General features: G+C 47.0%; 4 protein-coding genes and 1 non-coding gene across 5 annotated transcripts in view; 2 read left to right on the top strand and 3 right to left on the bottom strand.

Moving 5' to 3' along the window:
• The window catches only part of LOC123444458, a 6641-nt gene extending 4176 nt beyond the window's left edge, over nt 1-2465 (top strand). The window contains exons 6-13 of the mRNA XM_045121170.1: nt 1-203; nt 337-562; nt 672-849; nt 988-1086; nt 1432-1569; nt 1662-1765; nt 1859-1931; nt 2086-2465. The exon at nt 1-203 is cut by the window's left edge and continues 614 nt beyond it. Coding sequence (XP_044977105.1) covers nt 1-203; nt 337-562; nt 672-849; nt 988-1086; nt 1432-1569; nt 1662-1765; nt 1859-1931; nt 2086-2199 — 1135 coding nt within the window. The 3' untranslated portion in view covers nt 2200-2465. The remainder of the gene's footprint in view (nt 204-336; nt 563-671; nt 850-987; nt 1087-1431; nt 1570-1661; nt 1766-1858; nt 1932-2085) is intronic.
• Nucleotides 2466-2996: 531 nt separating this feature from the next.
• On the bottom strand, nt 2997-6238 carry LOC123441922 (protein FAR1-RELATED SEQUENCE 9-like). Its single transcript, XM_045118091.1, has 4 exons — nt 6050-6238; nt 5222-5634; nt 4076-5119; nt 2997-3990 (listed from the first exon to the last, which is right to left on the bottom strand). The coding sequence occupies exons 1-4, from the start codon at nt 6236-6238 to the stop codon at nt 2997-2999; spliced, it is 2640 nt and encodes an 879-aa protein (XP_044974026.1).
• A 19765-nt stretch (nt 6239-26003) lies between these two features.
• Nucleotides 26004-28686, bottom strand: LOC123440277 (rop guanine nucleotide exchange factor 9-like). The gene is made up of 8 exons (XM_045116853.1): nt 28433-28686; nt 28157-28307; nt 27942-28058; nt 27669-27823; nt 27504-27578; nt 27139-27414; nt 26683-27003; nt 26004-26577 (listed from the first exon to the last, which is right to left on the bottom strand). Exons 2-8 carry the CDS (start codon nt 28284-28286, stop codon nt 26221-26223), a joined length of 1431 nt encoding a protein of 476 aa, XP_044972788.1. The 5' UTR covers nt 28287-28307; nt 28433-28686; the 3' UTR covers nt 26004-26220.
• Nucleotides 28687-50405: 21719 nt separating this feature from the next.
• On the top strand, nt 50406-50491 carry TRNAY-GUA. The gene is given in 2 exon segments: nt 50406-50442; nt 50456-50491. It is a non-coding gene; the product is annotated as a tRNA-Tyr (tRNA).
• Nucleotides 50492-50592: 101 nt separating this feature from the next.
• On the bottom strand, nt 50593-51418 carry LOC123440275 (dynein light chain LC6, flagellar outer arm-like). The gene is made up of 2 exons (XM_045116852.1): nt 51129-51418; nt 50593-51008 (listed from the first exon to the last, which is right to left on the bottom strand). The coding sequence occupies exons 1-2, from the start codon at nt 51264-51266 to the stop codon at nt 50832-50834; spliced, it is 315 nt and encodes a 104-aa protein (XP_044972787.1). The 5' UTR covers nt 51267-51418; the 3' UTR covers nt 50593-50831.
• Nucleotides 51419-71590: the final 20172 nt, after the last annotated feature.

The raw sequence follows: 71590 nt of genomic DNA, 5'->3' as shown, positions 1-71590 counted from the left end.
AAGCCCCGATGCCTTGCTGTTTCAGGATGTGCCACAAGTTGAATCACCTCCACGATCGCCTGCTGTTGATATCGAGTCTTTCATGGAGATTCGAGCGAGGAGCCCTTTGTTTGATAACCTTTTTGCTGCCGCTGCTTCACCTGGTCCTGTTTATGATGTCACTCCACTCGCGACGTTCCCGCCAATATCAACAGGCCCTGCAGGTTTATATAAGTCGTTCCCGTGATTTTTTGTTTACGCAACATATCATCCTTTCTTTTTGTTTTTTGAAACTTAGCACATGCATGATTCAAAACTCTTACTCATCCGCTGTCTTTTTTCATTTTTTTGGGGCAGAAGCATGTATTGATGATACAATAGAGGAGGCACGGGTTGAAGTCAGCAGCGGGCAAGGCCATGATCAGAAGCATCCTACACTTAAGAGAGCTGCACCGACCGAAACAACCGCAGCAAAGTTGCCAAAAATGAAGAAGAAAAAAATTGATGCAATGGATGATGCGATATACCAGAGGTACTGTTGTACCAATTATAAGATAAAGGACCCACCCCGAGGCGAGCCACTGTAAGTTTTTTCACGCTTTTTGCGCTTTTTGTGTGCTAAGAGAAAATAAACCAAAGGAATAGTTTCACAACTTCTAACCAAGTTTCTGTCATCTTTTGTAACAAATTAGCCCTTCGTTCATAAGGATAGGTGGTTTCGATATTTCATTCAAACATTTCAGCAACGGGCTCAAAAAGCGGGCTCATGTGAACAATGAGGTGATGTCACTCTATATTGAAAGTTTCAACATTGAGCACATGTACAGTTCAAGCAAGCCAAGGAAGTTTGCATTCTCACCACATGTTGCGGTGAGTTAACTATCATGTTTTTTCCCTGTTGTTGTCACTTGTGATTTCGAAACGCAACATAGTCGGTTTTAGAAGACAGCCACATTCCCTTTTTTTCACCTTTCTTTTTTGTTGCAATTTTTTTGCTTATATATGCAGTCAAAACTCTGTGTGGACCCAAGTTCATTCAATACAAATTCCTGCACGAAAGATTTGAAAAGGGCCTGTGAGAAGAACGACATTGCCAAAGCTGACCAAGTAAGGCTTTTTGTTCATCAAAGTTCTGTCTACAATTGCAATAATTTTTTTCTACCTTGTTATGCAACTATGCCCTTATATCACTATAGCATTCTTCTTTGTGAGAGAGGAATTGCTTTGCAGTTTCTTCCATCTGTTACAACAGTTATTTTTCTACCTTTGCTTTGTTTTTGAGAGGAACAAGTTCATTTGTTCTGCTTTGCCAAATAAGTTCAGAAACTAAGTTCATTGTTCTGCAACTATTTCAGAAACTAAGGCAATTGTTTCTGCAACTATGTTCAGAAACAACCATCCACGGCACCATCCAACCATCGTGACCCTTTTTGAATCTTCATATTTTTGCAGTTGTTCTTCACCATTGTGAAACAAGACCATTGGGCGGTCGTTGTTCTAAACTTGATCCATAAACAGTTCAATGTGTTCGACTCCAACATTAGAGACTCTGATTATGTCAGCATCCTCGAGAAGCCTTGTTCCAATCTGGTATGGTGTAGCATTTTGTTTTTCTTCTTTTTTCACCATGCTTTTTTTTTCAACTCAATGTTTCGGAAGCAACCAGTCTTACATTTTTGCAGATAGAGAACTTCAAAACTCTCGTGAGAGGAAGAAACCCTTGGAAGCACAATCTTGACATGTTTGAGCGCTTCAGTCCATCAGGCTACCCACATCAGTCAACAACGTACTGTTTTCCGCAACTATACATTATTTTTCCGGCAACTTTTTATTTCATATATGTGATCTCATTTTTCTCCAACCTTTTTTTTACTGGCAGATTTGATTGCGGCTTGTTTGCTATTCTGTACATGGAGAACTTAACTGCAAGGGGGTTAAAGCCATTCAATACAGTATGACTTTTTGCTTTTCCTCTTTTTCTTCTACTCATTTTTTGTGTGGAATCTGTGTTGCGGAATCTCTTTTCCGGACACACTAGCTTTTCCCTTTTTGTTGCTAGTAGTATCTAAACATGTTTTTTTTTCTTTTGTTGCCGTGTATGATCAGGACACAACCTCGTTGCTCAACTTCCGCAAGTACATCGCAGCAAAGCTTTTCAAACATCCGCAAAACACCCTCAGCTCGGAGGAGGAGCTCGAAAAGTTGCTGAAGAAGTCATAGTTTCAAGTGAAAAGACGACCGCAACAAGACCTAGCTAGTAGTTTTAGGCTTCTTCTTTTTTTCAGTGCATGTGTGCGCGACATGTGTTTTTGCAACTGAGTTCTCTAGTTACCTCATCCTGATCCTGATGTGTTACAGAGACATTACCTGATCTTTTTTGTCATTGATCATATGTAGCTGGGGCATGCCATCTTTTTCAAGCATGAGAAATATAATTTTGCAGTTACCTGATCCCTGATGTGTGAACATGACAAAATACAAATACAAATGGGCAGTTACCTGATCCTGATGGTGTGTTTCAAAAGCATTTTTTCATGTTTCTGTAATGTGTTTTTTCATGTAACATTTTTGGTACAGTGGTAATCTTTTTTTAATGGATGCATTCTGCAACATATGCACGCCATACTTTGGGAGCATGGGGACAACTAAACAGGCAATTTTTCTACAACAAAGATTACCACTGTAACTAAAGCGTTTTGTTACAAAAAACATTACACACATTTCTGAAACAAGATTTCTACTATAACTCAAGTTCACAAAACATTTCTGCAACAACATTTTTTCTACAAAACATGACCTTCATTGCAGAAAATAGTGTATAACAAACTTTTGTTGCAGAAATTTAAAATAGTATTTTATTGCAAAAAATAGATAAGAAAAAGATTCTGCAACAAGTATCAGCCTCTGTTTTCCAAACACTGAGAGCAAGCACATTTTTTTTACATTTACCATGATGAAAATAAAACAAAAATTGTGTCTGTTGTTTTGTCGCCTCCCTGTTTCTGTCTATCTTTTCCCTACAGGTTCAGTTGCGTCATTTGGGCAACTCTTTGATCATTTGCCATCACAGCTCTCAAGTATTGACATTCTGGGACTGCATGTCCAATCCCAGAGCAGAATTGGCATTTTGAGGGCGCTGCTGCCGCCTCCATCGCAGCTTTTAGGGTGCCACATGTCTGAATATTGTGTCCCAATTCATTGCAGTGCTTGCAGCGAACAGTCCTTTTTTGAGCTGTTGTCTTGTCCGATGTTGTTGCTTTTTTCCCTTGTTGTTTCATCTTCTTTTTTTGTTCATCATCTCGCTGCTCTACAAGGGTCTTCTTTCTCTTCTCTCTGTCAGTTGGTCGGCCTTTCTTAGGCACACGAGCTGGGTTTTGCAGCATATCGGAGCGTTCTCGTTGTGGCATGTCACCATTCACTGTTACCGTCGTCGCAGCGGGTGGTGTTGGAGGTTCACTATGTTGCGTGGCTTGTTGATCAGGAGTGGCTCCTCTCTTGGCCGCTGCTATGGCAGGCTCAAGGGCTTTAATTGCATCATCCAATATTCTATAGGCATCATCATTGCAACATGCATTAGAGGCAAGCCATGTCAACCTTCGACACAAGGAGTTGTATTTCAGTGTGTTTGTCGAGGGGTGCCCAAAGTCCAGCAACCTGCCAGTCCTACCCATGCTTGTAGTGGCTGCTTCGGACCACCTCTCCAATAAGTATTGTTGTGGAATTGCTTGCACATTGAGATGAACCATCGCCCTTATTATGTGTGCACAAATCAGCCCATTCATCTCAAAGTAGTGGCAGCTGCACTCAAACAACCCTTCATCCTTCACAGCATGCACAAAATACAGCTTCGGGTTCTCATAGGATGTTGCTTTCAGCTCAAACACGACGCCTTGCCCTTGGTAGTCAGTGCCTTGGTTGACAATGAAGCCAGTAGATGCTGTCACCTGTTTCTGAAACTTACCGAAGACAGTGCGGGTGTAGTACGCAGCAGCTTGGCCCTCGATGTTGTAGCTGCAAGAACATAAAAAGAAATAGGTCAACAACAACATTTTTATTTTGTGTTTGAATTTTGGGCAAAGCTCAAAAGTGTGCCTACCGAGAGTATAGAGGCGGAGCTGTTGTTTCACCAGTGAATCCAGCATTGTCCTCACGATCAAGCATAGTTTCTTGACACATTTCATATTGCTGCACAAATCTCCAAACGGAATCAGCTGGTCGAATCAGGGTCTTAAAATATGAGTTGAGACCCTCAGACCTGCCTGTTGTGCTCGTGAACGGGAAGAATTTGTCCTTGAAATATGCTGGAGCCCACGTGCACCTTGTTCGCCACATATTTTTGAGGTGTCTGTTTTCTGCAACTTCAAAACAATGCAACATGTGCTGCCATGTTTCCTCAAATTCCTCCACGGTTTCAGATTGGTTGATACAAGTGTAAAACACATCTGCAAAAGCCCCATCTCTGCTCAATAGCCTTCCCAACTTGGACCGTGCATTGCTAAGAACATGAAACTTGCAACACCTGTGGCAAGTGTTCGGGAACACTTGATCAATGGCTGTTGCCATCGCTTGGTCCTGGTCAATCATGATGTTGGTAGGATGCTCGTTATCCATCGCAACCATCCACTGCTGGAAAACCCACTTAAATGTGTCAATAGTTTCATCCGGCAACAGGGCACATCCTAGTGCAATTGTCTGGAGGTGGTTGTTTACACCAACTATAGGAGCAAATGGCATGTTGTATCTGTTTGTGCAGAATGTTGTATCAAAGAATACACAATCTTTGTATTTCGGGTACAACGCCCTTGTTCTCCCATCAACCCAAAACAATGCAGTAACTGAGTTTGTTGCAGGATCTTGCTGTTTCGCAAAGAAAAACTCTGGATTCTCACCCTTCCTCCTCTCAAAATACTTCACTGTCATATCCATGTCTCGAAATGTTAACCCTTTGCGGAGCTTTGCACGTTCATTTGTAACATCTCTTTTCACATATGGGAGTATCCTAGTGTCACCTCCATGGATCCTGCCAAGGACGCTCATGCATTCTGAATTGGAGAGGTTCACATCATGCAGCGTCAACAATAGTTGGTAGTCCTCGCTGGGTATGCTGCGGTGCGAGCGGTAGTACCTAACACGCTCCGGCTGATCCATCATCGGATGTGTATGCTCCGCAACAAAACAAGTCACTGTCCATCTCCCCTCCCTTAGCCCAACAATCATATGTGCCTTACAATCATGACGGAGCATTCTGTTTTTTTGACGTTTTCTTGTGACATCCATCCCCTCACTAGGCTGCCTACTAGAGTTGCTGGTTCGAGTTGCAATGCTCTCTGAACTGCTGTTGGTTTCCGTTTTAACGGGCTTTCTAGCGTGCACACATCCAAAGACCCTTTTTATGAGGGTTGCATCCTCTTTCTTTTGACCTCTCTTCTGCGTGAATTTTGAAGTAGATATATGCGTTCCAAACCCCAACTTGAAGGCATAGTCATTGTAGAATTTGCGAGCATCGTCAACTGTGTCAAACACCATCCCAACATAGGGCGGCAGCGGCTGCGAAGAAACATCTCCATCATCTGAATCATATTGGCTTGCATCTTCAGCAAACAACAAACCTTCTGAATCTTCGACATAGCTTCCTTCACCTTCAGTTACATTTTCCTGCAACACAATTATTGTGCAACAGTCACATCATACTTCAAAAATCACATATGATAGTTGGAACAAAATCAAAAATCAATAGTAACTGAAATTGGGAGCAGAGGGGCAAATAAACAGGCAATTTTTTCAGGTTATGTTTTGTGAAACTAGACAATTGTTTCAGAAGCCATAGAGGCTCATTTTTGCTCTGTTTTTTGAGAGGAACAGGTTCATTGTTCTGTTATTCCAACTAATTTCAGAAACTAGGCAGTTGTTTCTGCAACTAAGTTTAGAAACATGCTCATTCTTTCACTAGAAAAAAAATTCAAGAACAGGTTCAGAAACTAGGCAGGTTCGGGAACAGGTTCAGAAACACACAGGTGTTCATTCTTTCACTTTGGATCAGAGCTACAGTTTCAGAAACTGGATGTCTCACCGAATTTTGTTGACGGGATCTGCTCGATGTGGGTTCAAGAAACACCACCGAAGGATTTGTGAACCAACTTGAAGATCCAGCTCGCGGCGGAAGCTCTCCGAAGGCGCTTGGAGCTGAGAAAGATGGTCGTGCTCGGTCAGCTAGGTTGGCGTCCGATCCGACCATCTGGCGCGCGATGTGGTGCGCCATGGAGTTCAGGCAGGTTGCGGGTGGCGTAGGTTTGTCGGGGCCTTGCGGGGCAGCGCCGCGGTGGTTGGAGCAGTTGCTACCGGGGCGGCGCCGCGGTGGTTGGAGGCGGTGGCTACCGGGGCGGCGCCGCGGTGGTTGGAGGCGGTGGCTGCGGGCGGCGCCACGGTGGCTGGAGGCGGTGGCTGCGGGCGACGCCGCGGTGGCTGCGTGGCGCACAGTCTGTCGGAACCGCAGCAGCCTGTTAGTTTCTGAAACTGAGCAGCAGTTTCAGGTTCTATGATGTCGGAAGATATCGGATCGGATGGACGACATCGCTTACATCGGACGGCTATAACGGTGGTGGATATTTCTTACGTATCCGCCGGTGGACGCATAGCGTCTCCCATTTAATAATCTGTTCATTTAATTTTTATAATCTACATCATAATCTGTTTTATTTGGAGACATAATAGATTATATAAACTGGATTATATAATTTGAGTGATTCCAAACAGTACGAACACAACATGAAGCAATAGTTTGCCTTGCCTCGTCATCTTCGAGGTTTTATTTTTACATTGTTTTGAGAAATTCAACATGTCAGCAACATAAAAATACAGTCCATTGTAATACAAATAACATTAAAAAAATACATAATACCAATAACTTCATTATGCTGTTTTCTTGTCACAAACCATAATTCATTTACACGATGCAGTAGATAATTAATCAGCTTGGAGAAGAATATTGCTAAACAAGAGAACAGGAAGATGTCTTCATGCCTTGGACCTAACAAACCTGTAGAGAATCTTTAGTAGCACCTTCAAATCCTCGAATCCTTAAAAATAACTGCCTTTATACAGTTTGCAAGCAAAATAACGCGTAGATTAGAACCCCTTAACCCTCAAACCCTTAAAAAATTTGAGCATCCGACCTGCAAACCCTCTCCCAACCTGTACAAGTGAGGATTGGGGAGAAAAATCTACCCCAACCCTCACTTGCGATCCATCCGAGCGCGGGAGGGAAATTTCCCATCCCAACTCCTCCCGCGCCCACCCGAGCCGCCGTCGGTAGCCTCTCCAACCGCCGCCGCCGTCCCGTCCCCCGGTCGCCTCCCCTCCACCTCCCCAGTCGCCGCCGCCGTCTCGCCCCCCGGCCGCCTCTCCTCCCGTCCGAGCCCGCCCCCCGCCGCCTCCCGCCCTCCGGCCGCCCCCCGGCCGCCGCCTGCAGCGGGCCGGCCGCCTCCCGCCCGCGCCCGCCCTGCCCTCGCCGGCCGTCGTACGCCCACTCCACCTCCTCCCGCCCGCGTCCCGGTCGCCGCCCGCCCACTTCACCTCCTCCCGCCCGCCCCCCGGCCGTCGCCCGCCCCCGACCGCCGCCCGCGCACTCCACCTCCCCCCTCACGCAGCAGGCCGCCGCCCGCCCACTCCACCTCCTCCCTCCCACAGTAGGCCGCCGCCTGCCCACTACACCTCCTCCCTCCCGCAGCAGGCAGGTATGCATGTTTTTCTGTTTTTTTGTTTAATTTTTTTCTTTTTGATTCATTGTTGGCACTCACAATTTTTTGATTTGTGTTGTGTAGATGGAGGAGTTGTCCTATGATTCTGGTTGGTCGTCATCGGAAGATTCGGACATTGAGGAGTTGCTTCAAGACGATGACGTCGAGATGATGGGCCTCCTCCTCGACGTGCAAGAGTTTGAAGACCGTGCGAAGCTGATGGATCAGAGGAAAGGGTCGAAGATGGGGCGAGTCACCATCTACCGGAACCGCGGTCTCGAACATGAGCATTTGATGCAAGACTACTTCGCGGAGGTACCGACATACCCACCCCGCCTCTTCCGGAGAAGGTACCGAATGCGCCGTAGTTTCTTTGTGAAGATTGACACCGATTGTGACGCTGCCTCAGATTACTTCAAGCGTCATAGACCCGCCGCTGGTATCATGGGGTTTAGTGGGTACCAAAAGATATCGGCTGCAATGTGGGTGCTCGCCTATGGCATACCCGCGGATTATACCGACGAGTATCTTCGCATTGGACAAGATACAACCACGGCGTCCGTTCGTAGGTTTGCAAAATTGGTCATCCGGTTGTATGGTGATGAGTATCTTCGGGCACCCAACGAGGAAGATACAAAGAGATTCATGGAGATGAATGAAAAAAGGGGATGGCCGGGGGGGGGGGGGAGCGAGATTGCATGCATTGGACATGGAAAAATTGTCCAAAGGCATGGCACGTAATGTATTGCGGTAAAAGTCGTGATGCTACCATTGTGCTTGAGGCCGTAGCATCGAAGGACACATGGATTTGGTATGCATTTTTTGGTTTGCCAGGAACACTCAATGATATCAATGTGCTCAATAGATCTCCTTTGTTTGCAAGATTAGTTTCTGGGGATGCTCCAACTTGCAACTACAAAATCATGGACAATGAGTACTCAATGGGATACTATCTCACGGATGGAATTTACCCCGATTGGGAAACTCTTGTGAAGTCTATCAAGGAGAAAAATGGGGTGCCCTTACCCAGAAAAGAGGCTCATTTCACCAAGGCACAAGAGGCAGCCCGCAAGGATATTGAGAGAGCTTTCGGTGTTTTGCAAGCAAGGTTTGCCATAGTTCGAGGTCCAACTTGTTTTTGGGACAAAAAAACCTTGGAGAACATCATGAAATGTTGTGTGGTTCTACTATTCAGAGTTGTAATAATAACTAGTATGATTATTGTTTTCTTCAAACCATTATTGAGATGATGAAAATTATGATATGTCAAATGACAGTTTTAAGGGTTGGGGTTGCGGCAAAGACTAGAACCCTCAAACTCAACCCTTATAAAGGAATATTCCGTTATAAGGATTGGGTTTGAGGGTTCTAGTCTTTGCCCCTATTTTTTAACCCTTAAAACTGCCAAAAAATGCCAATTTTCAACCCTTAAACTGGTTTGAGGATTTGAGGATTTAAGGGCACTACTAGTGATGCTCTAAGGGAAACTACAACACGGATCACCAAATTGCCTAATGTTTGGACCGAGAGACTGGACGTTCGAGCGAGCTTTTTGGCTCGGCTCGAAGCTCGCTCCAGCTCGGCCCGATAGGATAATCGAGCAAGCTAAGTTGTGAAAAGAGGCCCGATTCTTGACCGAACCGAGCCGAGTTTCACCCGGTCCAACTCGGTGACTCGCTCGAGGCCCAGCCCAATTTCTATCGGCCATCGTCGCATTAGGGCACGAGAAACGCAGAGAGAACGCAGTCTCTCCCTTACTCTGTTCGGCGTCGTCTCATCCCTCTCGTTGCGCCGCAAAACTGGACCGATGGCGACGGGCGACGTGGTCGTTCCTCGCCACACCGGATGCAGGCGAACGCGCCTCCCGTGGTTTCTCTTTCCGTTCCATCCCTAGCAGTAGCTCGGCATACACACGCTCGGCACTCATGCGCGCTCCCCTGCACCGGCCCACGGACGGCAGATGACACACATGCTCCCTTGCACTGCACGGCTGCGCACGCTCGCGATGGATGGATGGATGGATGTAGGGCTAGATGGATGGATGCATGCTTCCGCTTGATGGTCTAGAGTGTAACAGCCGTCCTCCTTGCCGTGTCGGATGTCGTCGTTGTCCTCGCCGCTCTCGGCACTGACGGCAGACACGCCCTTTCATCACCGCTTCAGATGTCGCCGTTCGTCCCTCCCATGATGCATAGCCAAGCATCCCTCCCATGATGCATAGACAAGCATCTGCCACCATTCACCCCTCCCATGCTGCCTAGCCAAACGTCTGTCACCCCGACGCACGCAAGCACACACATTAGCAGTGAACACACGAGCTGCTCGTACTGGACCGAGTCAGAGGAAAAACGAGCCGAGCCTCCATAAACTGGTTGTTCAACCAACGAGCCGAGCCGAACTCGGCTCGCTTTAGACGTGCCAAAGTCAGGCTCGGGCTGAACTCGGCTCAGATTCATACAGTTTTTGTCATCCAACGACAGTCCAGCATCTAAAGGCAACTCCAATGCGGATTACACATGGTCTGCAAATATCTCGATAAGATGGTTTGACATTTTTTGTCATCCAACAAAAGTCACAAAAAAGGTTGAACATGTTCGGATGTTCGAAATCTTATAAACGAAAGTGTTGAGTAACGTGATTGTTTAGGAAAGCATTGATAGACTGGGATTTGTTCCCGGCTTGACTTGTACTCTAAGATGATCATGTACTCATATATATATATATATACCCACGAGGCTCAACCAATACAACAACTATTCCACAAATACCTCTCTATTCTCCCATTCAACATGGTATCAGAGCAAGTTCCTTGACCTAGTCGCCGTCGCCGCTTCCGCACCGGGCGCCGCCCCCGGGGCGGTCGGCCTCCATGACCGCCGGCGGGGGCCGCGCCGCCCGTACCTAGGGTTCGTCCGCCAGTCGTGTTGACCGCATGCCCTAGAGAGTCTTTTCCTAGTCTCTTGATCTAGGGTTCCTCTCCTCCGCCCGTCACTTTGATCGGCGTTTTCTTTTTGATTTTCCGACCTTAGATTGAATTGCGTCGCCCGCCACGCCGTCGACCACCGCGCCCTACTCCGACATCGGCGCGACCCGGCTTCTCCTTCGACCTGGCGGCCTCGCGCAAACCCGACGGCCCCTCAACGTCGCCATTTGCGCGCCAGCACGCTCGTCCATCTTCGCCGGTCGTCATCACCCAGCTCCGATCGGGACTCCTGCATCGCCCCGACCCGACGGCCACGCGCCATGCGGCGGCCCATCACAGCCGCCGTTCGCGCGCCGCTTTCCCGTCGCTCAACACTGTCGCCTCGTACGGTCGCGCCGCCGCCTGCCTCCGGGCCGACTGCATCGGGCCGTCTGCGGCCTCCGGCCGCACTGCCTGCCTCGGGATGACTCCCGGTTCCGGACGCATCGGCCTCGCCGCCTGCGTCGGGTCAGCTGCGTCAAGCCGGCTGCCGGCTCCAGCCGCGCCTCTTGCCTCGGGCTGGCTACGTCGGGTGGGTTGTCGCCTCCGCCGCGCCGCCTGCCTCGGGTCGGCTGCCGACTTCTCGGCCGCCGCCACCCCGCCTCCACCGAGCGACGTCCAGGACCTCGCGTGCGATCGGATTGATCACCCGTCCGCCCGCGATCCGCCTCATCTATGCAGTGCGACCGACCTGGCCCGTTGGTTGTGCACGCCTTTGCAGGCCCCGTGAAGATTGTCCCGAGTGCAGCGCGCCCCTCCATCGATCGAGCATCGGGCTGCCGCTGCGTCGCCCCATCGGGCCGCAGCGCCGCCGCCCAGTGGTTCTCCCCGCGGTTTCCCTTTCCGCGCGCTACTGCTACGTCGCTCCATCGGGCCGCAGTGTCGCAGCCCGCGGTCTACTGTCGCCTCGAGGCCGTCCTTTGCAGGTTGTCCCCGTGGCTGCACTGACCCTCGCTGTGACGCCCTCGATTTAATCGTACTCTAATCATACACGCAAATGCGTACGATTAAACTCAAGGACTCACGGGAAGATATCACAACACAACTCTAGACACAAATAAAACAAAATCAGCTTCATATTACAAGCCAGGGGCCTCGAGGGCTAGAATAAAAAAGCTCGATAAGCACACGAGTCAGCAGAAGCAACAATATCTGAGTACAGACATAAACATGGGGTGCCTTAGAGAAGGCTAGAACAAAAGATACAACGATCGAACGAGGCGAGGCCTCCTGCCTGGGAACCTCCTAACTACTCCTGATCATCAGCGGCCTCCACGAAGTAGTAGGCACCGTCGGGGTAGCAGTCGTCGTCGGCGGGGACCTCCATCTCCTGGGTTCCATCATCTGGCTGCAGCACGGATCAAGGGGGCAAAGGGGGGGAGCAAAGCAGCGGTGAGTTCTCATCCAAAGTACTCGCAAGTCTTACATCAGAACTATTCAAAGTATGCATCAGTATCAAAGAAGGGGGGATTTATATGTGGACTGACTACAGCAATGCGAGAAAAGAGAGAGAATGCCTAGTCCTATCGAAGACTAGCATCTTCAGGGTCTTGCAACAATAGATGAGAATAGAATAGGGATAACACAAAAATAGTCATATTGTTGCAACAAAATTAAAGTGAGGTCACGCCCAGAGATCCTCCCTCGACTCCGTGCGAGGAAGCAATCCCTTGGCAACTAATTCCAGTTAAGTAACAATTGTAGTTGTATAAGATCAGGGCACAACTCCAAGTCGTCCTGAAACCGTGGACACGGTATTCGAATAGTTAATTTTCATCCCTGCAGGGGTGCACCACATGTCCCGTCACGCTCGATAACACTCTGGCCGGACACACTTTTTCGGGTCCTGCCCGGCCTCGGAATATCGACACGTCGCAGCCCCACCTAAGACTAATCAGAGAGGCCAGCCCGCCGGTCTAACTCCTAAGCACAAAGGGTTCGTGGGCCTAGTTCCCCTTCGCGCTCCTGCACGTGGCGTGGGCGGCCGACGTCAGTCCTAGCATTCCTTAGTCACAAGCGCGATGCATCTCGAGACCACTCGGGCGTGCGCCGCTACATTGCTGACATCTGAAAAGCTTCGGCTGATACCGCGACGCCGAGTACCCATAATTCTTCCCGCGTAGCAGGTTAGTGCGAAAAGGTCTCCAACCAACCCAGATCAAATACCCAAATCCATTATCATTTTAATTAGGCCATCAACACAATCTCGCGGGAAACCACCCGGCTTAACAACTAATCACCAATGATCCCAATAACAAGGTCGAGTAACTGTGTGGTTGTAACATCAGGGGGAATCCGAGGTATCACTCTCGTTGAATTCCGAACGATGCATCCGTCAAGGTGGGCTTAGAGGAATCACCCTCGGGGGTCCCACACTCGAGGGGTTGCACGACAGCGGCATCGTCGGGAATGGTGAAAGAGGATTCACCCTCGATAACCACAACCGACTAGCTATACTACAGAGATATCATCAGGAGTACTTAGCGAGGTGTCACCCTCGGTACCCGATAGTATCTCTATAGCGTCGTACGACTAAGGGGGTGTATGTGATGTGTCGAGTCTGGCTCGTCGATCAGGGATCGAGATTTGAAAACAAGCGGGGCAACTGGACTACGGGGTCAGAGGGGATGACTGCTCCACCTATACTAAGCAGATTAAAAGTACAGTACTGAAAGTAGGAATTCATCAAAAATAGGCTATGCATTAGATATAGGAGCTATCTACAACAGTAGCAAAATACTAATGCAAGCAGTAGGAAGAAAGACATAGGCGATATAGGAATGATCAAGGAGGGTTTGCTTGCCTTGCTGCTCTACGGCAAAGGACTGATCGGCAGGGTCGTAGATGTACCCGGCAGCAGCATCAGTCTCGGGGTCTACCAATAAGAAGAGGGGGAAGAAACAATAAATAATAGCAACAGATGTGACACGATGCATGACATGGCAAGATGCAGGCTAGACATGAGCTAACGCAGCAACATCCGTCATAGACGGGTCGGAAGAATATCTGACGATATTTTCCGGGTCTCGGGCTACTACCGGTCAGACTCGAAACGATGGAAATGTTCCATGTTTGCTATGCTAGGGATGCGTGACAGACGAATGGACCGTGTATCCGGGTTCGTTTCGTTCCGCTGATCAACTTTCATGTTGAAAAATATTTTGATCTGACTTACGGATTAATTAATATTAATTTTTAAAGTTTTATTCAATAATTAGGAATTAAAAACAGATTTAATTAATTTAATTAAATGCTATTATGACATCAACATGATGTCATGCTGACATCAAGAGTTGACTGGTCAACTGACCAGTGGGTCCCGTACATCATAGACACACCTTTTTAATTAAGATTAAATAGTAATTAATCAGATTAATTTAGTGGGGGACCCACGTGTCATACTCTAATTATTCTAATTACCCAATTAATTAATCAACTAAATAATGAAATAATATATCTATTTATTTATTTAATAAAACATATTTTAATTTTTATATTTTAAATTTCACTTTTTAAAAAGAGGTTGTGGGGCCTCCCTGTCATAGACAACGGGGTGAATTGGCCCCACCGGTAAGTGTCTTAGGCCACATACACATTTTACCTACACATATATATCCACACAATTAACGTATTCCGCCATATACCGACATACATAAATACATACATACGTGCATCTCATACATACAAAATACGAATGACATCTAATTCATACATACATACATACGCAATACATCATTTATTTTTATTTCTATCTTTTCATCTCCTCTCCTAACTCTGTGTGTTAACAACAACACAGACTCAACAGAGAGAGAGAGATACATCACCAACATCACCTACACGAACCTAACGGTGTCGGATCGGAGCGTCGTTTGCCGGAACGGAACCGGGACGGCGCGAGGAAGGAGACGGTGGGAGGAGCCCGAAGAGGGGCTCACCGACGTTGACGAGAGGGCCCGGTGAAGCCGGAGTTCTCGGGAGGCGGAGGAGACGGCGAGGAGGAGGACGAGGCGGTGACGGTGGCGCGGTGAAGATGGTGCCGGTGATGTCGTGCCGGCGAGGGGAGCCGACCGGAGGGTCGCCGAGAGGGGCCCCGGTGAGGAGGGTCCCCGGGGATGGAGCCGCCGAGAGGGGCTCCAGCCGGCGAGATGGGGTTTCGGGGGTGGGGAGGTCGGCCAGCGGGGCTCCTCGGGCCGACGGGGCTGGGGCTGGCCGACGGGAGGGTTCCTGGGGCTGGGGTCTCTCGGTAGGGAAGGGGCTCGGGAGGGTAGGTGGGATCGAGAGAGCAGGGAGGGGACGACGGGGGATCTGGGTTTCGGTGGGAGGGGCTCTCTCGTGGGGAGGTGGTGTCGTGGGGTGTACCGAGAGAGAGAGAGGCTTCGGTGGTGGGGCTCTCTCGTGGGGGAGAGAGAGAGCGGTAGGTGGGGGGTTGGTGGACGGGAGAGACCGAGGGTCTCGTGGGTGGTTGAGGCGAGCGAGAGGGGTAGCTGGCGGCAGCCAGGGGGAGCGAGGGGAGGGGGGGTCGGCCGCTAGGGTTGCCCTCCCTGGGGGGCTTTATACCCCAAGGGGTGGGTGGGGCCGAATGGGTGGGCTGGCTGGGCCAGTTTTGGCCCACTTGGGCTAGGGGTCTTTTTTTATTTTTCCTTTTTTTTTCTTTTCATTATTATTTCTAATTCTTTTTATTATTATTTTTATTATTAAATCTTATTTACTTTCTTTTACAATTTATTATATATATTTTTAATACTTCCTTTTATTTATTTCTTTTCATTTACTATATTTCCTTTATTTATTTTATTCAAAGCTCCACTTTTAAATGTATAGGGGTTACCAATAATTCCTAAAGTGCCCGATTTAACATTATAATCCGCTAGGGAATTTCTATAACTCCCCGACGTTTTTATTTTCACAACTGAAATCTTTTCTCGTTTGACTTTATCTTAAAGCTTCGAATTTTGATTCGGGTTCAACTAACACGAGATCATTGATATAATCCACGGTGACGTGGCATCATTAGCGGAGGATCACTGTCGCTTAATTACAATCATCAGTGTAGCAAAAGTCGAGGATGTCACACTCGCGCTGGCGCTGCATCGCCCCATTGGGCCGTAGCGAGCGTGGCACGCGGTCCCCGCCGCCGCCCGAGACCGTCCCCGTGGCTGCACCGACCCGCGCACCGCCGCTGGGTCGCCCCTTCGGGCCGTAGCGTTGCGGCACGCGGTCTACGCCGCCACCCCGAGGTCTTCCATCGTCGCCCTAACCCGCGCGCTGCCTCTTCGTCGCCCCTTCGGGTCGTAGCACCGCGGCACGTGGTCCACTCCGCCGTCCCCGCGCGTCGACTTCCTGTGGTATGCGCCGCGCCGTCTCCTTCAGCGCGGTAACGCCATCGTCCGTGCCGGTCTTTGTCATGTTGTCGGGCTCTTCCTCGCCTACTTCTAGCATCGCCGCCGCCGGTGCCATCAGGCCGTCGCCGCCGCTGTTCTTTGGCGCTGCTGCAGCTTACTCACCCGAGTCGCACTGCTCGTCCACCTCCTTCATCTTCGTCAAGCACCAGCCCATCGTCAACGTTACCGTTGTCTTCCTCGACCGCTTCAACTCCGACCACCGCGGGCAACATCGGCCCCCGCCAATTTGCGCCGCAGCCATCGTCGAGTCCTTCTCTGCTAGCCTCCTCGACATGGCGTACAGGTTGTGTGCAGGTCCCGTCTCCGCATGCCCGGTGCTGGCAACACCGACGTGTGCCTTCGTCCCCGGTGTGTTCCTAGGCCTGGCAAACCTGGAGCAACGCAATGTCAACATCGACTTCGTCCGTCTACACATGCGCAGTGCTGGCAACACCGATGCGTGCCTTCGTCCATGATGTGTCCCCGGGCTTGGCAAACTCGGCACGACGCGTCTCAACTACGTCTTCTTCCCGGTGCACCACTACTTCGACACCACTACACCCATGACTAACTCGGCGCCTCCTTGCGCCCGCGGCTCCATGACGACTTCCTCGACAATGGCTACCCCGACTCGACATCGACCACGGCGTTCTTCGCATGGCTACCTTGACCATGGCTACACCACCCTACGCTCTCGGCTACCTCGACCAACGCACAAAGGGCTACCGCCTTGCTTGGGCAACCTTGTCGGTTTCCACTCCAGCCACAACTTCCACGATGCATCGTCCGTTACGACTGTGGGGGGATGACCGTCGGCTCACCTTCGGATTCTTCTCTAGTCTCACCGTTTGCGTCGTTACCATTGTGACTGCGGGGGGAAGTTGAGTAACGTGATTGTTTAGGAAAGCATAGATAGACTAGGATTTGTTCCTGCCTTGACTTGTACTCCAAGATGATCATGTACTCCTATATATATGCCCACGAGGCTCAAGCAATACAACAACTATTCCACCAATCCCTCTCTATTCTCCCGTTCAACAGAATGGATGGTTTGCTAGCATCGAGACATACCACCTCGTCGTTGCCTAGGCCTTGCCGGACCTCTGCCGCTCCACCCAAGCTCCTTCCCACCTCCCACCTTGGATTACGTCGCCTTTCCACCAGAGATCTAGACGCATCTCAAGTATCATCCACTGACTTTCGACGCCATCCATGGTAGACATCATGCCGACAAGATTTTTTTGAGCGAAGCCGAAAAGACTCACTCTTCGGCCATTGTATGATCGAAGAAAGCTCTTAGGCCCACATGGAGATGAAACGGGCCTCTTTTGGCCCATGTGTGGATGAAACGGGCCTCTTCAACCCACACGAGGCCAAAGAGGCCCTTTCGTCCCAACATAGGATGACAGGGGCACATATTTGAAATATACTGAAACTAAACCATTGTTTAAAATTTTCATAAATATATATGTATTAATATTTAAAAAATCATGTGGAATGACATATCTGCAAGGGAGTGTTCTTCGAAATGACTGGGCGTAAAGGGCACGTAGACGGTTGAAAGCACAATTGCTCCCTATGGTGGTTTTGATAATTGATCACAACATATGCATCATTGGACTAATATGTTTATCCAAGTATATTTCAGAAAATTTCAAAAGATACTTTGGCTAAAGGCTTATGTGGAGATGCCCCTTGATGCAAGAAAGGATTAGGATTGGCTCAAGCTTCAAGCTAGAAGACTCTTCATTTTCTATTTGTGAGAAATGACATTTGAGTCCATAGAAAAGCCAATACTATTAAAAGGGGGTGAGGTATTAAAATGAACTAGTTGCTCAAGTGCTCTAAGTTATCCACCAAAATACTCATTCATTTTCCACATAACCATTCTGTCCAAAACCACATACTCAAATTCGGTGTCACCAACTTTCATATTTCGGACCCACCGAGTTTGACCTCACACAGAAACCCTAGCCACTTCCACCAAATCGGTGCAACCGAAAATCATATCGATGCTACCGCGTTTGGATGACAACTTTCAGTTGCCTCGATACACAAAATCAGAATTTCCGAGTTTGAGTATCGGTGTCACCGAGTTTGCTCATCTGACCGTTAGTCACTTTTTTGGTGCCATCGTTTTTAATATATCGGTCTCACTGAGATTCAAAAGTTCATACCTTTAGTGCATGTCGGTACCACCGAGTTTCCCACTTCGGTGTCACCGAGTTTTCCAGTTTTGGTGTAAGCGTTGGATTTTGTGTGCTGCCTATATATACCCCTTCACCTACCTCTCATTCGTGGGAGAAGCACTCAGAACACACACCTCATAGCCAGATCCTTTTTCTGAGAGAGAGCCACCTACTCATGTGTTGAGATCAAGATATTTCACTCCAATCATAAACTTGATCTCTAGCCTCCCCAAAGTGCTTTCCACCAAATCAATCTCTCCTACCCATGCCTATTCTGTGAGAGAGTGATTTTATGTTGAGGAGACTATCTTTAGAAGCACAAGAGCAAGGAGTTCATAGTTCTACCACATCTATTACCTTTTGGAGGGTGGTGCCTCCTAGATTGGTTAGGTGTCGCTTGAGAGCCTCCTACTTCGTGTTGTGGAGTTAAACCAAGATGTTTGTAAGGGCAAGGAGATTGCCTACTTCGTGAAGATCTACCGTGAGTAAGGCTAGTACTCCGTGGACGGAAGCCGTGGTAGAATAGACAAGACCGCTTCTTTGTAGACCCTTCTTGGGTGGAGCCCTCCGTGGACTCTCGCACCCGTTACCCTCGGTGGGTTGAAGTCTCCAGTAACATGGACGTGGCTAGTACTCCGTGGACGGAAGCCGTGGTGGAATAGACAAGACCGCTTCTTTGTAGACCCTTCGTGGGTGGAGCCCTCCGTGGACTCTCGCAGCCGTTACCCTCCGTGGGTTGAAGTCTCCCGTACCATGGACGTACGATAGCGCCACCTATCGAAAACATGCCAAAAATCGTCGTGTCAACCTCATGCGTTTGATCTTCCTACCTTACTCATTTACTTTACACTTGCATGTTTTACATTCTGCTGCTATACTCTTAGAACTACATGTGTAGGGTGTACTTGACTTGTCGTAACTGCCAAATCTACCCCTCAACTAAAATTCAAAAAGGCAGAATTTTTATCTAGTCAAGTAGTCTAATCACCCCCTCTAGACATACTTTTGAACCTACAACGGTGAATCGGGTTGAAAGTGAAAGTCGCCAAAAAGTGACTGAATGCTTTCGAAACCAATTCACTTGAGTGAGACGGAGAGACTGGAATTTCGTGTGTAGGGATGAAATCCTTTGACCAACTTCGAAACATTTTTTGAACATAATACAATCAACATCGTCCCCGTATACAAGCATACGCTCATCCCTATGAACACGTGCATGCACACCCTATCCCTACGAGTACGGAGATACTGATCCGGCGCATCATCTTGAGATTAATAAAGGCGTTACGGATGCCTTCGTAGTCGACGAAAACGTCTCCTTTCACTTAACGCACATCCTAAAAAGTTTGAAATAATTCCAGAAAAATGCGAGCACCAATGTCAAGTCAAAGACTTGAACTCTGGTGGATAGAGAATACCACCGTCCTTTTAATCATCTAACCATATACAAGCACACACTTATCCCTATGAATGCACACACGCACACCCTACCCCCTATGAGCACTAGATTGAGCTGGTGCATCATCTTAAGATTGATGAAGTCCCCACAGACGCCTTCGTAACCGATGAAAACGTCTTCTCCTACTTAACGCACATCGCCAAAAAGTCTGAAATAATTTCAGAAAAATACAAGAACCATTGTCAAGTCTCGAACTTGAATTAAACTCAGGTGGATAGAAAATACCATTGTTCTCATAACCATCCAACCACAGGTTAGCTCGCACCAATTTCAAAACGTTGGTTGTGTGAGATTACACAAGGAAGCCAATATTTCCTTCGAGCCTAGTAAATGTAACTAGAGCAACTCCAACACGCCGACCCATTTCGTCTGGGTGCGTCCGTTTCGTTCGTGGTGGACAGAAAAGTCGTCCCAATGCGCCGACCCAAAAGGACGCGCGTCCGCTTTTTGTCCGCCTGCTGACCCATTCCCGGCCCTATATCGAGCCTGATTTGCCTCATCGTGGACACAAGACTAACACGTGCGCTGCGCGCCAACTATTCCCCCTGGCCCGCTAGTAGGTGGCAAAGCCTCCATCATTTTCCCCCACTTTTCCAAAACCCTCCCGCACACGCCTGCTCCCCGACCGCTCGCGATGGACGACGACCTCGATGCCGCCTCCCTCGCCTCCCTCGCCTCGTCCAACATCACGATTGCCCCTCCCGGAAAGGTAAGCCTCGCCCCCCTTCAGGACCGCCAGTGCGCCCAAGGAGAGGGCTAGGGAGTTGGCGAAGAGAAAGGGCCGGAGGCACGCGACGGATGCAAGGGACGATGCATTGACCGCCGTGGCCATAGCCGCCGCAGCGCAGCGGGAGGATACCGCTGCAACTGGTGCACGCATCGCGGTGACGACAAGGGAGGATATTTTGTAGCTAGGGTTAAACCCTGTCCAACACGGGCTCGTCAATGCCGCCGTGGCCGCGGCCAGCACAAGCTCGTCTGCGTTCCCTCGGATGGCATTACCAGAGTCGCCCCACGTGTGGACAACTCAGCCGATCCCCGGCTTTCACATCTACCCACAAGCTTCCCGCCTCTCGTGGGAATGTTCGTTGAAGGTGAGTATAATGGCGCCATCGAAGCCCGTGCGCGTGCCCATCGACCTCAATGCCACACCGGTAGAGGGTGGCTCGTCATTCGGGGGGATGAGGAAACGCGCGCGGAAGATGCCGGCCGACATGCTCTCCGGCGCACACAACCTGTTCGACGGAATGCCGGCGGCCGTCCACGACGAGAGGGCCAACTCCTACATGCAGAGCATCATCTTTGAGGGTGCCCAGGCGGCGCATGTGGTGCCGCTGGCTACGATCCGAAGAGACCCAAAGGCAGGACGGCCAAGGCGGACCGTTCACATTGTCGACCTTTGACCAAGCTCGCATGCAACCCGCCTTCGTGCAAGACCAGGCCGGCCTCGACCTGGACGGCTTCCCGCTCAACCACGTGTTTCCGGATGACTACGACCTCGAGGAAGAGGATAGGGTGGACATCGACGGGGAGTCTTTGTTCGAGGGCGAGCTCGCCACCCAAGCCACCGGGGTGCAACGCAAGCGAAAGAGCAAACGAACAAAGGCATGCACGACGGCCGAGGACAAGCACTACTAGGGAAAACCCTACTAGTAGCGCTGGATATATGCGTAGAAGTAGTGCTGGTCCAAGCGCTACTGCTATCGTGCTACAGCTAAAAACTAGTAGTAGCGCCGGTACGGGCAGCGCTACTGGTAACTTTAGTAGTAGCGCTTGCTCATAGAAAGCGCTGCTGCTAAGCCGCGCTACTGCTAATATTTTCCAACGCTACTGCTAACTTTTAGTGCTTTCACAGATTTGCATCATCAGAATGCATCATCATCATCGACAATATTAGCAGTATTCAGAATATTCAGAATGCATCATCATCGACAATATTAGCAGTATTCAGAATATTCAGAATATTTTCAAGCTCTACGTATTTAGCATCACCATTATCATCGACAATATTTGCATCATCATCATCTATATCAACAACATGGGGATCGAATTATCGGTAGCTCATACTCATTTAACTCATATAACTCATACTCATTTAACAATTCATATAACTCATATTCATATAACTCATACTCATACAACTCATACTCATATAGCTCATACTCATATAGCTCATACTCATATAACTCATATTCATATAACTCATACTCATATAACTCATACTCATATAGCTCATACTCATATAACTCATACTCATATAACTCATACTGATATAACAATATCACTAATAATAATCCAGTTGACGTCTCACGGTGCAGGCGGTGGCAACCCAAAGATAAGGAACCGTCACCGGATCATAGCTCGGGTGATGTCCCTGGAGAACCTGCCAGGTATTGGAGAACATGGCATCCAACGCAGCCATGTAGCGACAGACGTGCTCGTCCTCCTCCCTGACACGATGACGTACCACCTCTGTGGGGGCCGGCTCCCTCGTCATCGATAATGGCCCACGCGACCACCACCAAAGAAGCTCCGGATCAACGATGAGACCCGGATTCCGCACCAAGGTGCGCCCCCCGGAAGGTAGCACCTCCCAGTGCCAGCCCGGCGGAGCCCAATCCCAGACATGCCGCCTATCAAGCACGCTCTAGACGACCACTCGACGATGAGGATGCAGGCCGGGCATTGTCGAAGCCGAGACAAATTCCTCTGAGAAAATTTTCTTATTGTTTAATGTTTCAACCAAATATGACATGGCAACATCATATGACAAATTAACCAAATATTACTTAGGCTATCTCAAGAGAACATGGCAACATCATATGACAAATTAACCAAGTTCATATGAAAAAAACTAATTAGCTCATGTTCAGGGGATCAACGCTCAGGTAGGAAACCCAAACCCAAACCCAAACCCAAAACCAAACACAAGATTTGCTTCTTGATTCATGGATGCATAAGCATGATCCTCTAGTCAACAACACATTGCAATGTACTACTTGCCCACCTTTTTTTATATCAACAGTAAATAATAATTGTGCATGTTTGCAAGTTTGAGGTAGTATGAACTAGAGGGGAGCGAGAGCGTGGTAGTACCGTGCGGGGCTAGGGTCGGAGGTGGCCGGAGGCGACGTCGGAGGTGGCCGGAGGCGGCGGCGCTAACCCTAGGAGAATGAGAATCGCCGAGAGGGGATGAAAATAAGTTGTTAAATATTTTTAAATAAACGACATAAATTACTTAATAAATATGGTTGAGGAACTTAAATAAATGACATATGATGGACACTCTTCTCTCATGTATGGTGGACACTCCCTCACCGATTTTTCGATCATCGATGATGGTCACTACTCCTACTTCCCCTAGTGCATAACAAATATCTAGCACAAGGAGAAGGAGGAGAAGCGACCCCACGACAATAGTCGGCATTCTTCTTCTCTCATATATGGTGGACACTCCCTCACCGATTTTTTGACCATCGATGATGGTCGCTACTCCTACTTCCCCTAGTGCATAACAAATATCTAGCACGAGGAGAAGAAGGAGAAGCGACCCCCACGACAACAGTCGGCATTCTTCTTCTCTCATATATGGTGGACACTCCCTCACCGATTAAACTATTTCTATTAAACACTTACTAAATAAACTATTTCTAATAAACACTTACTAAAACAGTAAAAAAAACTACATTATACTTATATTGAAATATAATGTAGCACAAGGAAATAAACTACTTGTGGCTAAAAAGTGAAGCCAGCTCTATATGTGCGACAGGTGGACACTCGCATGGAACTACAAGTTCATATCAATAGCTATAAAAAGTGAAGCGATTATTTTTGCGTGTTAAAAATACAGAAGAATAACCACTAAAACAACTATATAGGTCGGCCCAGTGCGCGATGCTACAAGTTCATATCAATAGCTATATTCTTAGTGATTTTTCTTTCCTTCTAATTTTTTTGTATAATTATCAAAAAGAAATTGTTGTATATTTATATGCTACAAGTTCATATCAATAGCATATCTAATAGGATTAAGTTCCACCTCATATAAAATATATCATCTTTCAAGCCACCTACGTCATTTCAAGATTTTCATTTTGTTTATTTGGTTATTATCCTAAATGCTCAAAAGTTCTGAACCACAAACTAAAACATGGATTCTATTTTATGCCAGGTCATTGAGATACCTAGGGCAGCACAAAAGTGAAGCATATTTCACAAAGACCAACAAATATGCTCCTAAGATGTGACATTAGCATACTGATTTCCCATACAGAAAGTTGAAAGGAAAAATATACTGATTTCACATATACGAGAACGACATTGATGAACTCGAACGACGGGGGGTGGGAGGAGGGAGGAGAGAGGAGGAGGAGGGAGGAGGAGAACCAGGAGCGGCGACGGCGGGCGGCGGGCGACGGGAACGGCGGTGGCGGCGGACGACGGGTGACGAGAACGGCGGCGGCGGCGGACGACGGGCGACGGCAGCGTCGGCGGCGGACGACGGGCGACGGCAGCGGCGGCGGACGACGACGACGGGGGTGCGGCGGGAGAGTGAATTGGATGGAGAGGGGAGTAGGAGGGGCGACCGGTTGGATAAGGTGGATAAGATATATGTATCAGCAGCACTCGTTTAAGGAAAGCACTACTGGTATTCAACTTATCAGTAGCGCTTTACACAAGCGCGCGCTGCTACTAACGCTACCGTCTGTGCACCTCGTTGGGCCTCCTTTAACAATAGCGCTGGATATATATCCAGCGCTACTGCTAAGGTTTTAGTAGTAGCGCTTAGCCGTATCAGCGCTACTCCAGCGCTACTGCTAAGGTTTTAGTAGTAGCGCTTAGCCGTATCAGCGCTACTCCTAATTAGCAGCAACGTTTTTTGTTTTCCAGCGCTACTACTGAGGTCCTGCCTATAAGGTTTTTCCTAGTAGTGAAGCTTCTTTGTGAGTGTTGGAGGGACATTGCGCAAGACCCCAAGGTCGGCGCCAAACAAAAGGTATCAACCTTTTGGATCCGTGTCCATCGTGAGTTTCACGAACGCAAGAAGTTTCCGTCGTACCAAATGTAAAGCACGCGTGGGTGGGTGTCCATTCTGAAGTGATGAAAGATGATCCAACAAGAATGCAATAAGTTTTGTGCCACTTATGAGAGCATCAAGACACGCCACGTGAGTGGCATCGACATGCGAGACCTGGTATGCATGCATACTTCCTTCTTTGTTTTCATGTTCATTTGCTAATATGCTTGCGTTTAATTAATTTGTAGGCATTCCAAGCTTTGGAGGCATTCAAGATCCAACACGAAGGCAAGTCCTTCAACCTTTATCATTGTTGGAGGATCATTAAAGATGAGGAGAAGTTCAAGCTCCAATATGCCGCCCTCATAGCGCATGGAAGGAAGGAAGCCGTGGAGGAGGTTGGGGAGGGTGAGAAGGCCCGGCCGTGGGGAAAGACCAATTCCAAGAAGGAGGACAAGCGAGATGCGGCGTCGATCGCCTTGATCGCAACTGTGCAGGGCATGATGAGCAAGAAGGATTCAAAGGAGGAGAAGTGCCGGCAAGACAAGGAAGAGCAAATAAACGCCTTCATGGAGATACAAAGGAGGAGGCTTGAGATGGAGGCAGAGAAGCAAGACAGGATGCTTGAGATGGAGACGGGAAACTAAGCCAAGATGATAGATATCGAGGCCGTCAATGCCAAGACCAAGGCGAAAGAAGTGGCTCTCGCTAGCATGATGACGGGGATGAAGATCATAAAGGTGGATCTCAACACCGTGTCGCCAAGGAAGAGGTCGTGGTTCGAGAAGATGCATACCGACATGCTCAAGTTCAATGTCGAGCGCCATCCTTTTTTGTATGCTCGCAAATGTGTTGGCATGACCATGACCGCGATGTTGTGGTTGAACTCATGTTCTTTTTTATGTGCTGGCATGTGTGCCGGCCGCTGGCAAGTGCGCCGGCATGAACTGTTTCCTGTAGCTGGCATTGTATGCCGGCCGCTAGCATGATGTCGGCATGAACTTTGGATGACGGCATGGTCGCTGCCTTAATCTACTTTTTAAATATGTGTGTGGACATAAATGAGTCGCGGGCGTTGGGCGCACCGTTGATCCAAATCTTAAACAAGCCGAAAGTCGAACGGGCGACCAACCCAAACGGATAAAAAGCTGACAAAAACGTCGTTCGTTTGGGTCGGCGCGTTGAAGTTGCTCTTACAGGGGTAATATTTAGTTGCTGCATAGCTGCATGCTTGAAGATGATGCGTCAGCTCTAAACTTCTTAATGTATACATAGACTGGGTCTAGATGAGATATATTGGTCAATCCTTTAGAATGATGATACAACAAGGGTTGATCCAAGTGTGCAAAATCACAAGTGAAAAACCGCGGGCTACTCAAGCGGCCGCCCAGTTTTATCAGAACATAGTAATCAAATATGTATGTACACTATGTGTAATGTAAAAGAAAAAAATACATCCAAAATCTTCTTGTGTTAATTGTGGCCTGGATGGATCTAATTGCGAGCAGGCCCTCCGAGGACGTCCATGTAGGTCTGCTTGAGGTTGGTCATGATGTTGGGCAGCTTCATGAGCCTCCCGTCGTCCTGCGCCTGCTCCGCCGCCAACGGGGACTGGTCGTCGGGCTTCCCCTCCGCGTCGCCGTTCCAGCCCATGAAGTCGAGCAGCGTCATGCTGTCCGCCATGCTGCCGTCGGGGATCGATGCCGGCTCCGGCCCGGCCGGCGCGTCCTTCTTGGCCTTCTCCCTGGCAACGTTGTCGGCGACGATCACGTCCTCTATCCTGGACATGACGTTGAAGGCCAGGCTCTCCAGCACCCTGGAGTAGCTCTCCAGGATAGCAAATCCCACGTCCTAATTAAGCCAGCCAGGGGAAATTATATATGTAGTCAGCACTTGAAATCCATGCATATTACTCTAGTAGTTGTGGGTTCCATATAATTTGTGCTTACGACGTACCCTGTTTTCTTGTATCTTTGCGATGTCAAGGCTGGACTGGGGGATGCCGGGGTACCTGTGCTTGATGATGAGCAGCAGCGTCTGCGCCCGCTCCTCGAACTGCTCCCGCTTCTCCTGGCTGACGGCGGAGCCCCACGCGGACTTCCCGTCCTTGTTGTGCACCTTCCTGTTCCAGATGATGACCGACGCCTCGATGCGGTCCTTGAGGTCCAGGATCTTGTGCTCCGACGTCAGGTCCACCGTCGACAGGAAGTCGTCCGGGTCGAACTCCACGTCCGTGATGATCCGGTACAGCGCGTCCCCGAGGCTCGCCCTCCCGTTCTGCATTCCATTAATTAATTATTTCCATATCTCAACAACAGCTAGCTTCGTCACACAGAGAAGGACTCTGGGTCTGGGATGAAGAAGATGATCTTGCATACCGTAGTAGTCATATTCATAGTCATACGTACGTACCTTGGGCAGCGATTCTAGGTAGGACTCCGGGATGGCCATCTCCATGAGGCAGTTGGCGTTGATGGCCATGGCCGCCTTGAGCACCTGGTTCACCAGCTCCTTCTGGTGCTGGATCCAGCCTCTGGACGCCGGAGGCAGGCCGTTGGGAGGGACCTTCACGATGGGTATCCACCATTTCTCTTCCGACGTGTTGGACTCCTCCTTCTCCGTCTCGGAGCACGAGTCGCGCTTCACGTACCAAAACTCGTTGCGGTCCTTGAAGCCGTCCAGGTAATCCTACAAAACCGCAAAGAGTAGTACGACTTTCATCAGCCAGCTATATACGCTAGCTAGGAAGACTTTGCTTGGATGTTGATGTTTCTTACGAGAAGCATGGCGTCGATCTTGCGCAATGCCGGTACGTTGGACTGCAGGTCCCTTCGCTGCTGCGTGCACATCACCTGCAGCGAGCAGAGCAGAGGAAGGAGAGGAGATTACCGGAGCGGGCAAAAGAAGAAGAAGAAGATGCACTGGCTGTTGCTCAACCGAACCTCCATCTCGACGCCGTTGTCCAAGAGTTGTTTCTTGGCGACGAACTCGACGATCTGATCCGCCACGGAGAGGAGCCAGCCCACCTCTTTCTTCCACCTCGCCTTTCTGTCGGGTGACATGGGCTCCAGCTTGCGTTGCTCGCCGAACACAGCAGCTGCCATGCCAACATTTTATTTTACCATCGGTTTTCTTTGATAGAAGGCCCTTTGATTTCATATAGATGAGCTGCAAGTAAGCAGATACTCCTACGTAGGTAGCTGGGTTGTCATCACCTGCAAGATTAGTGATGGCGTTGGACAGGGCCAGCGCGGACGGCACGCCTTTCCCGGACCCGGACATGTCCTCCCCGAGCAGCAGCTTGCCGAACTTCTCCTTCATCACGTCCATGTCTGCATGCAAACGACGACCGGCGGCTCCTCTTGAGAGACAACGACGACAAGGTACAGGAAGGGCAACCGATCGATCCTGAGTCCTGAGTGCCTCTTACCGGAAGGTCCCGTGGAAGGTCCCGTGGCGTGCTCCTCGGCGCCATGGTCGGCCGCCGGCTCCTCCTTCACCGTGCTCCCGGACCGCCGCACGGAGCTCCGCCGCTCCAGCAGCCCGCCGTTGGCCGCCATCGCCTGATCCACCTACCGCAGCTTCAAAACGGCACGCACATAAGTAGTATGTTTCACGACCTCGCTTCCCCCCTCAAGGATTGTACCGACGACAGCGAGACGTACGTACTCCAAAACTCACATTATGATGATACCGGCCGGCGTACCTGTAAAGCGCGCAGCTTTCCGGGGGCCTCGAGCGACGTGCGTCGAGTGCAAAGGAGGATGAGCCAGCCGGGAGGGGATTATGCGCGCGCAGAGGAGAGCGATCGAGAGCGAAGGGGGGGCGAAATGATCAACACCGAAGGGATGATTCCCGTGGGTCTTGTTCGCAGTCCACGGATTGGGTTCGACCCATCGCCCGCGCTGCCATGGTGGGAAGAAGGCTGAGGGTGGGGAAGAAGAGAGGCCCCGGTGGCCAAGGGGGGGAGAGGGCCGGGAGTATAATTAGGGAGCGGCGCATGCTTTATTATTAGAAAGTGCATGCCTGCCATTCTTAGGCCTCCCCTTCCCTTCAACGGTCCGGGAGCTACACAAGGCCCCTCTATCTCTGTCTCTGCTCGAGTAAATAGTATGTACAAAACTAACACAACTCGGGTTAGGATTCCAAAAAAGAATCACCTTTGAATTTTTTTTCAAACACCTGTCACAAAGTTGGTTGACTGTTTTAAAAAGAATGTGATTAGATCTGAGTCGATTGAGACTTAACGAAGCCAAAGTCTATAACATATAACATATAAAAAGAAGAAAGAAAATTCTACAAGAATCTTCGCACAAGATTTGCAAATACAACATCAACTGCCTCAATATTCATCCTCGGTTCGACCCTGGAGACTCTGAATTAATGCTACCCGCGTTCTTAATGATTTTATTGAATTTATGTCAAAGGAGAGCATATTCTAGAGATCCCGCAATTTGTCAAGGGGGAGAAAACTTCAAAGAGGGAGAAACCTCAAATGATCCAAAAATATAAAGGGGAGAAATATCAAGTAACCTTTATCTATACTCAAGGAGGAGAAGAATCAAGAAACCCTTAACAAAGGAAGAAGAAACAAGGATCCCTTACTCTCTATAAACACTTACCCTCGGGCCTTTTTGGAAATTAATGGCAAAAGTGGAGATATATCAAAGCTTCTAAAAGTCTCTACCAAAGGGGGAGATGTATCAGAGCTTACACATACGGGGCGGGGGGGGGATATCGTTAAGGGGGAGAGATGAAAAATGAGGAGAAATCCCTAGGGGGGGGGGATATCGTTAAGGGGGAGAGATGAAAAATGAGGAGAAATCCCTAGGGGGGGAGATATCAAAGAGTTATCTAAGCTTATGCTTACCCTAATGGAGAGAAAGTTTTATTTGCATTTTATATTGCCTACATTGGATTGAACTTGGCTCGCCCTACCTACTCCCAATATTTACATGCTTTGATTCAGGGGGAGAGAAAATCCTACATATTCATACTTAGGGGAGAAAGTTCTAAATATTATTGGAGACATATATATCATCAAATCCTATTTTCAATATGTCTTTCATGTCGTGGTACTATTGAAGCTCTTTGCATCTTTAAGATAAGATACTCTTGTGTTATCTAATAATTATTTTTCCAAGTGTACTCTACTGCTAAGATGCTCAAGAACCTCAAAGTAAGTATATGCATCATATCCCTGTTCAGGACAATCTCTTGTCTCTTGCACATATTGTTTGCAAGAACGAGTCTTTAACATGGAAATCTTTCATTCACATATGTTTGATGCATATAACCAAGTTTCACATGACTTGTCTTGTCCCTCCTACTATGTGTGTGCCCATGCACTCCAAAGCAAACATCTCTTAAAAGGGGATTGCGCACATTTAGGTGGAGCTTGTATTAGTCATGTCTCTTTCAAAGAGGGGGATATTGAAGCTTTGATTGTATGTTGTCATCAATTACCAAAAGGAGGGGGATTGAAAGCACATATGCTCTCTTGGTGGTTTTTATAATTCATGATAACATGCATTGTCTCTTGGACTAATACTTTTACCTAGTATATTTTAGATATAGTCTACAGAGAGGATTGACTAAGGATTGTGTGGAGAAGCCCCAAGGAAGGAAAGGAATAGGATTGGCCAAGCTTCAAGCTTCAAGACTCTACATTTTATATTTGTGAGAAATCACATATGAGTCCAAAGGAAAGCCAATACTATTAAAAGGGGATGCGGTATCTATGATGAATTGGTTGCTCAAGTGCTTAGAGATAGCTACCAAAAATACTCATCCATTCTCCCACAAAATTATATGTCCAAAGCCTAAACATCAAAATTGGTGCCACCAAGAATTTCCACACGGCCATACCGATTTTCATACGAGACAGAACATATGCCAAACCCTAGCATCTCTGTGCCACCAACATTCCATTTAGTGCCACCAAAATTAGTGACCAAGTTTCTCGTATGTCGTTTTCAAGAATCGGAAATTCCAAGTTTTGGAATCGGTCTCATCGAGATTTGGAATCTTCCCTAGGTCACCCATATCGGTACAGCCGAGATTCATATATCGGTCTCACCGAGAATACAAAAGTTCACTACTGGAATCACGGAATTTGCCATCTTCGTATTCTTTGTTGTCTACTCGGTGATGGCAAAGAGACTCTTTGCCGGGAGCTGTCGGAAAACAAACAGCATTCTTTGTCATCCGCTGGCGAACGGCAAAGATGGACCACGCGGACGATAAAGAAACAGCTGATGGAATAGATGAACCACAGCAAAGAGTCACCGCAGCTCGAGCCATCACCTTTGCCATCAGCTGCCTCTTTGTCGTCCGCCCAAACCCACTTTGTCGTTTGCCGGATCCCCACGCGGACAGCAAAGGGGACGGCTCCCCACCTTCCCACTAACAGCGCCCACCTCCCCACCCGGCCCCCACCTCATCACCCCGATCCACACTCTCCCTCTCCCTCTCCCGATCCCCACCCTCATCTCCATCTCTCCCTCTCCCACGATCCACGCCGCCAAACCACCACCACCGTGCCACCCCCTCCCGGTTGCTCCCCCCTCCACCGCGCCGCTCCCACGACCGCGTCGCTACCCACCCCGCGCAGCCCCCCTCCCCATGTCGGCTCCTCCGCTCCGTCCTCACCATCGCGACTCCACCCTCCCCACGCCGCCCCCTCCCCTTGCTGGCCCCTCCCCGGCTCCCCTCCTCATGTCGGCTCCCCACGCTGGCTCCCCCATGCCGCTCCCTCTCCCGCCCTCTCCCCCGCGTCACCACTACGCCACCCCCTCCCCACGCCGGCTCCCCTACGCTGCCCCTCCCACGCGCCCTCCTCCCTGCGTCGGCTCTCCCGCCCTCTCCCCCGTGCCACCACTGCGCCACACCCTCCCCACGTCGGCTCTGTTGGAATTATGCCCTAGAGGCAATGATAAATAAGTTATTATTATAATTCATGTATCAAGATAATCGTTTATTATCCATGCTATAATTGTGTTGAATGAAGACTTAGATACATGTGTGGATACATAGACAAAACACTATCCCTAGCAAGCCTCTAGTTAGCTAACTAGTTGATCAAGGATAGTCATGGTCTTCTGGCTATGTACAAGGTGTTGTTGCTTGATAACTGGATCACATCATTGGGTGAATCATGTGATGGACTAGACCCAAACTAATAGACGTAGCATGTTGATCGTGTCATTTTGTTGCTAGTGTTTTCTGCGTGTCAAGTATTTATTCCTATGACCATGAGATCATATAACTCACTGACACCGGAGGAATGCTTTGTGTGTATCAAACGTCGCAACATAACTGGGTGACTATAAAGATGCTCTACAGGTATCTCTGAAGGTGTCCGTTGAGTTAGTATGGATCAAGATTGGGATTTGTCACTCCGTGTGACGGAGAGGTATCTCGGGGCCCACTCGGTAATACAACATCACACACAAGCCTTGCAAGCAATGTGACTTATTGTAAGTCACGGGATCTTGTATTACGGAACGAGAAAAGAGACTTGCTGGTAAACGAGATTGAAATAGGTATGCGGATACTGACGACCGAATCTCGGGCAAGTAACATACCGAAGGACAAAGGGAATGACATACGGGGTTATATGAATCCTTGGCACTGAGGTTCAAATGATAAGATCTTCGTAGAATATGTAGGATCCAATATGGGCATCCAAGTCCCGCTATTGGATATTGACTGAGGAATCCCTCGGGTCATGTCTACATACTTCTCGAACCCGCAGGGTCTGCACACTTAAGGTTCGGCGTTGTTTTATGCGTATTGGAGTTATATGGTTGGTTACCGAATGTTGTTCGGAGTCCCGGGTGAGATCACGGACATCATGAGGGTTTCCGGAATGGTCCGGAGACGAAGATTGATATATAGGATGACCTCATTTGATTACCGAAAAGTTTTCGGCATTACCGGGAATGTACCGGGAGTGACGAATGGGTTCCGGATGTTCATCGGGGGGGGGGGGTAGCCCACTCCGGGGAAGCCCATAGGGCTTAGGGGTGCCGCACCAGCCCTTAGTGGGCTGGTGGGCAAGCCCAAGAAGGCCCCTACGCAGGATAAAAGAAAATCAAAGAGAAAGAAAAAAAGGGGGGAAGTGGGAAGGAAGGGAAGGACTCCACCTTCCAATCCTAGTTGGACAAGGATTGGAGGAGGATTCCTCCTCCCCCCTTCGGCCGAACCCCTTTGGGCTCCTTGAGCCTCAAGGCAAGGCCCCTCCCCTCCCTCCTATATATACTGAGGTATTAGGGCTGATTTGAGATAACTTTGTGTTGGGGAACGTAGCATAAATTCAAAAATTTCCTACGCCATATTCAGATCTTCCTATGGAGAGACCAGCAACGAGAGAGGGGTAAGAGCATCTTCATACCTTTGAAGATCGCTAAGAGAAAGCGTTACTAGAACGCGGTTGATGGAGTCGTACTCGCAGCGATTCAGATCGCGGTGTGATTCCGATCTAGTGCCGAACTACGGCACCTCCGCGTTCAACACACATGCAGCCCGGTGACGCCTCCCGCACCTTGATCCAGCAAGGAGGAGGGAGAGGTTGGGGAAGAACTCCAGCAGCACGACGGCGTGGTGTCGATGGAGAGACGAGGTCTCCCGGCAGGGCTTCGCCAAGTACCGGCAGAGAGGGGGAGGAGGAAGGGCAGGGCTGCGCCGAGAGCGAGAGAAAACCGTGTGTAAACAATCCCGAAACCTCAACTATATATAGGGGAAGGGGGAGGGGGTGCAGCCCTTAGGGTTCCCACCCAAGGGGTGCGGAAGCCCCAGATGGGAGAGGGGGCGGCGGCCAGGGCAGGGAGGAGGGGTGATGCGCACCCCTGGTGGGCCTTAGGCCCACCTCGCTTAGGGTTTGCCCCCCTTCCCTCTCCCCTGCGCATTGGGCTGAGTGGGGAGGCGTACCAGCCCACCTAGGGGCCGGTTCCCTCCCCCACTTGGCCCATCTTACCTCCCGGGGTCGTTTCCCCCCTTCGGTGGACCCCAGGGGCCACCTTTGGTGGTCCCGGTGGTCCCGGTACATTACCGGTGATGCCCGAAACACTTCTGGTGTGCGAAACCATCCGTCATATAGATCAATCTTTACCTCCGGACCATTCCGGAGCTCCTCGTGACGTCCGGGATCTCATCTGGGACTCCGAACAACTTTCGCTAACCTCGTGTAACAATTCCCTATAACCCTAGCGTCATCGAACCTTAAGTGTGTAGACCCTACGGGTTCGGGAGACAGGCAGACATGACCGAGACACCTCTCCGGCCAATAACCATCAGCAGGGTCTGGATACCCATGGTGGCTCCCACTTGCTCCACGATGATCTCATCGGATGAACCACGATGTCAAGGATTCAATCAATCCCGTATACAATTCCCTTTGTGTGTCGGTATAGAACTTGCCCGAGATTCGATCGTCGGTATACCAATACCTTGTTCAATCTCGTTACCGGTAAGTCTCTTTACTCGTTCCGTAGCACGTCATCGTGTGACTAACTCCTTAATCACATTGAGCTCATGATGATGTTCTATCGAGTGGGCCTAGAGATACCTCTCCGTCACACGGAGTGACAAATCCCGATCTCGATTCGTACCAACCCAACAGACACTTTCAGAGATACCCGTAGTGCACCTTTATAGTCACCCAGTTACATAGTGACGTTTGATACACCCAAAGCACTCCTACGGTATCCAGGAGTTGCACAATCTCACGATCGAAGGAAAAGACACTTGACATTAGAAAAGCTTTAGCATACGAACAATACGATCTAGTGCTATGCTTAGGATTGGGTCTTGTCCATCACATCATTCTCCCAATGATGTGATCCCATTATCAATGACATCTAATGCCCATGATCAGGAAACCATGATCATCTATTGACTAACGAGCTAGCCAACTAGAGGCTTGCTAGGGACACATTGTGATCTATTTATTCACACATGTATTATTGTTTCCTGTTAATACAATTATAGCATGAACAATAGAAGATTATCATGAACAAGGAAATATGATAATAACCATTTTATTATTGCCTCTAGGGCATATTTCCAACAGTCTCCCAATTGCACTAGAGTCAATAATCTAGTTACATTGTGATGTATCGAACACCCATAGCATTATGGTGTTGATCATGTTTTGCTCGTGGAAGAGGTTAGTCAACGGGTCTGCAATATTCAGATCCGTGTGTACTTTGCAAATATCTATCACTCCACTCTGGACATGGTCCTGGATGGAGTTGTAGCGGCGTTTGATGTGCTTCGTCTTCCGGTGAAACCTGGGCTCCTTGGCTATGGCAATGGCCCGAGTGTTATTACAGAAGAGTGTCATTGGACCCGACGCGCTTGGAACCACTCCAAGTGTTGGAATTATGCCCTAGAGGCAATAATAAATATAGTTATTATTATAATTCCTGTATCAAGATAGTCGTTTATTATCCATGCTATAATTGTATTGAATGAAGACTTAAATACATGTGTGGATACATAGACAAAACACTGTCCCTAGCAAGCCTCTAGTTGGCTAGCCAGTTGATCAAAGATAGTCAGTGTCTTCTGATTATGAACAAGGTGTTGTTGCTTGATAACTGGATCACGTCATTAGGAGAATCACGTGATGGACTAGACCCAAACTAATAGACGTAGCATGTTGATAGTGTCATTTTGTTGCTACTGTTTTCTGCGTGTCAAGTATTTGTTCCTATGACCATGAGATCATATAACTCACTGACACCGGAGGAATACTTTGTGTGTATCAAACATCGCAACGTAACTGGGTGACTATAAAGATGCTCTACAGGTATCTCCGAAGATGTTCGTTGAGTTAGTATGGATCGAGACTGGGATTTGTCACTCTGTGTGACAGAGAGGTATCTCGGGGCCCACTCGGTAATACAACATCACACTCAAGCCTTGCAAGCAATGTGACTTAATGTAAGTTGCGGGATCTTGTATTACGGAACGAGTAAAGAGACTTGCCGGTAAACGAGATTGAAATAGGTATACGGATACTGACGATCGAATCTCGGGCAAGTAACATACCGAAGGACAAAGGGAATGACATACGGGATTATATGAATCCTTGGCACTGAGGTTCAAACGATAAGATCTTTGTAGAATATGTAGGATCCAATATGGGCATCCAGGTCCCGCTAATGGATATGGACCGAGGAGTCTCTCGGGTCATGTCTACATAGTTCTTGAACCCGCAGGGTCTGCACACTTAAGGTTCGACGTTGTTTTATGCGTATTTGAGTTATATGGTTGGTTACCAAATGTTGTTCGGAGTCCCGGATGAGATCACAGACGTCACGAGGGTTTCCGGAATGGTCCGGAAATGAAGATTGATATATAGGATGACCTCATTTGATTACCGGAAGGTTTTCGGAGTTACCGGGAATGTACCGGGAATGACGAATGGGTTCTGGGAGTTCACCGGGGGGGCAACCCACCCCGGGGAAGCCCATAGGCCTTGGGGGTGGTGCACCAGCCCTTAGTGGGCTGGTGGGACAGCCCAAGAAGGCCCTATGCGCCATAGGAAGAAAATCAAATAGAAAAGAAAAAAAAAGAGGAGGTGGGAAAAGGGGGAAGGACTCCTCCTTCCAAACCTAGTTGGACTCGGTTTGGAAGGGGAGGGTTGCCCCCCTTGGCTCGGCCGAAGTCCTTGGGGGTCCTTGGACCCCAAGGCAAGACTCCCCCTCTTCCCCCTATATATACGGAGGTTTTAGGGCTGATTTGAGACGACATTTCCACGACAGCCCGACCACATACCTCCACGGTTTTTCCTCTAGATCGCGTTTCTGCGGAGCTCGGGCGGAGCCCTGCTGAGATAAGATCACCACCAACCTCCGGAGCGCCGTCATGCTGCCGGAGAACTCTTCTACCTCTCCGCCTCTCTTGCTGGATCAAGAAGGCCGAGATCATCGTCGAGCTGTACGTGCGCTGAACGTGGAGGTGCCGTCCGTTCGGCACTAGATCGTGGGACTGATCGCGGGACGGTTCGCGGGGCAGATCGAGGGACGTGAGGACGTTACACTACATCAACCGCGTTCACTAACACTTCTGCTGTACGGTCTACAAGGGTACGTAGATCACACATCCCCTCTCGTAGATGGACATCACCATGATAGGTCTTCATGCGCGTAGGAAAATTTTTGTTTCCCGTGCGACGTTCCCCAACAGTGGCATCATAAGCTAGGTTCATGCGTAGATGTCTTCTCGAGTAGAACACAAAAGTTTTTGTGGGCGGTGATGTGCGTTTTGCTGTCCTCCTTAGTCTTTTCTTGATTCCGCGGTATTGTTGGATCGAAGCGTCTCGGACCGACATTACTCGTACGCTTACGAGAGACTGGTTTCATCGCTACGAGTAACTCCGTTGCTCAAAGATGACTGGCGGGTGTCAGTTTCTCCAACTTTAGTTGAATCGGATTTGACCGAGGAGGTCCTTGGATGAGGTTAAATAGCAACTCATATATCTCCATTGTGGTGTTTGCGTAAGTAAGATGCGATCCTACTAGATACCCATGGTCACCACGTAAAACATGCAACAACAAAATTAGAGGACGTCTCACTTGTTTTTGCAGGGTATGCTTGTGATGTGATATGGCCAACGATGTGATGTGATATATTGGATGTATGATATGATCATGTTGTAATAGATAATATCGACTTGCACGTCGATGGTACGGCAACCGGCAGGAGCCATAGGGTTGTCTTTATACTAACGTTTGTGCTTGCAGATGCGTTTACTATTTTGCTAGGATGTAGCTTTAGTAGTAATAGCATGAGTAGCACGACAAACCCGATGGCGACACGTTGATGGAGATCATGGTGTGGCGCCGGTGACAAGAAGATCGTGCCGGTGCTTTGGTGATGGAGATCAAGGAGCACGTGATGATGGCCATATCATGTCACTTATGAATTGCATGTGATGTTAATCCTTTTATGCACCTTATTATGCTTAGAACGACGGTAGCATTATGAGGTGATCTCTCACTAAAATTTCAAGACGGAATTGTGTTCTCCCCGACCGTGCACCGTTGCTACAGTTCGTCGTTTCGAGACACCACGTGATGATCGGGTGTGATAGACTCAACGTTCACATACAACGGGTGCAAAACAGTTGCGCACGCGGAACACTCGGATTAAGCTTGACGAGCCTAGCATTTGCAGACATGGCCTCGGAACACATGAGACCGAAAGGTCGATCTTGAATCATATAGATGATATGATTAGCATAGGGATGCTTACCACTGAAACTATACTCAACTCACGTGATGATCGGACTTGAGCTAGTGTAAGTGGATCATGAACCACTCAAATGACTAGAGAGATGTACTTTTTGAGTGGGAGTTTAGCGAATAATTTGATTAAGTTAAACTCTAATTATCTTGAACATAGTCTAAGTCCACTTTGAATATATTTGTGTTGTAGATCATGGCTCACGCGACAGTCATCCTGAATTTTAATACGTCCCTAGAGAAAGCTAAGTTGAAAGATGATGGAAGCAACTTTGTAGACTGGGCTCATAATCTTAAGCTAATCTTACAAGCTGGGAAGAAGGATTATGTCCTTAATGCTGCGCTAGGAGATGAACCACCCGCTACGGCTGATCAGGATGTTAAGAACGCTTGGTTAGCACGTAAGGAGGACTACTCAGTAGTTCAATGTGCAGTCTTGTATGGCTTAGAACCGGGACTTCAACGTCGCTTTCAGCGTCATGGAGCATTTGAGATGTTCCAAGAGTTGAAGTTTATCTTTCAGAAGAACGCCCGGATCGAGAGGTATGAGACCTCCGATAAATTCTATGCTTGCAAGATGGAGGAGAACTCGTTTGTCAGTGAATTTGTGCTCAAAATGTCTGTGTACTCAAACCGTCTAGCTGAGCTGGGGATTGAACTCCCGCAAGAAGCTATCACTGACAGAATCCTTCAATCACTACCACCAAGCTATAAAGGCTTTGTGTTGAACTACAACATGCAAGGGATGAACAAGTCTCCCGGCGAGTTGTTTGCGATGCTGAAAGTCGCAGAGTCTGAACTTCGTAAAGAGCATCAAGTGTTGATGGTGAATAAAACCACTAGTTTCAAGAGAAACGACAAAGGCAAGAAGGGCAATTCAAAGAAGAGCGGCAAGCCTGTTGCCAATCCGACGAAGAAACCCAAAGCTGGACCTAAGCCTGAAACAGAGTGTTACTATTGCAAGGGTATGGGTCACTGGAAGCGCAATTGCCCCAAGTATCTGGCTGATAAGAAGGCGGCCAAATAAAAATCAGGTATATTTGATATACATGTTATTTATGTGTACTTAACCGGCTCTCGTAGTAGTGCCTGGGTATTCGATACCGGTTCTGTTGCTCATATTTGCAACTCGAAACAGGAACTGCGGAATAGACGAAGGCTGGCGAAAGATGAAGTGACGATGCGCGTAGGAAATGGTTCCAAGGTTGATGCAATCGCTGTCGGCAAAGTTTCACTTCAGTTACCATCACGATTAATTATGAACTTGAATCATTGTTATTTAGTGCCTGCGTTGAGCATGAACATTATATCTGGATCTTGTTTATTGCGAGACAGTTACTCTTTTAAGTCAGAGAATAATGGTTTTTCTATTTCTATGAGTAACATCTTTTATGGTCATGCACCCAATGTGAGAGGATTGTTCATATTGAATCTTGATAGTAATACACACATACATAACATTGAGACCAAAAGAGTTAGAGTTAACAATGATAGCGCCATATTTTTGTGGCACTGCCGCTTAGGTCATATTGGTGTAAAGCGCATGAAGAAACTCCATGCCGATGGACTTTTGGAGTCACTTGACTTTGATTCACTTGACACGTGCGAACCATGCCTCATGGGCAAGATGACTAAAACTCCGTTCTCCGGAACAATGGAGCGTGCAAGTGACTTGTTGGAAATCATACATACCGATGTGTGTGGTCCAATGAGCGTAGAGGCACGCGGCGGATATCATTATTTTCTCACCTTCATTGACGATTTGAGTAGATATGGTTATGTCTACTTAATGAAGCACAAGTCTGAAACATTTGAAAAGTTCAAGCAATTTCAGAGTGAAGTTGAAAATCATCGTAACAAGAAGATCAAGTTCCTACGGTCTGATCGTGGGGGTGAATATCTGAGTTTCGAGTTTGGTGCTCACTTAAGACAATGTGGAATTATTTCACAATTGACACCGCCTGGAACACCACAGCGTAATGGTGTGTCCGAACGTCGTAATCATACTTTACTAGAGATGGTGCGATCTATGATGTCTCTTACTGAATTGTCGTTATCGTTTTGGGGTTATGCATTAGAAACATCTGCATTCACTTTAAATAGGGCATCATCAAAATCCGTTGAGACGACACCATACGAACTGTGGTATGGCAAAAGGCCAAAGTTGTCGTTTCTTAAAGTTTGGGGATGTGATGCTTATGTCAAAAAGCTTCAGCGTGAAAAGCTGGAACCCAAAGCGGAAAAGTGCATCTTCATAGGTTACCCAAAAGAGACAGTTGGGTACACCTTCTATCTCAAATCCGAGGGCAAAGTGTTTGTTGCTAAAAACGGAGCTTTTCTCAAGAAGGAGTTTCTCTCGAGAGAATTGAGTGGGAGGAAGATAGAACTTGATGAGGTTGACGAACCTCTCATCCCTCTGGATGGTGGCGCAGGGCAAGGGGAAACCTCTGTCGTTGCGACGCCGGTTGAGGAGGATGTTAATGATGATGATCATGAAACTCCGGTTCAAGTTTCTGTCGAACCACGCAGGTCGACGAGACCACGTGTTGCTCCAGAGTGGTACGGTAATCCCGTCTTGTCAATCATGTTGTTAGACAACAATGAACCTGCAAATTATGAAGAAGCAATGGTGGGCCCAGATTCCAACAAATGGCTAGAAGCCATGAAGTCCGAGATAGGATCCATGTATGAGAACAAAGTGTGGACTTTGGAAGTACTACCTGAGGGCCGCAAGGCTATTCAGAACAAATGGATCTTTAAGAGGAAGACGGACGCTGACGGTAATGTGACCGTTTATAAAGCTCGACTTGTGGCAAAGGGTTTTTCACAAGTTCAAGGAGTTGACTACGATGAGACATTCTCACCCGTAGCGATGCTTAAGTCCGTCAGAATCATGTTAGCAATAGCTGCATTTTTCGATTATGAAATCTGGCACATGGATGTCAAAACGGCGTTCCTTAACGGTTTCCTTAAGGAAGAGTTGTATATGATGCAACCCGAAGGTTTTGTCGATCCTAAGAATGCTAACAAGGTGTGCAAGCTCCAGCGATCCATTTATGGACTGGTGCAAGCATCTCGGAGTTGGAACAAATGCTTTGATGAGGTGATCAAAGCATTTGGGTTTATACAGGTGGTTGGAGAATCTTATATTTACAAGAAAGTGAGTGGGAGCTCTGTGGCGTTTCTAATATTATATGTGATGACATATTGCTGATTGGAAACAACGTAGAATTTTTGGAGAGCATAAAGGATTACTTGAATAAAAGTTTCTCTATGAAGGACCTAGGAGAAGCTGCTTACATTCTAGGCATTAAGATCTACAGGGATAGATCAAAACGCCTTATAGGACTTTCACAAAGCACATACCTTGATAAAGTTTTGAAGAGGTTCAAAATGGAACAGTCCAAGAAAGGGTTCTTGCCAGTTTTACAAGGTACGAGATTGAGTAAGACTTAGTGCCCAGCAACTGATGAGGATAGAGAGCATATGAGCACCGTCCCCTATGCTTCAGCCATAGGTTCTATCATGTATGCAATGCTGTGCACTAGACCGGACGTAAGCCTGGCCATAAGTATGGCAGGTAGGTTCCAGAGTAATCCAGGAGTGGATCACTGGACGGCAGTCAAGAATATCCTGAAGTACCTGAATAGGACTAAGGAGATGTTTCTCGTGTATGGAGGTGACGAAGAGCTCGCCGTAAAAGGTTACGTCGATGCAAGCTTTGACACAGATCCGGACGATCTAAGTCGCAGACCGGATACATATTTGTTCTTAATGGGGGTGCGGTAAGCTGGTGCAGTTCCAAGCAGAGCGTCGTAGCAGATTCTACATGTGAAGCGGAGTACATGGCTGCCTCGGAGGCGGCTAAGGATGGTGTCTGGATGAAGCAGTTCATGACGGATCTTGGAGTGGTGCCAAGCGCACTGAATCCAATAACCTTGTTCTGTGACAACACGGGTGCCATTGCTCTAGCAAAGGAACCACGGTTTCACAAGAAGTCCACACACATCAAACGACGCTTCAACCTCATCCGCGACTACGTCGAAGGGGAGGACGTGAATATATGCAAAGTGCACACGGATCTGAATGTAGCAGACCCGCTGACTAAACCTCTTCCACGGGCAAAGCATGATCAACACCAGAATTATATGGGTGTTAGATTTATTACAATGTAATTCACATGATCATGTGAGGGCTAGATTATTGACTCCAGTGCAAGTGGGAAACTGTTGGAATTATGCCCTAGAGGCAATAATAAATATAGTTATTATTATAATTCCTGTATCAAGATAATCGTTTATTATCCATGCTATAATTGTATCGAATGAAGACTTAAAGACATGTGTGGATACATAGACAAAACACTGTCCCTAGCAAGCCTCTAGTTGGCTACCCAGTTGATCAAAGATAGTCAGTGTCTTCTGATTATGAACAAGGTGTTGTTGCTTGATAACTGGATCACGTCATTAGGAGAATCACGTGATGGACTAGACCCAAACTAATAGACGTAGCATGTTGATCGTGTCATTTTGTTGCTACTGTATTCTGCGTGTCAAGTATTTGTTCCTATGACCATGAGATCATATAACTCACTGACACCGGAGGAATACTTTGTGTGTATCAAACGTCGCAACGTAACTGGGTGACTATAAAGATGCTCTACAGGTATCTCTGAAGGTGTTCATTGAGTTAGTATGGATCGAGACTGGGATTTGTCACTCCGTGTGACGGAGAGGTATCTCGGGGCCCACTCAGTAATACAACATCACACTCAAGCCTTGCAAGCAATGTGACTTAATGTAAGTTGCGGGATCTTGTATTACGGAACGAGTAAAGAGACTTGCCGGTAAACGAGATTGAAATAGGTATACGGATACTGACGATCGAATCTCGGGCAAGTAACATACCGAAGGACAAAGGGAATGACATACGGGATTATATGAATCCTTGGCACTGAGGTTCAAACGATAAGATCTTCGTAGAATATGTAGGATCCAATATGGGCATCCAGGTCCCGCTGTTGGATATTGATCGAGGAGTCTCTCGGGTCATGTCTACATAGTTCTCGAACCCGCAGGGTCTGCACACTTAAGGTTCGACGTTGTTTTATGCGTATTTGAGTTATATGGTTGGTTACGAATGTTGTTCGGAGTCCCGGATGAGATCACGGACGTCACGATGGTTTCCGGAATGGTCCGGAAATGAAGATTGATATATAGGATGACCTCATTTGATTACCGGAAGGTTTTCGAAGTTACCGGGAATGTACCGGGAATGACGAATGGGTTCCGGGAGTTCACCGGGGGGCAACCCACCCCGGGGAAGCCCATAGGCCTTGAGGGTGGCGCTCCAGCCCTTAGTGGGCTGGTGGGACAGCCCAAAAGGGCCCTATGCGCATTAGAAAGAAAAATCAAAGAGAAAGAAAAAAAAGGAGGTGGGAAGGGAAGGAAGGACTCCCACCCACCAAACCAAGTCCAACTCGGTTTGGGGGGGGAGACCTCCCCCCCTTGGCTCGGCCGACCCCCTTGGGGTTCGTTGAGCCCCAAGGCAAGGCCCCCTCTTCCCCCTATATATACGGAGGTTTTAGGGCTGATTTGAGACGACTTTTCCACGGCAGCCCGACCACATACCTCCACGGTTTTTCCTCTAGATCGCGTTTGTGCGGAGCTTGGGCGGAGCCCTGCTGAGACAAGGTCATCACCAACCTCCGGAGCACCGTCACGCTGCCGGAGAACTCTTCTACCTCTCCGTCTCTCTTGCTGGATCAAGAAGGCCGAGATCATCGTCGAGCTGTACGTGTGTTGAACGCGGAGGTGCCGTCCGTTCGGTACTAGATCGTGGGACTGATCGCGGGATTGTTTGCGGGGCGGATCGAGGGACGTGAGGACGTTCCACTACATCAACCGCGTTCACTAACGCTTCTGCTGTACGGTCTACAAGGGTACGTAGATCACTCATCCCCTCTCGTAGATGGACATCACCATGATAGGTCTTCGTGTGCGTAGGAAAATTTTGTTTCCCATGCGACGTTCCCCAACACATACCTCCACGGTTTTTCCTCTAGATCGCGTTTCTGCGGAGCTCGGGCGGAGCCGTGCTGAGATTAGATCACCACCAACCTCCAGAGCGCCGTCACGCTGCCGGAGAACTCATCTACCTCTCCGTCTCTCTTGCTGGATCAAGAAGGCCAAGATAATCGTCGAGCTGTACGTGTGCTGAACGCGGAGGTGTCGTCCGTTCGGCACTAGATCGGAGCGGATCGTGGGACGGACCACGGTACGGTTCGCGGGGCGGATCGAGGGACGTGAGGACGTTCCACTACATCAATCGTGTTTATTAACGCTTCTGATGTGCGATCTACAAGGGTACGTAGATCTGAAATCCCCCTCGTAGATGGACATCACCATGATAGGTCTTCGTGCGCGTAGGAAATTTTTTGTTTCTCATGCGACGTTCCCCAACAGGCTCCCCTACGACGCCCCTCCCCCGTGCCCTCCTCCCCACACCGGCTCTCCCGCGCCGCTCCCTCCCCCGGGCCCTCCTCCCCACGCCGGATCCCCCGTGCCCCTCCCCACGCCGGCTCCCACACGTTGTCCCCTCCCCCAGGCCACCACCGTGCCGCCCCCTCCCCACGCCGGCTCCTTCGCATCGCCCCACTCCCCACTCTGGCTCCCCGCTCCGCCCCTCCCTCGTGCCCTCCTCCCCACGCCGGTTCCCCCACAGCCCCCTCCGCACGCCGGCTCCCCCGCGCCACCCCCTCCCCACGCCGGCTCCAAGCATGAAGGAGGAGACATCGCCAACCCGTACGTGTTCATATCTTAGAGGTGTCACTCGTGCGGTGCTTGGATCGGGTTGGATCGCGACGCTAATACGACTACGCCAATGACGATCTCTAAATTGTTGATGCTTTTGGTCTACAAGGGTACGTAGACACACTCCCCTCTCGTTACTAGCATCTCCTTAGAATAGATCTTGGGTGTTTCGTAGGATTTTTTGTTTTCCATGCAACATTCCCCAACACTTGGAGGTGTCGTTGTATTCATGTGCGTCATCTACTTTCATATCATGATTTTCGTGCGAAAGTGTAGACTCGTCTGGGTTGGGCAACATCATCGTTCAGGCGGTATTTCTCCCATTAGGGGTGTTGCTTTAAATACCGATGATCCTTCTCAGTACTTCTCTTGGGTTGGACGTGCATGACATCACGGTTGGAAGGTATCCAACTAGTGATGCGAGTAGTTAGCATTGTGAATCACGCGGCAACAACGCTGGTGGCATTCGGAGCCACGCATAGCTTGTCCTTCTCATGTTGGCGTTTCGGCTTGCCAACGGGTGTCACTATGTCTGTTTCTCGCAGTGCACGAGAAGTCGAAGCTATGTGTGTTGCCCCAATTATAGCAGGGCAATTCCATGAGGGTGGTTTCAGCTGGTGGTGCTCTTCGGAGGTTGCACTGGACTAGGTCGGCGTGAGGCTTGCAACTTTCCCTATGAAGTGCATGAGGAACATCGAGGCAGCTGGTCCTCGACATATTTGATCGATTGTTTGGCTACGGCCGGCAAGGTCCTCGTGTGTCATTCATTCGAAGGGGTATTGACGGGTCCTTAGCAGCGAAGTCGGAGTCGCATGCTTGGGAGAGGTGAGGAAGATGATACTCCAAGCATCCTATACGGTGTCCTATGCTCGGCGCTGTGTGTAGTTTTGTTGGTGCGAGATCGACGAGGGTGCCCTTTCTTATGGTTGTGTTGTAAAAGTTTTGGCATGGGTTTCGTTAATTAACCAGACAATTTCATTCTACATTTTTAATGAATCGAACCATAAGGGACAACATTTTATATAAAAATGGTTTATGACAACTAGGGTCCATCAACCAGAGCCATGTAGCAAAAAGAGAATGACGTTATCTGAGCAGTTAAGTTTGACGTGGGCTACCTTCTTCTCCACCCGGTGTGTGATGTTGTGGCCGCGAGGCCATGCAGTACCTCGTGCTCGACGCACGCATGCTCGCTACCGGGCAAAATTGACAAAAATGACCCCTGGGGGGAAAGAACTCACGGAGTGACCCCTCGGGGAAAATATGTCACCCGGCTGACCCTTTTGTGTGGCACCCCACACCTAGGCGCCACACTATATTGTGTGACGCCTAGCCATTCGGTGCCACACCCCCCGACCACCTGGCAGAGAGGGCCCACCCCCCTGGCCGTGTGACGCCTAAGCCTCAGGCGTCACACATTGTAATGTGTGGCGCCGAATGCTTAGGCGCCACACATCGACTTATACAGCCACGGGCCAGCCCCCCTCCCCACCCCCTCCCCACCCCCTCCTCAATCCCCTCCCCCAGCCCCCTTTCCCAGCCACTGTGTGTGGCGCCTAAGGCTTAGGCGTTGCACATGTGTGGAGCCTAAGCCTTAGGCGCCACACATGTGAAAACCTGCTGCAAGCTGAATTTTGACAGGTATGCAGCATTTTGACAGCACATATTTTCACAGCATATATTTTGACAGAAATGTAGAACATATGACAGCAACACAAACAACCGAAGTTCACATTTATATTTGAATCTAACACCAACAACACAAGTGCAAATGATTGTTCACAAGTGCAACATCAACACCAACTACACAAGTTCACAACTCCTAATGGTTCACAAGTGCAACATCAACACCAACAACAAAAGTAAAATGGTCTGCAAATGATTGAAAACTCCAAATGGCTTCGGTTCACATCTTGGGGCCTCGTCCCCTCTTAGAAACTAGCTTCTTTCTTCTCAAAACTACAAATTGCTCTGGGTCATCCGACTCATCGTCATCGTCATCGTCATCCTCATCGTCCATGCTTCTCATCCTTGACAATAGAGAGCCCCCGGCGACCGGGTTCTTTCCTTTCGCATAATCATCCGGTGAGTACCGCCTAAATTCCTTCCTAGGGTTCAACATGTAAGTGGAGCGTTGGAAAGCCTTCAACGTCATCCCGTCCGCAACCTAATACATATGAAGGTTGAAACATCTTGAAGAGTAACTGTCATCTCTCCGGTTCGGAGGTGAAAACTATGTGTCTCCGGCCTCCAAGGATCAATAAGTGTTGTGACTGCCGCAGCGTTCAGATTGGGCGTTAACCGACTCACAAGCTGAATGAATGGAAAGAGTCCTGTCATCTCGATGTATGGGGTGTACCGCTCATCGTACTGCATTACAGACGATGCCCCATGAGACCGGATCTTCAAGGGCGTAAGCTCCTGCAAACAGATAGGAGAAGAAGATATCAAGTGCTTATTACATTTTCAAGTGCTTATTAAATACATGTTTTTTATCATATGATCTACTTACCATTTTCTTCTCCGACATAAAATAGGCCCGGTGTTCAACGTCATAAACATTATTCAGAAGCCACACCATCCTACAAATAAAAAAAATACTCATATTCAAAAAATTACTCATCTACTAATCCACTAATCTACATATCCTAACTACTCAAATCCTAAGAACTCATATGAATCTACTCATATACTAACTACTAAAATCCTAAGAACTCATATGAATCTACTCTTATCCTAACTACTCAAATCCTAAGAACTCATATGAATCTACTCATATAGTAACTACTAAAATCCTAAGAACTAATATCCTAACTACTCATATCAATCTAGTCATATACTAACTATTAATACTAACTACTAATATGAATCTACTAATATACTAACTACTCAAATCCTAAGAACTCATATCCTAACTAGTCAAATCCTAAGAACCTACTCAAATCAATCTACTCAACAAAAACCTATTCCACTTGGATAGAAGGATGGGAAACGGAAGAGATTACCTTGGGGGATCAATCCAAGGAAGAAATCACCAGATCTGAAGGAGATGGGGGAGGGGATTAGGGATTCGAAGAGAGCCAGCCGCCGCCATTGCTGTTTCTGTTTGAATGAGGGAGGGGAATGGGGAGGGGGTGGGGAGGGGGTGGGGAGGGGGGCTGGCCCGTGGCCAGTTAAGTCAATGTGTGGCGCCTAAGCGTTCGGCGCCACACATTACAATGTGTGACGCCTGAGGCTTAGGCGTCACACGGTCTAGGGGGTGGGCCCTCTCTGCCAGGTGGTCGGGGGTGTGGCGCCGAACAGCTAGGCATCACACAGTGTAGTGTGGCGCCTAGGTGTCGGGCGTCACACAAAAGGGTCAGCCGGGTGACATATTTTCCCCGAGGGGTCACTCCGTGAGTTCTTTCCCCCCACGGGTCATTTTTGTCAATTTTGCCTCGCTACCGTGGCTGGCTGACAGGTCACCGGAGCGTCGCTGTCGGCGGCGAGCCAAGCGTGGGTGTGCTCCGATTTACAGGGACCGGATTGCTTTTTAAATCTTTTTGCAGGGACCCGGTTGCTTTTATATAAAAAATAGGGGGCCAAGCCCCCAACTACTTTTCAATTTTTTTAGGAACCGAATTACCTTTTGTAAATATTCAGGCCCTATTTGTCATAATCTGCCAATGGTCAACCTAACAGTAAAAACTAACAGTATCGGCAATGCCATGATAGTGTACCTCAGTTGTTATAATCACGCTTAAAATTAACCAATACAGTCATCAGTGCAACATGGTAATTTTTTGAAAAAGTCAACCAACTTTGTTGTAGGTATTAGGAAAGTTTCCAAATGTGATAGTTTTTCATAACCCTAACCGGAATTTTGATAGTTGTATGCTATTTAGTATGGGCGGTGGTATGCGCCCGTCAGCGGATAAAACGAAAAGATCGGTCACATCCATGATCATTGGATGAAGTTGTGGTTGACCATATGATCTACCCATCTGATCCGTCATCTTTGCAACAAATGTGTTGTTCCAGTATTTTTGGCAATATAGGTCCAGTTGCATAATTTTTTTCGCAAGAGATGTCTAGTTGCGGAATTTTTTCGCAAGAGAGGTCTAGTTGTAGAACTTTTTTTCAACAAAAGTCATGCTGCAGAAAATCTTAAAATTGTGTTTCCCTCTGGACCTATTGCAACAAACGCCTTTTGCAACAAGTGTTACCCTCTTACGAAAAAAAATCAAGTGTGAATCACACTTCATGTTGTCCAACAGCACTGTCATACGTGGCGCGAGGTCGGGACGACCGAGGGGTGAAGGGTACCAAGGCAATGTGGCGTCAATTTCGTCGGAGCGGTGCAGATCCGGCGAGAGGCGGCTCGGGCAAGGTCTTCGGATGATTAGTAGAGAGCCAAAGGTGACCAACAAACGGGGAGGTGGTGCAGGGAACAGAGTCAGACCAAATGATGGAGGAGAGAAATGAGGAAGAGAGAGTGGAGGGCCTGAGATGAAGGAGAGCACGCTTGTCCGCGACGGCTTCGACGCCTCTCATAGCACGCGTGTCTGGATCCATCTAGATCTTTGCGGGGGAGAAAATCATAACAATGGCCCTGTTGTAAACGTAAGATGTGAAAAAAACGATGCTTGTGAGCCACCACTCGATTAGCTAGTGCACCAGGTGCATTCCCCCAAGGATATCCTAAAGTTCCTCCACCAAATTGTAATACAGAATCGCCGGGAGCTGGATTCTATCCGGGAGGGGGGAGATTCAAGTCTGGATCTTGATCACGGGACTACGTTTTATGCTCATAAATAAGCCTTGGCAGTGTGCCTTGTGTAGCCCACAAGCAATTTGCTTCCAATTAAAGAAACGATTCAATGGCTGCAAACTCAAGCGATGTGTGTAGAAAGATCGGTCGGGTGAACAGAAGTGTTTTTCATTTAAGGGATGTTTGGTTTCAAGGGACTGGATTTTTTTAGTCCCAAAGACTAAAGAAAAAAGACCCTCTAGTAGAGTCTTTTTCTAGCCCCTTAAAGAAAAGTCTCTTCTATTTGATTACATAGGGACTAAACGGATTTTCTTTTAGTTTAGTCTATGTAAACAAATAGAGCCTTAGTATTTACTGCTCTCGCGGCAAGATACCTCGTCGTCTCATCCTGGCTCGACAGGAGATTCAACGAAGCAATTAACTCGCATTCCACGCCAATGTTTGTGTGGCCAAGTGCGAAGCTAGAATCATACGAAGCATTTGCCAACCAACGATCGAAGCATAGTAGCGGTGGTTTCTCTGATTGTATTTGCATGATGTAGGAGTGCGTGATACTCTTCATCAATCCCCTCCCATCAAATTATTAGTTTTTTGAGCGAGCGATACCACTTCCATGTATAAAGCAAGTTTATAATTAGTTAATTGAACCTGAACAATTGTATGGTTAGAGCAACAGTGGTATCTTCGGCTCGCAAGGATTTAAATCCTGATGCTTGTATTACCTTTCAAATTATTTCAGAATTTTTAACTATGCGCATTCGCTAGGGTCTTTCGAAGGTGAGCACTTGTGTGCTTAAAAAATATTAATTGAACTCAACTTAATGTGACCTTGATATACGTTTGATCGGACGAATGAACATCAATCCGACCTTAGCTCAGTTGGTAGAGCGGAGGACTGTAGTATTTGCAGATCAATCCTTAGGTCACTGGTTCGAATCCGGTAGGTCGGATATCTTTTTTCCGTTTATTTATTATTTATTATCTTTCTTCCAGCGAAAAAGGACCACGTTTTAAGTCAGTACTCATTATCTCCTATCTAATTCACCAATACTGAATCAATTTATCTGTATTCGTCTGAATCAAAGTGGAACATCATGCTTGAAAATCAATTCCACGAATCCAACGCATTCAGAGAGCTTCAGACCGTAGTCGCGAACTGCGGTGCAAACTGAATCAAGCAAAAGTTACATTGGCGCATTTCAGCTTCATGCCAGCACCGGCCAGCAGCCGCCCCCGTAATCATCGAGTAGCCAACACGGCCGTTAAATCCGGGGAGCAGCAGATCAGAGATCAGCACGGCGGCAGCGGCAGCGGCTGCTCTTGGTCATCCGACATGCCTTTGAAGACGAGGAACCTGAGCGACTCGAGCTTGAAGTATATGAAGCTCCCCTTGCTGTGCGTGAAGTAGCATCCGAAGCTGCAGCCGACCACGCACTGCCACCCCGGGCCATGGGCCGTGTCGAACTCCTGCAGGTCAGCCATCCAAATCAGATCCCAATCATTCGGCAGCGCTTGCACTGTCCTAGCTTGTTCCTTGCAGATTCAGAAACCATGGATTTGGGGGCGGGAATGGCACATGTTGCTCACCTTCTTGATGTGCGCCGCGATGCTCCGGCAGTCGAGGACGTCGAAGCGGTCGAGGGCCCTGGAGGCCGCCGACGTGGCCTGCAGCTGCATCTTGGCCGGCATGTCGGTGTCCTCCACCGTGGCCTTCCCTTCCAGCATCCTGCTCGCTCCTGTTCCTTCTCTCTGCTGCTGCTAGAAGCTCTGCTCGCACGCGCCTCACTGTATGATTGGCTGGGGACAAGGTATGGCTAGAGAGAGAGAGAGAGAGAGAGAGAGAGAGATAGATGATGCGATGCGGGCGGCTACGGGCACCGCTTTGCCCCTTTTGTAGGCGGGTGCCCGGATAGGTACGGGTTTCGCGCTCGGGCGTCCACGTCAACGTGACGTGCTAACGAGAACTCGGAAGAAAATACAACTTGACGTGCTAACGACCATCTCGGTCCGGCGGCGCCGGCGAGCTCCCGGATATGCGGCGCAGGCGCTCCGGCCTCCGGCTGGTTTTGAAAACGGAGATGGTTTCTGTCTTTTCTCCTTTTGAATTTATAAAATGGTTTCCATTGATATTTTGTTGGAATGGATTAGAGGATGTGGAAGAGCACGTTGAGAGATATATATATACATCAGATCAGATGGGTTAATTTAGCGCAAAAAGATCAGATGGGTTAATTAGCACTCCACGTAAGCGGGAGGCTGACAAGTCTCCGGCCTGATCGGATCTCCGAGTACGAATAGCGAGTGTAAGTACGGTGTTGCGTTTTCAGTACTTTATTTTTAAGACATGTGGGGGTAACAGTTAACTTTATTTTTCAAATCGACCTTCGTGGTCCAGTCATTTATGAATTCTTGGATCCCAACAAGCAGAAACGGATGACGACGTAAGAGCAACTTTAACAGGACGGACACGATCATTTGTTTAGGTTCATATGGGCAAATATGATGGTTTAACGTGTGGATTCATTATCAAAACTCGTTCACGTTGATCCATTTTCGACCAAAATTTATGACCGAAATGCGTTAGCGCGGACGCGCCCACACCCTTTTGGTGTCCGCCTTATCCACATTCATCGGTCGTCCAACTACTGCGGTCAACTTAATTAATGACGGCTACCCTCTACGAGCCCACGCGTCAGCGCTCGCGGTTGGTCTTTTTTAATCCGAGCATGCGGATGGGTTCGGCCTCATGTGCTGGGGACGTGTGTTATTTTTTTTAATGTTCAATTATAATGTAATGGGGACGTGTGTACTCTCACCAGCCTTCGTGACCGGCTTTAATGTTTAATTTATGTTTGTTTTTATTTTTAAAAATGGCTACCAGGCGACCTGCTGGCGCGGCCTGCCCCCTGGCCACGCTGGGAGGTCGTCTGGGTGGGGCCCACCCCCTCTGGTGCCCTACTCTGGCTCCTATTTTTATCCGTGACGAGGAAATTCCAGAACATAAGTCGTTTTGCAAGTTCTCGACGCGGAGCCATCGTCACCCTCGGTTCTTCTTCGCGAGGGCTAATCTGGAGGCTGTTTGGGCCTCGGGAAGGGGAAATCGTCACCTTCATCATCACCATCACCACTCCATCATCCTTCCATGGCTTCTCCCATCATGTGTGAGTAATTCCCTGCTGTAGGTGAAGGGGGTGGGAGAGATTGGATGAGTTAGATCATGTAATACTTCGTCGGGTTGTTGGGGGCATGTTGCCTATCATCTACTATGGTGTTTATCATCTTTGCTACTACTTGTTAATCTTAATGCTTGTCACTTTGGACCCGAGTGCCATGATCTCATATCTGAATATCTTATGTTTTCATGAATATATTTGTGTTCTAGATCCTATCTATGAGTAGTATGAACCTATTATAGTCCGGAACCGGCGATCCCAATGGTGACAGCTTGGGACACCAAAGGGGATGGGCTATAGTTTGAGGATTCCATGTATCCATTGATTGTTAATGCTTTGTTCCGGTGCTTTTAACACGAGCACCTTAATATCCATAAGTTCCATTTGGCCCTGCTGAGAGCGGGATGGTTGGACAAAAGATGTTGTGCAAGTTTGAAAGTACGTGGATGTCGCCTAGAAGGGGGTGAATAGGCGCTTTAAAATAATTACGGTTTAGGCTTGAACAAATGCGGAATAAAACTAACGTTTAATTTGTCAAGCACAAAACCTACAACAACGAGGCTCACCTATGTGCACCAACAACTTATGCTAAGCAAGATAAACAACTAAGTGATAGCAAGATATATGACAATAAACAATATGGCTATCACAAAGTAAAGTGCATAAGTAAAGGGTTCGGGTAAGAGATAACCGAGGCACGCGGAGACGATGATGTATCCCGAAGTTCACACCCTTGCGGATGCTAATCTCCATTGGAGCGGTGTGGAGGCACAATGCTCCCCAAGATGCCACTAAGCCCACCGTAATCTCCTCACGCTCTCGCACAATGCAAGATGTCGTGATTCCACTAAGGGACCCTTGAGGGCGGTCACCGAACACGTACAAATGACAAACCTTGGGGGCGGTCACCGATACTCGTACAAATTGCTCGGGGCAATCTCCACAACCTAATTGGAGACCCCGACGCTTGCCCGGATCTTTACACCACAATGATTGAGCTCCGAGACACCACCAAGCTTCTAGGACGCCAAAGCATCCACGAAGAACAATGTCTAGGGTACTAAGTACCAAAGGTAATAAGCTTCTCAAACTTCACTTCCATGTATCACCGTGGAGAACTCAAACCGATGCAACTAATGCAATGGCAAGGGCACACGGAGTGCCCAAGTCCTTCTCTCCCAAATCCCACCAAAGCAACTAATGCTAGGGAGGAAAATGAGAGGAAGAACTAAGAAGAACACAAAGAACTCCAAGATCTAGACCCAAGGGGTTCCCCTCACTTAGAGGACAAAGTGATTGGTGGAAATGTGGATCTAGATCTCCTCTCTCTTTTCCCTCAAGAACTAGCAAGAATCATTGGAGGGATTGAGAGTTAGCAAGCTCGAAGAAGGTCAACAATGGGGGAAGAACACGAGCTAAATAGATAAGGTTCAATGGGGAAGAAGACTCCCTTTTATAGGTGGGAAAAAATCCAACCGTTAAGCCTCATAGCCTCCACAGAGCGGTACTACCGCTCATGGGAGCGGTACTACCGCTCGGTAGGTTCACCAACCATGCTGAGCATGCAAAAAACAGTCCGACGGAGCGGTACTACCGCTCCTGGAGCGGTACTACCGCTTAAAAAATTACTACCACTCCGGGGGCGGTACTACCGCTCGCACCACGAGCGGTACTACCGCTGGATACTGAAACTGTTGTAACTTTCGCATACGGACTCCGAATTCAACGAAACCAAGTTTGTCGGAAAGCTAACGACATGGGCTAACACAATCTTGATAGAAATATCAATAAGAAGCAAGTGAGAAAATTCCCATAAGAAAATGATGAGAACCCTTCTTCGAATAAGACCGGTAAAAACTCCCAACATCAAAAACATCATAGAAGATGCATATGGACTCCGTTTTCGATGAACTCGAGCGTGTCATGAAGATGACCATAAGCTCTAAAACTCACAAAGAGAAATACCAAACAAGAACCAAGAAGTATGATGCAAGGATGCAAATGGTTTGAGCTCTCAATGAACGATACGATCAAGCTACTCACTTGAGAGCCCCCCTTGACAGTATGACAATCTATCCTAAAACAGAAAACCTATCAAGGGAAAACCTATACCTTGCACCTCGTCCTCTTGAGCTATATGACGATGATCTTGGCTTCCTCAAGATGGACCACCTTTCTTGATTGCGTTGGCTTGATGAAGACTAGTTGATTGCTCCCCCATACACACTATGGGTGAGCCGCTCTTTAGCATATCTTCACAAGTCCATTGCCACCATCCTCCACCACTTGACGTCATCCTCCATGGGTTGTATGAGATCCTCCTCTTGACGCAAGTCCATGGAAATACACCTAACACCACATAGAACTCTCACGAAGACCATGGGTTAGTACACAAATACGTAATGGACAATGTTTACCATACCATGGGATCACTTGATCCCTCTCGGTACATCTTGTACGCTTTATGTGTTGATCATCTTGATTTACTCTTTGTCTGACGAGCTTGATCAACCTTGTGTCTCGATGTACATTCTTTGGATAATACCTTTAATACCATCTTAGTCATCTTATAAACTCCTTGAACCCAACAGATGGACTTCAAGAAGTGTCTATGGACAAATCCTATAAATATAACTTAAGGCAACCATTAGTCCATAGGAATTGTCATCAATTACCAAAACCACATATGGAGATATATGCTCTAACAATCTCCCCCATTTTGGTAATTGATGACAACCACTTCAAGAGAGTTTATATAAGGAAATAAGCATAACCAAGCGCACACATACAAAGCAATAATGCATGCGTGCAAGATGTAAATGCTTACGCAATAAAAGCAAAACCCTCTAAACATATCCAAAGTAAACTCTCTAAACTTCTCCCCCATTGGCATCGATTGCCAAAATGGACTAAACTAGAGAAGCTCCCCATGATTTGTGTACTAATAAGAGATTTTTCTATTTGCTACAAGTACACAAAATAGGATCGTTGCTCCCCCAAAATTAATAAAAACACACAACGAGTGCAAGAAGATAAATGAGACAATAAGCATATCACTTGCACAAAACAAATGGTTGAGCAACATGTAAAAGAAGCAACTTAAGAATAGGCTCAACCAAAATAATGTGTGTGAGTCATGGCAAAGCACTTGAGAAGACTAAGATAAGGATGAGCATTAGTCATCAACATAGTTTTGATGAAATGAGACACAAAGTGCAAGACATATTATTCCCACACACACATACTAGAAAATGGGTTCATAAGCTTAGTAATAAACAAAATAAGAACCAACGCTTGTGACAACCCATGGTGAAGATAGGAAATAAGAACCTTGTCAAGAGGAGGGATACCAATCGAAATGGCAAAACCCTCATCAAGACAAGCATGAGGAAAAATAATCTTCACGGCCAAAGACTGCATCAAGATGTAGGAAAATAAGATACGCACTCAGGAAAAATCCTTTCATGAAGCCACCAAAAACTGAAAAAGGAAATGCAACGGTGGACGTGAAAGAAAAGAGGATATCAATTAGAGATGTAACTTCTCTCATGTGTAAAAGATTCTAAGTAGAAGACAAGCATGATGATATATATCCACAAAGAAGGATGTACACACGAAATGGTTACAAGAAGGAACAAACAAGATATCCAAAAGGAAGTCATAAATATATCAATAAGATCTTTGCTTGGAAGCATAGCACATGGCCTAATATTTTCTTATTGTACAATATGAACTTCCAACATACGAACATCAACGACTTCCCAACTAGCAATAAGACATCATCGTTCGGATGCTTTGAGAAAGGAAACAAGTACTACAAGAACGGATCAAGAGATTCATGCCATGATGCAACCTCGAAAAGAAAAGACAGGTTTGGGCCTTTGCAAGAAATGAATGCATGAAGTAGATACTTGTTACCGAGACAACATTGGATTGATGTAGTAGATAGTTGTTCGTTGATCATCCTAACTTGGCTCCAATAACCACATGGTCTCAACACCTTCCTTATAGGTGAGACGAGCATCCAACGCATCTCCAATTGTTCCTGGAACAAGGAAACAAACAAAATGGTGCCCAAGCTCATTGGGACCAAAGAGTTAGAAAACCAACAATACATAGGAAAAATTCCACATACATATGTTCACATATATATGAATTTGAATTTCATGCACACTTTAGCCAATTTATGACAAGCTGGAGTTTCCCTTATATATTGGGTCAAAGAAAGAAAGCAAGCAAAAGAAGCTATATATAGTAAATATGCATGCTCAAGGCTTTCAAGAATCAACTCAACACAAAGTTGATAATACACCAAAAGACAAGGTATCAAGTGATAATAAGATACCAAATGAAAAACTATCACTTGAAGGATATCAATAAAAAGATACCTCAAGGAATGAAATATCCATTGACACATGCCAAATAAAAGGAAACAAGATACCAATTGAAGGAAAAAACACGAGGTATCTAATTTCCAAAAGAGAGCTAGGTTCCAACAAACCAAACCCTCGACAAATTTTCATGATGGCACAAAGCATCATAAAGAGCAAGACTTGCCTCCCATCAACACACACTTGATGGGGATCAAAAGATTTTAGTGTTCTAAAGAAAATAGGATAGCTCCCCCAAGGGACGTGCATTATATATAATTTGCATTTAAATACAAAATGCACAAGATGGGATCATCACTTTCTCACTAGTAGAAAACAGGGCTATCATTCGGCCCTGGCCAGCCCATTAGTCCCGGTTCTTCAAGAACCGAAACCAATGGGGGGTATTAGACCCGGTTCGTGAGCCCAGGGGGCCGGCCGGGGCCTCGTGGGCATTGGTCCCGGTTCATGTGGAACCATTTGTCCCGGTTCGAGCCACGAACCAGGACCAATGGTCCTCGCTGCTGGCCCACAACCATTGGTCCCGGTTCGTGGCATGAACCGGGACAGAAGGGGTGGCTTTAGTCCCGGTTCATGCCACGAACTTTGACAAATAACTTGCCTATATATACCCACCGCCGCGGCAGAGCACTCCACAGTGCTCTGTTTTTTCAATCCGGCGAGGAGAGGGCATTTGGGTGCTCTAGTTCACCTCCTATGCACATGAGGTGTTCGATGAAATGCCCGAGCCACACTAGTTAAGCTTTCTCCTCTCAAAGCTTGACCTAGGAGCTCCATTTTTTCGAGATTTGTCTAGATTTAGGGGTTCGTCACGCCCCGTCACCGTTTTCACTACCGTTGTTCGCCCGCGCCAATCTTGTCGCCGGCACCATCGTGGTGAGCCTCTTGTTCTTATCTTCTTTATGATACTTGTCTGATTTCTTACTTTAGATAGATATTTGTCTGATTTTCTTAATTTTGACTCACATAATTATATGTAATGCACGCAGATGAACCGGCAATGGATGTATGGTGACAGACACACCTCCGAGTACATTAAGGGCGTGCATATTTTTCTCGAAGTGGCTGAGGCAAACAAGCAGAATGGTTTTATGTGTTGTCCATGCAGTAAATGTGGGAATACGAAGTCTTACTCTGACCGGAAAATCCTTCACACCCACCTGCTTTACAAGGGTTACATGCCACACTATAATGTTTGGACGAGGCACGGAGAAATAGGGGTTATGATGGAAGACGGCGAAGAAGAAGAGGACGATGACAACTATGTGCCCCCTAAATACGGTGATGCTACAACGGGGGGAGCTGCTGAAGATCAAGAGGAACCAGACGATGTGCCTGATGATGCTGCAACGGGGGAAGCTGCTGAAGATCAAGAGAAACCAGACGATGTGCCCGATGATGATCTCCATCGGGTCATTGTCGAAGCAAGGACGCAATGCGAAAGTCAAAAGGAGAAGTTGAAGTTCGATCGCATGTTAGAGGATCACAAAAAAAGTTGTACCCCAATTGTGAAGATGGCAACACAAAGTTGGGTACCGTACTGGAATTGCTGCAGTGGAAGGCAGAGAATGGTGTGCCTGACAAAGGATTTGAGAAGCTACTGAAAATATTGAAGAAGAAGCTTCCAAAGGATAATGAATTGCCCGACAGTACGTACGCAGCAAAGAAGGTCGTATGCCCTCTAGGATTGGAGGTGCAGAAGATACATGCATGCCCTAATGACTGCATCCTCTATCGCGGTGCGTACGAGGATTTGAACGCATTCCCGGTATGCGGTGCATTGCTGTATAAGATCAGACGAGATGACCCTGGTGATGTTGACGGCGAGCCCTGCAAGAAGAGAGTTCCTGCGAAGGTGATGTGGTATGCTCCTATAATACCATGGTTGAAACGACTGTTCAGAAACAAAGAGCATGCCAAGTTGATGCGATGACACAGTGAGGACCGTAAGAAAGACAGGAAGTTGAGAGCACCCGCTGACGGGTCGCAGTGGAGAAAAATTGAGAGAGAGTACTGGGCTGAGTTTGCACGTGACCCAAGGAATGTATGGTTTGGTTTAAGCGCAGATGGCATTAATCCTTTCGGGGAGCAGAGCAGCAATCACAGCACCTGGCCCATGACTCTATGTATGTATAACCTTCCTCCTTGGATGTGCATGAAGTGGAAGTTCATTATGATGCCAGTTCTCATCCAAGGTCATAAACAACCCGGCAACGATATTGATGTGTACCTAAGGCCATTAGTTGAAGAACTTTTACAGCTGTGGAATGGAAACGGTGTACGTGTGTGGGATGAGCACAAACAGGAGGAATTTAACCTGCACGCGTTGTTGTTTGTAACCATCAACAATTGGCCCGCTCTCAGTAACCTTTCAGGACAGACAAACAAGGGATACCACACATGCACGCACTGTTTAGCTGACACCGAAAGTATATACCTGGGAAGCTGCAGGAAGAATGTGTACCTGGGCCATCGTCAATTTCTTCCGACCAACCATCAATGTCGAAAGAAAGACAAGCATTTCAAAGGCGAGGCAGATCACCGGAAGAAGCCCGCCATGCGTACTGGTGATCACGTACTTGCTATGGTCAATGATTTACACGTAATCTTTGGAAAGGGTCCCGGCGGACTAGCTGTTCCGAGTGACGCTCGGGGACACGCACCCGTGTGGAAGAAGAAATATATATTTTGGGACCTACCCTACTGGAAAGACCTAGAGATCCGCTCTTCGATAGACGTGATGCATGTGACGAAGAACCTTTGCGTCAAACTGCTAGGCTTCTTGGGCATGTATGGGAAGACAAAAGATACAGCTGAGGCACGGGAGGACTTGCAACGTTTGCACGAAAAAGACGGCATGCCTCCAAAGCAGTATGAAGGTCCTGCCAGCTATGCTCTTACCAAAGAAGAGAAGGAAATCTTCTTTGAATGCCTGCTTAGTTTGAAGGTCCCGACTGGCTTCTCATCGAATATAAAAGGAATAATAAATATGGCACAGAAAAATTTTCAGAACCTAAAGTCTCATGACTGCCACGTGATTATGACGCAACTGCTTCCGGTTGCATTGAGGGGGCTTCTACCGGAAAACGTCCGATTAGCCATTGTGAAGCTATGTGCATTCCTCAATGCAATCTCTCAGAAGGTGATCGATCCAGAAATCATACCAAGGCTAAGGAGTGATGTGGTGCAATGTCTTGTCAGTTTCGAGCTGGTGTTCCCACCATCCTTCTTCAATATCATGACGCACGTCCTAGTTCATCTAGTTGACGAGATTGTCATTCTGGGGCCCGTATTTCTACACAATATGTACCCCTTTGAGAGGTTCATGGGAGTCCTAAAGAAATATGTCTGTAACCGTGCTAGGCCAGAAGGAAGCATCTCCATGGGCCATCAAACAGAGGATGTCATTGGGTTTTGTGTTGACTTCATTCCTGACCTTAAGAAGATAGGTCTCCCTAAATCGCGGTATGAGGGGAGACTGACTGGAAAAGGCACGCTTGGAGGGGAGACAATAATATGCAGGGAAGATATTCTTGGTCTGAAGCACACTGCACAGTTCTACAGAACTCTACCTTGGTGACCCCTTATGTCGATGAACACAAGAACATTCTGTGCTCCAAACACCCGGAGCAGTGCGACGACTGGATTACATGTGAACACATCAGGACTTTCAGCAGTTGGTTGGAAACACGTCTCAAAGATGAAAACACTATTTGTGATGAGTTGTACTCGTTGTCCAGGGGACCATCTTCGACTGTTACGATTTGGAAAGGATACAAGATAAATGGGAATACATTTTACACGATCGCCCAAGATCAAAAGAGCACCAACCAAAACAGCGGTGTCTGCTTTGATGCAGCCACCGAGAGGGGAAAGGACACATATTATGGTTACATAGTGGACATTTGGGAACTTGACTACGGAGTAGATTTTAAGGTCCATTTGTTTAAGTGCAAATGGGTCAATCTGTGAGGAGGCGGGGTACAGGTAGACCCACAGTACGGAATGACAACAGTGGATCTGAACAATCTTGGGTACACTGACGAACTGTTCGTCCTAGCCAATGATGTGGCACAGGATATCTATGTGAAGGACATGTCTACCAAACCGATAAAAAGAAAAAATAAGGAAGCGAATACATCATACGATGAGCCAAAGCGCCACATAGTTCTTTCGGGAAAAAGGGACATCGTGGGAGTGGAGGGCAAGACAGACATGTCCGAAGATTATGAAAAGTTTCATGAAATTCCTCCCTTCAAAGTCAAGGCTGACCCAAACATCCTGATAAATGATGAAGATTATCCATGGTTACTGCGCAATAAGGAAAGGACACAAGCGAAGAAAAAGTGAAGACTTTCTCCACAACTATTATGATGATACCATGCCAACTTTCAACCTTTTTGTAGTTCATTTGAAATGCATGTTGTAACAGATAAGTTTCCGTATGAATATGCATGTTTTAACACACAAGTTTCCGTATAAAATGCATTTGTAACAGCCTTAGAACTAGTACTAAAGGAATCAACTAAAAAGCTTTTCTAAACCTCTAGTATTATTGAAACTAAAATTATATAGAATTTTGTTACAAACTTTAATAGCAAAAAGAATTATCATAAAAGAAAATAAATAAGTAATTAGAATTTTGTTCAAAACATTAGAAGCAAAAAAGAATTATCATAAAAATAAAATAAATAAGTAATTAGAATTTTGTTACAAACTTTAATAGCAAAAAGAATTATTGTAAAAGAAAATAAATAAGTAATTAGAAACCACTCCGAGCCCCTCTCGGCTAGCGAGGTGGGACTAAATATAGCACCGCACCGCGCTAGCACACGCCCTTTGGTCCCGGTTGGTATTTATTCGTTAAAAAATGGACTAAAAAGAATGAATTAAAAAGAATCAAATAAAACATTAGTAAAAAGAATGAACTAAAAAAATAAAAAAATATCAACTAAAAAAAGTTTTCATAAAATCAAAAAAAAATTGCAACAAAATAGATGCATCAATAGAGAAAATTCAACCCAAACACCCTTCGATTTTTAGGTTGAATTTTCTTTATAAGACACTTCGAAAAACAGCCGTAGAGGGGCTTATAAACCATTAACAGGGCGCATCGCTTGGCGAGGTGGGACTAAACTTCTTCGGAACTGCCGCAAACACACCTTTCGTCCCGGTTGGTGCCACCAACCGGGGACTAAAGGGGTGCATTGGTCCCGGTTTGTGCCACCAACCGGGACCGAAGGTCTGTGTTTCCCGCCCTTTGGGCTGCTGAAAAGAGGCCTTTGGTCCCGGTTGGTGCCATGAACCGGGACCAATGCCTTTGCTATATAAGCCAACACTTTGGAAATTTTAAGATTTCACGGTGTCGCGAGCTCATCCACACCCGACGACGCCGCGAGCTCATCCACGGAGCCGCCAGGATGCCCCGTCGCCATTGCCCGTCGCCCGTCGCCCTCCGACCCCCGAGCCCACGCCATCGCCCGTCGTTGTCGCCCTCCGCCCCCCACCGCCGTCGTTGTCGCCCTCCGCCGCCCCCGAGCCGTCGCCCGTCACCGTCGCCCTCGCCCTCCGCCCCCCGCCGCCGTCGCCCTCGCCCTCGCCGCCCATGCCGTCGCCCCGGCCGCCCCCGATGTGAGTCGCCGCCGCCACGGCTCTGTTTTTTTTATTTATTGTTTTTAATTTTTCATTTTTTTGGTGATATTATTGTTGAATATGCTTGTTTGTATGTTCATATATATGCAAAGATCGAATATGTAAAAAAATTATGATTTTTTTCTCTTCATAGAATTTTTATGATTTTTATGTCAAATTTATATGCAAAGAACGAAAATCGTGAGTACTTTTCTAGCCATTGAGATTGAGTAATCACCTCTCTTATATAGATTGAGATTGGGCATTTTTCATAATCTCAAATGATGTATCAATGTGGGTGTCAAATCATACAAACTATTACATGAGCCAAACCAAGTTCAGATTATTTGACTAGCAAGATGTTAATGCTATCATTTTGCGCACTAAAATTATCGTAATGCACAATGCAATGGTCGTATCCATGTGAGTTTTAAATCATACAAACAATTACAGGAGCCAAATGAAAATTCAGATCATTTGACAAGCAAGATTTAGTGTCATTTTTTCGCTCTAAAATTATCATAAGAACATACAATTCTTTGAGAGTATGGCATGTTTCTGATTGTTTATTACCCGAACAGGTACGACTTAACATGTTTCTTTAAATCTTTAAAATCAACTGGTTAGTGCTAAGTAATCATTCACGGTCATATGTTTCCCTGTATAACTAGTGGATGTTGCTCAGTGGAGATTAGCTTAGGGGATGTAAGTGCGAATTATAACAATATAGCAAAATCATTCAATTATGCAGGGAAACATATGTTTATACGAATATGTAAGTGAAATATTGCAAAGCATTCATATGGTCAGATTTACATCACAACTTTGACTGTTTCACCCCAAACAAAACATGGTTGTTACACAATGTCAAAGGTAAGTAAAAATTTGTCTACATGTTTCATGGAGTGTCGCCTCTAGTAAAAAAATGCAGGATTTTTAAAATGCGTGAATAGGAAAATTTAAAGAATTTTAATGATTTTTTTGTTCATAGTATTTTCTTTGTCAATTTATGTATATGTTCATATTGTGTATGTATAGGAAAATTGTGCAACTATAGACTGTACATTCCTCTAGATAAAGCAAAGTCTGTGGTAATTTGTTATTTATTTTTAGAAGCACACTGATATAAGAAGTAGTTTATTTTTAGCAAGAAAATTAATAGAACTAGTTTATTTTTTAGTTCATTTTACGATGCCTATCCCGCATCCTCGTCGTCGACTCGGCGGAGGACGACATCTACTTGATCAGAGGGGCCCTGTCCGGGACTGGGCTCCGCCCGACTGGTATTGGGAGGTGCTACCTTCCGGGGGCGTAGGTTGGTGAGGAGCCAGCCCGTTGTTGACCCGATCCTTGTTTGGTGGAGGTCGCGTGGGCCAGTGACGGTGTCGAGGCTTCCGGACACCGCGGAGGTGGTATGTCACCGTGTCAGAGAGGAGGACGAGCACGTCCGTCGCTACATGGTTGCGTTGGAGGGCAGGATCTCCAATACCTGGCAGGTTCTTCACGGATCTCACTGGAGTTATGATCCTGTGATGGTTCCTTCTCTTTGGGTGTCCACCGCCCGCGACGATACCCGTCGGGCGCTACGGTTCTAGCTGTATTAGTGATGCTATATGTATGACAAGAGATGATGTAGTTTTGCTTATAATTGAATGCATGCTAATTTGAATACTACTTTATTTTATGATTTGGTTTTGCTTATTGAATGCTCAAATTGGAAAAGTACTCCTACTTTGAATGCTAAAATTGGAGAGCACTATGCAGAAAAGTCCTACCTAATACTGATGATCATGTTGCTGGAAATGTTGTATGACAATGATGTAAAGGATAGTAATTGGTCTCTTCAGCTGCTTTTCAGAGATGGAGTTGTTCATGATTATACTTGAGAAATCCTCCAGCAGGCAGGTGCTGCCGGACAATTTTGTGAAGATGCTGGACGGCCATCCGCCACAGAACATGAAGCTGAGGCAGGCCGGCAACGGGCTTCGCAAGCTGTGGGACGTGGAGGTGGTGTTCGACACCGATGGAAGCATGTACCTAGATCGTGGCTGGAAGCAGTTCATCCGTGCCTACGACCTGCGGCACGGGTACTTCCTTGTCTTCGGATACAACGGGAACTCCACGTTTTCCGTGAAGGTGTTCGACATGACTATGTGTCGGAGGCGCTACCAGGACAACGACGATGCCAATATGCTCTGTCTCTTCTTCCTCTCCATTAGGCTATGTCTCACACCCATTTTTCAAAAAACTTTTTTGCATTTGGCAAGACAATGGGAGCAGGAGCAGTGAGTACTGACAATGTTGTAAAGGGTAGTAATTGAACTCTTCTCCTGCTTTTCAGAGATGGAGTTCTTCACGATTATACTTGAGAAATCCTCCAGCAGGCAGGTGCTGCCGGACAATTTTGTGAAGATGTTGGACGGTCATCGGCCACAGAACATGAAGCTGAGGCAGTCCGGCAACGGGCTTCGCAAGCTGTGGGACGTGGAGGTGGCGTTCGACACCGATGGAAGCATGTACCTAGATCGTGGCTGGAAGCAGTTCGTCCGTGCCTACGACCTGCGGCACGGGTACTTCCTTGTCTTCAGGTACGATGACAACGCCACGTTCGCCGTGAAGGTGTTTGACACGACTATGTGTCGGAGGCGCTACCAGGACGACGACGATGCCAGTACACTCTGTCTCTTCTTCCTATCCATTAGGCTATGTCTCACACCCATTTTTAAAAGAACTTTTTTGCATTTGGCAAGGCAATGGCAGCAGGAGCAGCGAGTACTGCGACAGGTGCTATGTCTACGGCATCAGCGACTCTGGCTATAGAAAAAGTAGGAGCGATTCTGGCTACAGCAAAAGTAGCAGCGGCGATGGCCTTGCGATGGTGATCCCACAGCTGGGCGACAGGGCCATGCCAATTCTGGTAGAGGAGTACATCCCACAGCCTGGCCTGGGGCTTCGCCGCTCTAAGCGCATCAGGATGATGAAGGAGAAGGTGAAGAAGCAGGAGTGAAGATCTTAAGAACCTGATGGAGCTTTAATATTTATAGTGTAAACCTTTTAAGTACGATAGTGTTGAACTGCTACTGCACTTTTAAGTATGATGGTGGTGTGCCTGATGAAATTTTTTGCATGCTCATGGATGCTCAATGATAAAAGATAAAATTATGTCTTTTTGTGCTTGCTCATGGATGCTCCTTGGTTGGTGTATATAACAACCTAAATTAACCCCTAAACCAGCCCCTTTCAAAAAAACAGCTTCAGCCAGGTGCTGACGCGTGGATGCCTTTTGGTCCCGGTTGGTGTCACCAACCGGGACTAAAGGCCCCCCTGCATGGCCTGGCCGCAGCTGCCACGTGGAGGCCGAGGGCATTAGTAACGACCTTTTAGTCCCGGTTCCAAAACCGGGACAGAAGGCCCTTACGAACCGGGACAAAAGGCCCTTTTTCTACTAGTGTCTCTATATCTATAAAAACACTAGACATGTTAAAATAGATCCCCAAGAGGCAAGGAAGACAAACGAAACACAAAATCGAATGTAAAGACGATTAGCAATTCCTACCACATGATGGGAATACCAATTGTCAAGGACAAGAAGTATTTTGAAAATGATACTCATTGGTAGATCGCAAATATATCCAAGATCATCTTTACCCATAAAACGCAAGCAAATGACACTTGTAGAGCTAACATGCCACCTAAGAACAAGATAATTTACAATATCAACACTAAGTGGCAACACCTCAAATGTACACATTTTCTAGGTTTCTAATATGCACATAGCATATTACTCCCCCATAATGTGATAAACCAACAATATTAACAAGTGGCAAATTAAAACCAACAAGAGATAATTAATGGACCATATAGAATTTGAATTTCTCATGAGTAAGACATACCACAATACATAGGACAAACTCCACATACATATGTGCACATATATATGAATTTGAATTTCATGCACACTTTAGTCAATTTATGACAAGGTGGAGTTTCCCTTATATATTGGGTCAAAGAAAGAAAGCAAGCAAAAGAAGCTATGTATAGTAAATATGCATGCTCAAGGCTTTCATGAATCAACTCAACACAAAGTTGATAATACACCAAAAGACAAGGTATCAAGTGATAATAAGATACCAAATGAAAAACTATCACTTGAAGGATATCAATTAAAAGATACCTCAAGGAATGAGATATCCATTGACACATGCCAAATAAAAGGAAACAAGATACCAATTGAAGGAAAACAAACACGAGGTATCTAATTTCCAAAAGAGAGCTAGGTTCCAACAAACCAAACCCTCGACAAATTTTCATGATGGCACAAAGCATCATAAAGAGCAAGACTTGCCTCCCATCAACACACACTTGATGGGGATCAAAAGATTTTATGATGGGTGAATAAAGAGAGTGTTCTAAAGAAAATAGGATAGCTCCCCCAAGGGACGTGCATTATATAGAATTTCCATTTAAATACAAAATGCACAAGATGGGATCATCACTTTCTCTATATCTATAAAAATACTAGACATGTTAAAATAGATCCACAAGAGGCAAGGAAGACAAACGAAACACAAAATCCAATGTAAAGACGATTAGCAATTCCTACCACGTGATGGGAATACCAATTATCAAGGACAAGAAGTATTTTGGAAATGATACTCATTGGTAGATTGGAAATATATCCAAGATCATCTTTACCCATAAAACGCAAGCAAATGACACTCGTAGAGCTAACATGCCACCTAGGAACAAGATAATTTACAATATCAACACTAATTGGCAACACCTCAAATGTACACATTTTCTAGGTTTGTAATATGCACATAACATATTACTCCCCCATAATGTGATAAACCAACAATATTAACAAGTGGCAAATTAAAACCAACAAGAGATAATTAATGGACCATATAGAATTTCAATTTCTCATGAGTAAGACATACCACATAGAAACTAGGTAATCTTGAAATATCAATACTAAGTGGTATTCCCCATGTATACACATTTATAGGATTGTGAGGTGTGCAAAGCACATCACTCCCCCACAATGGGATAATCCATTAATCTCTCATAAGAGCCAACAAAGATACAAACAGATGCAAAAAGGCTCAATACAAGACTCACATGTACATGATATGCAAACCAACATACACATACTCGATTACTCAAGATAAGCAAGTTGGAAGCACAACATATACAAACACATGCAAGGTACAAAACCACAACATGCAAAGGGGCAAGCAACTAACAATGTAAACAATTTAAGTACAAGTTACCTTCAGGAGGCACATTGGATATAAGATAGAAACTCGATAATCCAAATGACTTGGCCTGAGATAATATGAATTATGAAGACCCCTTAATTATTCATTATGTATCCAAGTCTCTAATGTCCTCCACATTCACCTATTGATCAAGTTTGAGCTTGTTGGTCCCCAACCACGTTGGGTCCTAAGAGGTTAGTCACAATAGGCTTGGCAACCCAAATGGTACTTTTCTTGACACCACTTTGAGTACCAACAAACTTGGCAAACACATTGCCAACCTTATCCTTCCCAAGAGAATAGATATCATCAATAATGATTGGGTTGGATAAATTACCTCCCGTGCAAGAAGAAGCGAAGTGACCCTTCTCATGACATAAGTAGCAACATCCACCCTTTAATTTCTTCCCTATTGATTTCTCAACAAGAGGAGTGTTGGCTTGGGTCTTCTTGGGAAGGGGCCTTTCTTCAACTTGTAGTTGGGTATGTGATTGAACTTGTGGCCGCTTCCCTTGTTGCTTGTGAATTTGGGGCTTCTTCTTTAGTGGCCAAGATCTAACATGGTGCCCTTCAATTTTGCACTTGAAGCAAATAATCTTGGCCGAATTCTTGACTTGTTCTTGGCCCTTATTCTTTAAGTTTTTGGACTTATTCTTCTAGTTGGAGTTGAATCCAAGCCCATCTTTGTCATTCATGGATTTTTGCCCACACAAGACATTGTTGAGTGTGGACATCCCTTCATGACTCTTTTCCAAGTCTTTCTTCAAAGAAGTGACTTGGGCCTTGAGCTCTTCGATTTCCTATACATGGTTAGTATCAACACAAGTACTAGAGGAAGTATAAGCTTCATTGTTAGAGAAACAGGGCAAGGAAAGGAATTCATCACAAGAGGTAGCAACATTATGAGTAGAAGAATTACGAGGACTAGCACATGGCAATATAGAATTTTGACTAGAAGTAGTGCCATTGTCCACATGAGGCTCACTTGATGTTACCTTGGTAGTAATAGCCTCATGAGATAATTTTAGCGCATTATGGGATGCTAGAAGATCATCATGAGAGGTTGTGAGCATTACATGACTTTCTTCCATTTTCCCATAATTGCTAGATAGCAACTCAAGTTGAGCCCTTAGCTCAACATTCTCCTTTAAAATGGATGCTTCACAAGAAGTAGAGTTAGTAGCACAAGCATCATCATTAGCAATAATAGGAGAAGGCACCTTGGAAAGTTCTTTAGCATATGAAGTTTCAAGTTGAGCATGAGACTCGGTGAGTTTGATGAGCGAACTCTTAATAGCCCTTGAGCCATTTTCAAGGTGCTCATAGTCCTCAAGGAGTTTAGCATGTGCAACTCCAAGCTTATCATTTTTAGTTCTAAAATCATTAGCCACCTCGAGAGCTCTATTATGGGATCCCTTTAATCTTGATAATTCTAGAGCAAAGGTTTCCTCAAGAGATTCCTTGGTGGTTTGTTCATTTTCAAGAGCTTGAGATAGCTCTGCGATCTCATTGGCATAATCACACTCATGACCTTCCATTGTCTCAATGGTGTCCTCATGCTCCTCAAGATGAGCTTCCAACTACTCAATGTATTACTTTCCCTCAGTGGCAATAGACATGATTTCCAAGAAGTTGGAACAAGCAAGTTTATTCTTATAAAGAGATTTAAAAATGATTTCACCCTTAATTTTTAAGGATGCAATATTATCACTCTCTTCATCATTATCCTCATCCCCATTATCACCAACATCATCATCATGAGATATATTGGGATTCAAAGTAGGAGATACCTTTGAAGACTTAGCCATAAGGCAAAAGTGAGTCACAATAGATGATGATGTAGGATCCCTTGAAGCATCATTCAAGGACACATCTTGTTGCATGGAGTGATGAATTTCCTCTACATTGTTACTGAAAGTGCAGTCATGCCCTTAATCGTGTTTTGGTGTTGCTGACAACACACATATAGATAATTAATCACTAATCCCCTTTAAGCTATTGTAAATGATCATGTGTTGATAAGGACAAGCTCATGTGCTAACAGGGACAAGATCAAGATAATTCCTGAGCACTACATAATTGAGCCTTGTGGATGTTCACATGGTGGACAAATGAAGATGAATATATATAAGCTAGGCTTTCCACATTGTGTATGAGAGAGCTACTTGAAGACTTCATCATGTCTTGCTTTCAACATTGAGCCAAGAAGGAACAACAACATCAAGCTCAAGTGAAAGGGCTAACTCAAAGGTATCAGTCCCTTTGACGTTAGTGGTGCGGAGTGATGATCAGCGAATAAAAGTATACACTCAAGTATGGATCATCGGTACCCTTTTACAATTCTTGAGTCTTTACGGATCCCGCACTATTAAGAGGGGATCACAGGTTTTGTGATGAACTTGCTCAAACTAGATATCCACTGTTCTGCTCATACCACATCTCCACTGCTCTGCTGTTATCAGAAAACGGAACCAGTGCCTCGGACATCCGGCTTCCTCCGGACGTCCGAGGGTCGGACGACCGACTGCTTCGGAAATCCGGAATCCTATACTAGAGTAATCAGAGCCATATAACTCGGACTTCCGGATCCATCCGGACGTCCGAGGCCCGGACGTCAGACCAGCTTCGGAAATCCGGAACTATGCACCAGAGAAACTTGAGCCATATAACTCGGACTTCCAGCTCCCTCCGGACGCCCGAGGGCCGGACGTCCGACCAGCTTCGGAAATCCGGAGCTTTGCACCAGAGAAACTTGAGCCATATAACTCGGACTTCCGGCTCCCTCCGGACGTCCGAGGGCTGGACGTCCCACCACTTTCGGAAATCCGGAATCTTGCACCAGAGAAGTTTGAGTCGAATAACTCGGACTTCCGGCTTTCTCCGGACGTCCGGTCCCTGTTCAACTACACAGTGGTTCCAGATATATATACATCCCTCAGAAGACCGACCCCTGTCGGACGTCCGACTCCTTGTGGACGTCCGGACATCCGTGAACTGTCGGATGTCCGACCCCTGTCTCACTTAAAGTGTCCCCAACGGCTGTTTTACTCTCCCCACTATATATACCCCCCCTCTCACTTCGTGAGAGGGTGCCCAACACAGCCATATCCTCATAAGAACACATTTCTACCTCACATACATTTGCTCACACCAAATCTTAGATCCCAAGAGCATTTGTGAGCCCCCTTGAGAGTTGTTCCAATCAAAAGATAGATTGTCTCCCTCCCTTCTCTCAACCCAAGCTATTTGAGATTTGAGCAAGTTTTGAGCATTCCCCGTGATCTTGTTACTCTTGGAGGTTGGAGACTCCTAGGCGGTAGGAGTTCTTCGGAGAGGAATCAATCCGTGTGATTACCCCCGGAAAAGTTTGTGAGGGTTTGGAAGCCACCTTAAAGGCTTACCACTAGTGGTTGAGAAATGCCTTCGTGGTGTTATCTCAAAGGGAGAATAGGGTGAGCCTTCGTGGCGTTGGTGTGCCTTCGTGGTAACATCCACCTCTCTAACGGTGACTAGCTTCCCTCCAAGGAAGTGAACATCGGGATACATCTTCGTCTCAGTGACCTTGGTTATCCTTAACCCTAACTCCTTACTTG

The sequence above is a fragment of the Hordeum vulgare genome, chromosome 3H, assembly GCF_904849725.1.
Source record: "Hordeum vulgare subsp. vulgare chromosome 3H, MorexV3_pseudomolecules_assembly, whole genome shotgun sequence".
Classification (NCBI taxonomy): Eukaryota; Viridiplantae; Streptophyta; class Magnoliopsida; order Poales; family Poaceae; genus Hordeum; species Hordeum vulgare.
Note: the sequence above shows the minus strand (reverse complement) of the source record. Positions and strands in the feature narration are given on the sequence as shown.

What these genes read in the sequence shown, in the direction of transcription:
- LOC123441922 (XM_045118091.1), bottom strand. Translation starts at nt 6,238, where the DNA reads ATGGCGCACCACATCGCGCGCCAGATGGTCGGATCGGACGCCAACCTA. An exon ending in GATCCCGTCAACAAAATTCG is followed by an intron (nt 5,635 to 6,049) that starts GTGAGACATCCA and finishes ATTGTGTTGCAG; the next exon opens with GAAAATGTAACTGAAGGTGA. An exon ending in GCTCCGCCTCTATACTCTCG is followed by an intron (nt 3,991 to 4,075) that starts GTAGGCACACTT and finishes ATGTTCTTGCAG; the next exon opens with CTACAACATCGAGGGCCAAG.
- LOC123440277 (XM_045116853.1), bottom strand. Translation starts at nt 28,286, where the DNA reads ATGGCGGCCAACGGCGGGCTGCTGGAGCGGCGGAGCTCCGTGCGGCGG. An exon ending in ACAACGGCGTCGAGATGGAG is followed by an intron (nt 27,579 to 27,668) that starts GTTCGGTTGAGC and finishes TGCTCGCTGCAG; the next exon opens with GTGATGTGCACGCAGCAGCG. An exon ending in AGATCGACGCCATGCTTCTC is followed by an intron (nt 27,415 to 27,503) that starts GTAAGAAACATC and finishes GCGGTTTTGTAG; the next exon opens with GATTACCTGGACGGCTTCAA.
- LOC123440275 (XM_045116852.1), bottom strand. Translation starts at nt 51,266, where the DNA reads ATGCTGGAAGGGAAGGCCACGGTGGAGGACACCGACATGCCGGCCAAG. An exon ending in TCGCGGCGCACATCAAGAAG is followed by an intron (nt 51,009 to 51,128) that starts GTGAGCAACATG and finishes GCTGACCTGCAG; the next exon opens with GAGTTCGACACGGCCCATGG.